At 35.4% G+C, this 56,181-nt stretch overlaps 2 protein-coding genes across 2 annotated transcripts; both read right to left on the bottom strand.

The window, feature by feature from the left end:
• Positions 1-8,574: 8,574 nt before the first annotated feature.
• LOC114311501 (elongation factor 1-gamma 2) lies at positions 8,575-19,061 on the bottom strand. Its single transcript, XM_082895765.1, has 4 exons — positions 18,972-19,061; positions 16,868-17,121; positions 15,052-15,390; positions 8,575-8,704 (listed from the first exon to the last, which is right to left on the bottom strand). Exons 2-3 carry the CDS (start codon positions 17,048-17,050, stop codon positions 15,127-15,129), a joined length of 447 nt encoding a protein of 148 aa, XP_082751891.1. The 5' UTR covers positions 17,051-17,121; positions 18,972-19,061; the 3' UTR covers positions 8,575-8,704; positions 15,052-15,126.
• Positions 19,062-39,945: 20,884 nt separating this feature from the next.
• LOC114311502 (MOB kinase activator-like 1A) lies at positions 39,946-52,280 on the bottom strand. Its single transcript, XM_028257652.2, has 7 exons — positions 52,104-52,280; positions 49,349-49,397; positions 44,531-44,639; positions 43,750-43,843; positions 42,505-42,638; positions 42,199-42,362; positions 39,946-40,300 (listed from the first exon to the last, which is right to left on the bottom strand). Exons 1-7 carry the CDS (start codon positions 52,124-52,126, stop codon positions 40,226-40,228), a joined length of 648 nt encoding a protein of 215 aa, XP_028113453.1. The 5' UTR covers positions 52,127-52,280; the 3' UTR covers positions 39,946-40,225.
• Positions 52,281-56,181: the final 3,901 nt, after the last annotated feature.

The following is a 56,181-nucleotide window of genomic DNA, read 5'->3' as shown; positions in this document are numbered from 1 at the left end:
ATGAAAACATGACTTGTGAAAAAGCAAAAAACCAACTTTGTGCAAATGAGCTTTTAAAAATCCATTAGTGCATGCAACTGGTGAATGCAAATGAGCTCTTTTTTGTTTTTTTTAATTAAATGAGGTTCTGGTTTATTTTTTTGCATGAAATTAATTGTTACTATTGCTCTAATAGTGCTTCTATTTCTAAAAATATTTCTTTTGAACTTGATTTTATTTTCCTCCTAATTAACATCTGCGGCCCACTCCTTCATGTGATAACATTTCTCACTTTAACACATGAGCCCAAATGATGTATTGTGTCCTATTCATATGTTTAAGCGTAGTTGAATTAGACACTAATTAATTTGAAAGAATTACATTTAAAAATAAATCTATCATGTCATTAGTCTTTATATACTTGCTATTCTCAATTAGTATTTTGTGTGGTTATTGGTAATTTTATTTATTTCCTTGATTAGACTCTCTACAAAATTTGTTAGAAACATGTTGAGAGAAGAAATAGATTCCTTTTGACAAACATAAGCTTCTAGCTTTATGATGTACATAAGTTGAAATAGAAACTTTGTGGAGCATTGCACCCATTCAATTCAGATAATTTTTTTTATTTTTTAATTTATGTTGTTTTTGGTAATTTGTGCCATATGCTTGAGGTCAGAGTATCTAAACTAAACATATGCATCTATGAATGGATCTTATGGAAGTGAAGTAGAACTATAGAAGTTTATGTGGAGTCTAAATTTTTTTTCTCCTACTCATAAGGACTAAATATTCGTATCATGATTCATGACATCATTTAGATTGAGCTTAGTGCCTGTTTGGGAAATGGGTTTGGAGGTTTTTTTTGGCTAAAATAGCCACAAAAAATAAAATAGATTTTTTAGCTCAACAAGACAAAACATCACATCCCAGCAATAATCATTACATTCTTTCTCTCACAAAAAAGTCAAAAAAACCAAAAGCCCTTCCCAAACCAAAATTTTTAGCCTCAGGCTAAAATAGTCAAAAATATCAAAAAGCCAACCCACTTCCCAAACCAAGCTTAAGATACCAACAAATCAAGGGCACTGAAGTGAAAGAATATTCTTTTTCAATATTGAACTAGACACAATGAGAGAAAAAGGTATTGTCTCAAAAGTAGCTGCTAACAGACATTACTGAGGCTGGTGTAGAGGCTATTAGCAGATTATGGAGAGCATTATTTCGTTTTGAGGGACAACCTTTGTTCTTTTGGTTAGCCATTATTCAATAGTTTGACATTTTGTAGTATAGTTGATGTTAGGATAGGTTGTGTATATAAACAGTGCTCAACACGAAAGAACAAGGCATGATATCAAGTTTCTTTGTTTTGGGATATTGGTGAAAAGGTGCAGCTAATGTTTTGGTGTTGCCTTGTCATTTTTACTGTAGAAGGGAGATTTATTTTGTATGCTAGTTTATTAGTTTTTAAGTTAATTAAAATGGTAGTTGAGATTTTTATTGGTTATTTGGAGGTTACGTCCCCTGCTTTGTACTGATTTTTCTGGGACAACAGGGTAGTGCTTCTCAAAAGCTGTGTGTTGGCCTCACCTGGACATAAGTTCGAAATTATAAAACAGAAAAAACACACAAGTACACAATAATTTATGTGGTTCGGCTATAGCTTACGTCCACAGGTGAAAAGGGCAAAGGAATTTCACTATGAATAATGTAGAGAAATACAATGAGTCCTCCCTCTCACTACAACCTCTTTGTACATAAGCATTGTCTGGGTTGAATTTCATATATACCCACAATGTAGTATTTGAAGAAACAACAATCATGCTATTAATTGAAACCTTAATGGAAAATCTCAATAGCAATGTGGAGTTTGGTATCTCTGAAATCCTCTTGATACCCCAATACGGCCCCATCACATCCAGTCGATAACTTGTTCTAGACAGCCCTTCGGCTTCTTCCTCCATTCTTTTCTGCATTTTGCAAGCATGAAATTCACCAAAGTCTTCAGAAACATTACCATCCATGTGCCTTGTGGCCATGCAACTATGCGATACGAGCCCATCTGATGGTAAACGCGACATGAGCAAGTAGGGTTTAGGAAGACTGAATGAACTCTGGAATGATGAATCAGGAACTGGTTTTGCTGCTTTGGGAAGAACAACAACTCTGTTTCTCGCCTCTTTGATACTTTCATTTGCAGCCGAAACGAAAGGATGCCCTAAGAGCATATTAGCAGTCCACCGTGACCTCAGATCCCTAACAAAGCACTTCTTGAGAAAATCTTCAGCCTCCTTCGACAACCCACTTGGAATTTCGGTCACTTTTTCAGAAAATCCAATCCTAAAAAGAATAGTGGCTACTTCAGTACCTTTGTCGTGCTTCCAAGGCTCTTTTCCAGTCAGCATTTGTAATACTGTGCACCCGACTGCCCAAATATCTGCATGCGGTTCATATTCTCCACGCAGAATCGACTCTGGGGCCATATACAGAGCAGTGCCCCTCAGTCTCGGCTTGTTTTCTTTTGCTTTCAGTTTCTTTCCAGCCCTCTTTGCAAGCCCAAAATCAGCAATCTTTGCAGTACTTTCTTGAACCCTTTTCCTCTTTCCGTTCAAACTCATTGAAAAGTCATCCTTTTCCTCCACAAGCAATATATTATGAGGCTTGATATCACAGTGAACGTAACCCTTCTTGTGAATGTAACTAATACCCAGAAGTAGAGATTTTGTGAAACGCCTGACTTCGCTCTCAGGCAATCCTCTGCCAAAACTCGGAATACAATCAGCCAAACTGCCACCAGCCGCGTGCTCCAACAACATGTTGTACCATTGCTCTCCATCTTCTTCGATGGTAAGGTCTTCCCCAAAACAGCAGATAATGTGAGGACAATCTGCAAAGTCACAGAGCAACCTTTCTTCCTTGGCAAGGCAGTGAGACTAGTAGAATGGGGCAGATTTGACAGCCATGAGAGAAGGTAGGAGATCATTACTTGTGGGTGAAACAACTGCAGCCAGATACACCATTGCAGAACCTCCCTTTCCCAGTATTTTCCCTCTCCTCCACATCATTACACCCCAAGAAGAGACACTCTCTCTGCAAAACTCTCTCTTTCACTCTCAAAGAAACTCACTCACTCTAGAATTTGCTGATAAGTGATGTCGTTTATAGTAATCTATATGTAATTTTGAGTTGCTTGGTGTGGAAGCCAACATATTTCCTAAGACGTGTGATTTGGTTGCCAAAAGTTGGTTTTTTTATTTTTTATTTTTATATTTTATATATATATATATATATATATTTAATTTCCTAAATGGATGTGGTGAGCATTTCCAATCCACTAGGCATATAATGTTTGTTAATGAAAATGTCTAGTGTGACTCAATTTTTTCAACTCTAATACACTAGACATACGATTAGACATTTTGATTCAACTTACATTCACTAACTACATGTAACTAACTTTTCAGGCTAGGCAAAATATATTTATTTATTAGTATCATTTTTCTCTATCTTTATTGCCGACGTGACATTTATAAAGTTAATAGTATTTGGAAGGTTTTGAGTTGCTTGGTGTGGAAGCCAACATGTTTCATTAAACGTGTGATTTGGTTTCCAAAAGTTGGTATTTTTTTATTTCCTAAATGGATGTGGTTTATGTACCTATTTCAATGATTTGAAATAAGAAAATGTGTTCATGTTTTTTGTCATTTTTTTCCCCTGAATAGATGTGGTTCTCTTTAATTTGAGTTATATGACATATTTTAATTATTTGAACTGTTTATTTTGTTTAATTATATAAATTATTCATAAAAACTTTGAAAAAAGTATATTGATATTGTTGGAAATTGAGTCGGGTTTAGAACACGGACCCAATTGGGTCGCCTATAATGGCATGACTCGATTAGAAGAGATCCAAATATAATAATAGATTATATTTCAAGATATGAGATAATCTTGATATGGATAATTGTCAATATATTAGATGATAATTATTAATTAGATATTGTTAACATGAGATAGACATTATCTGGGATGATACATCTATCCTATGAGTCTCCTAACTCTCCTATATAAACCGAATTTGGGTTCTGTATTTGATACAACAAAAATTATACGTTCTCTCTTTTCATAAACCATTTCGCCTTTGTACCGTGAATAGTGTTCTCTAGTAGTTCCACTCCATTGTTGGGAATTATTTGAAGATATCAATGGAGGCACGTGATTCACTCACATGATCCATGGATTTGTTTTGAACGTAAAAAGTATGTCCGAATCTGTTTATTTTCGCTGTGTATTTATTTCTTATTTTTCTTACATTAGTATCAGAGCCTATGTTGGGTGTTTTCGCGTTATTTGTGCATGAATATATGTATAGATATGATTTGTGCATAAAATTGATATTTTTAGAACCATCTCTGATCGTCTTGAATTTTATATTTGTTGTAGTCTATATTATTTAGATCATATCTGCAATTTTTTGCAAAAAATTAGACAGTCAGATTTTGACTGAAATGGAGATTTATATCTGATTTTCGTAAGTTTGACTGCATACTGGTTTTACATTCTTTGTTTTTATGTTGTGAAAATCCACTACAAGAATTTTCACTTTTAGCAACAAAATTTTTAGTCGCCAAAAGTCAATTTTTAGTCGCCTAAGGGCTTTAGCGACTAATTGTTTGGTCGCAAAATTAGTAGCCGAAGAGTAGTCGGGAAAGCTAATTGGCGACTAAAATTATTTTAGTCGCCAAATGTATCCATTTGCCGACTAAATATTTAGTTGCCAAAAGGTTGGACATTAAATTACTAGACCATTTTCGGTGACCAAACTTTTAGTCGCCTAAAGTCCCACTTTTTTAGCTACTAAAATTTTAGTCGGCAAAGAGTTCTCTTTTGGCTACTAAATATTTAGTCGCCTAAAGTTCTACATTTTTGGTTACTAAAATTTTAGTCGGCAAAAATGTGTTTATAATTTAATTTTTTGTTTTTAGCTACAAAATATTTTAGTAGACAAATGTTTGATTTTCTTTTGGCTACTAAAATTTTAGTCGCCAAATGTCTATTTTTTTTTTTTTTTAGTTACTAAACTTTTAGTCGCTAAATGTCTTTTTTTTTTGCTACAAAACTTTTAGCCGCTAAATGTCTTTTTTTTTGTTACAAAACTTTTAGTCGCCAAATGTCTTTTCCCAATTTCTTTTTAGCAATTAATTGTTTAGTCTTAAAAAACATGATAATATGTTTTATCGTGAAATTATTATTTATCCACAACCTGTCTATATACAATGCAACCTGTAATACATATAAAAACAGAATGATATATACTATCAATCATTCCACAATCTGCATCCATATACCAAAAATAAATAACATTAAATATCAAAGTCCATACAAATCAACTATTGTCCAAACTAAAATAATAATTCCATACAAAATATGTCATATAAAAATCAAAGCCCTCTGTATACAAAAAAATACATTTACTACCAAGCAAAATTACCATTTGGCATGGTACAAATTACCATCGTAATCTGTACCACAACAAAAGGTGATATATGTACCACGACAAAAGTTTTCTATAGACCATGACAAAACGTCCTATACGTACGCCGACAAATGGTATATATGTACCACAATAGTCATTATCTGTTGATTGCCAAAAGTTTTCTGTATCAGTAATAATGAACTACACAAGCTGAGGGCGACAAAAGTATTATATTAGTTCTACACAAAAGTGAAAATTCTTCTCCATACACCAATATGGATTATCCATAAATCCACGCAATAAAACCATCTACAAAGAAAAACAAAAAACGAAACATTAGAATTGATTACAAAATATCAATTCAGTCAGCCATATGGAACATGTTCTAACATGCATTTAAGGTAGAACAATTGAGAGATGTCTTCTTGGAAATAAAAGAAAGTATATATATATATATATGTATCATACAATATTTATTCCAACCAACTGCACAAACAATGTAATATGTAATTTCTTCATCCTATAAATATATAAAAGCAATTATTAGAATATGTAAATGTTATTTTAATAAATTTGTTGCTTTTTTAACTAAGTATTGCAAGTTTTTCGACTAAATATAAGGCGTATTCGGGGGCTGTTATGAATTTTCATCCTCGGAAAGCCCTTTTTCGAGTAAGTTTAGGGCGTATTCGGCTCTAACTCCTAACCTATGGGTCCAAACTACGTTCCCTCAGATCTCACAAGTCCTATTTGTCATGGCGAAGCTATCCGTGTGAGCCACACGGTCGTTCGGGGGCTGTTTTGAATTTTCGACCCCGAAACGCCCATTTTTGACTAAGTTTTGGACATATTCAGCTCTAACTCTCTACCTACGGGTCCGAATTACGTTCCGTCAGTTCTCACAAGTCCTATTTGTCATGGCGAAGCTATCTGTGTGAGCCACATGATCGTTCGGGGGCTGTTTTGATTTTTCGTCCCCGAAACGCTCTTTTTTGACTAAGTTTAGGGGGTATTCGGCTCTAACTCCAAACCTACGGGTCCGAATTATGTTCCGTCAATTCTCACAAGTCCTATTTGTCATTGCGAAGCTATCCGTGTGAGACACATGGTGGTTCATGGGCTGTCTTGATTTTTCGCCCCCGAAACGCCATTTTTCAACTAAGTTTAGGGCGTATTCGACTCTAACTCCCAACCTACGGGTCCGAATTACGTTCTGTCAATTCTCACAAGTCCTATTTTTCATGGCGAAGCTATCCGTGTGAGACACAAGGTCGTTTGGGGGCTATTTAAATTTTTCGCTCCCGAAACGCCCTTTTTCGACTAAGTTTAGGGGGTATTCGGCTCTAACTCCAAACCTACGGGTCCGAATTACGTTCTGTCAATTCTCACAAGTCCTATTTCTCATGGAAAAGCCATCCGTGTGAGACACACGGTCGTTCGGGGCCTATTTTGATTTTTCGCCCCCGAAACGCCCTTTTTCGACTAAGTTTAGGGCGTATTCGGCTCTAACTCCCAATCTACGGGTCCGAATTACGTTCCGTCAATTCTCACAAGTCCTATTTTTCATGGCGAAGCTTTCCGTGTGAGACACACGGTCATTTGGGGGCTGTTTTGATTTTTTGCCCCCGAAACGTCCTTTTTCGACTAAGTTTAGGGGGTATTCAGCTCTAACTCTCAACCTACGGGTCCAAATTACGTTCCATCAATTCTCACAAGTCCTATTTGTCATGGCGAAGCTATCCGTGTGAGCTACACGGTTGTTCGGGGATTGTTTTGAATTTTCGCCCCCGAAACGCCCTTTTTCGACTAAGTTTAGGGCATATTCGGCTCTAACTCCCAACCTACGGGTCCGAATTACGTTCCGTCAATTCTCACAAGTCCTATTTTTCGTGGCGAAGCTATCCATGTGAGACACATGGTCGTTCGAGGGCTGTTTTGATTTTTTGCCCCCGAAGCACTCTTTTTCGACTAAGTTTAGGAGATATTCGGCTCTAACTCCCAACCTCCGGGTCCGAATTACATTCCGTCAATTCTCACAAGTCCTATTTGTCATGGCAAAGCTATCCGTGTGAGACACACAGTTGTTTGGGGGCTGTTTTGATTTTTCGCCCACAAAACGCCCCTTCTCAACTAAGTTTAGGGCGTATTCGGCTCTAACTCCCAACCTACGGGTCCGAATTACGTTCCGTCAATTCTCACAAGTCCTATTTGTCATGGCGAAGCTTTCCGTGTGAGACACACGGTCGTTCGGAGGCTGTTTTGATTTTTTGCCCCCGAAACGCCCTTTTTCGACTAAGTTTAGGGGGTATTCGGCTCTAACTCCCAACCTACGAGTCCAAATTACGTTTCATCAATTCTCACAAGTCCTATTTGTCATGGCGAAGCTATCCGTGTGAGCTACACGGTCATTCGGGGACTGTTTTGAATTTTTGCTCCCGAAACGCCCTTTTTCGACTAAGTTTAGGACGTATTCGGCTCTAACTCCCTACTTACGGGTCCGAATTACATTTTGTCAGTTCTCACCAGTCCTATTGGTCATGGGACAACTGTACGTGTGAGTCACATGGTGGTTCAGGGACTGTTTTGAATTTTCGCCCCCGAAACACCCTTTTCGACCAAGTTTAGTGCGCATTTGGCTCTAACTCCCTACTTACAGGTTCGAATTACATTCCATCAGTTCTCACAAGTCTTATTTGTCATGGGAAAACTGTACGTGTGAGTCACACGGTGGTTTGGGGTTGTTGTGAATTTTTGCCCCCAAAATGCTCTTTTTCGACTAAGTTTAATGCATTTTCGGCTCTAAGTCCCAAACTACGTGTGCTAATTACATTTCGTCTGTTGTCACAAGTCCTATGTGTGACTGGGAAGGTGGCCGTGACATCCGTACAGTCGTTCAGGAGCTGATTGGCATTTTCGCCCTCTTAACGCCCTTTTCCGATTAAGTTTAATGCATTGTTGTCGTATTGGAATCTAAGCGGAAATCATTTTCTTAACTCAAAATTTTTAACTACCAAAAGGCTTTTCAATGTCAAAATTTTCACTGGGGGGAGTATGTAAACCAATCAAATATAGCAACCGTTTGAGTCAAAATCAAAGCCATAAATGCACACCCACAACCATACAAACAACACCGATATCCTTTCCTCATTAAGAACCTGGATAACATATCTATCCCACAATCCACACCTTAAAGCCTTACCACTAATAGCAGTTCCCACCATCATTTTGTGAGGGCCCAATTCCAATCCGCTATCATAGAAAGAAACAAGAAGGCAACATAATTAATATCATATCTTCATACAAAGAAATACAATGACAATGAATACCCACCAGTTACCCCACATTTGATATTTCTCCCACTTGAAATGGAGCTATTGGGAACCATTGTAACTTTTATTTATTGGGAACCATTTAAATACATGTTCATCACTAATTGAGATGAATATTACCCACAAAAAATAAATAAATAAATTGATATGAAATGGAGTTACACATACAGAATTATAGAAGTTCTTGTTAATGATGAGTTGAAAAGGACATGTACACCAGACTACCTAATGCAATAGAAAAGGATAAGAGTCAAGCTAACTATACAACTTGAGACAACACAAAGGGATCTGTGTTCTTCAGGTGGTTACAGAGAATTATTATGACAGCACATTGAGCATCTTGTGCATACACTAGACTAGCAAGAAAAATCAGGGGTTTCTAACAATTACCCAATTAAAAGCTAAGCAATATATTCAAATTGTGAGTTTACATATTATAAACCCAACATAGTATGCTACTTGCTTTCTACAGCAACTCTTAATGTTCTATTATTGTAACAGCAATAAGTGTCAACAAGATACACATAATATTAGCATGTTTTTATCCCTTACTTTCCATTTTCAATGATGTCAATTTGTCAAATTTTGTATTCAGTCAGCTTTTTGGTTATATCAGCAAAATACAGATGTAATTACTCTGGCATGGGTGCAAACTAAACAACAGGTAAAATGAAGTTTGCTTAACGTGGAATGCTGGTGAATTGTTAAACAAAAGTATACTTTCACTTAGAAAATATGAGGAAGAAGAACTCCGAAAAATATGAGGAAGAAGGAATATATTTCTGTTATATTCAAAACTTCTTATCTTACAAGACCAAATGACACTCCTTATATAGGAGATATTACAAACATCATTATAACCCATTATATGCCACTTACATATTATATATTACCACTATCTACCACTAACATATTATATACATGCCACTATCTACTACCAACACCACTATCACATATTCTATACATGCCACTATCTACCACCAACACCACTATCACATATTCTATACATGCCACTATCTACCACCAATACCACTATCATATTATATACATGCCACTATCTTATTATTAACACAAATTTCCAGCACTCCCCCTCAAGCTGGTTTGAAGATATCTTCCATAGCCAGCTTGCTAGTCAGCTTATCAAATTGCTTCTTGTGTAGTCCCTTCGTTAGCACATCAGCTAATTGTTCACCTGTTGGAAGGTAAGTCATACAGATTATGCCAGCATTGATTTTCTCCTTGATGAAATGTTTATCCACTTCTATATGTTTTGTGCGATCATGTAGAACTGGATTATGAGCTATAGATATAGCTGCTTTGTTGTCACAATAGACCTTCATAGGTGTCGGGTGAAAAAGCTTTAATTCTTCAAAAATTCTTTTAATCCACATTACTTCATAGATTCCATGGGCAACAGCTCTGAACTCTGCTTCTGCACTACTTCTAGCTACCACATTCTGTTTTTCTCCGCCATGTAACTAGGTTCCCACCTACAAAGGAGCAGTATCCGAATGTTGATCTCTTGTCTGTAACACTTCCTGCCCAGTCTGCATCTGTGTATACTTCAACTTGACGATGTCCATGTTTCTTGAACAGTAAGCCTCTCCCTGGAGTTCCTTTCAAATATCTTAAGATCTTATAAACGGCCTCAAAGTGCTCTGCCCCTGGTGAGTGCATGAACTGACTTACCATGCTGACTGCAAAGGCAATATCAGGCCGCGTATGAGACAAGTAAATCAATTTCCCTACAAGTCGCTGATATTGTTCCCTCTCTTTGACTTCTTCAGCCTGAGCAGCTTGTAACTTCAAGTTAGGCTCGATCGGAGTCTCCACCATTTTACAACCAAGCATACCTGTTTCTCCAAGGAGATCAAGAACATATTTTCTCTGATTAACGAATATACCTTCCTTGGATCTTGCAAATTCCATTCCGAGGAAATACTTGAGGGCTCCCAGATCCTTAATGTGAAATTCTTTTGCGAGTTTCTCTTTGAGGGCTGCTAACTCTACTTCATCATTACCAGTTAAAATGATGTCATCAACATAAACAATCAAAATTGCAATTTTACTGTCTTTTGAATGTTTATAAAATATTGTGTGATCTGCTTGACTCTGCGAGAAACCACAACTGATAACTGCCTTCCCAAAGCGTTCAAACCACGCTCTTGGTGATTGTTTGAGTCCGTATAATGACTTGTTCAATCTGCATACTCTGTCGCTTCCAAGTCTCTGCTCAAATCCCGGCGGTAGGCTCATGAACACCTCCTCTTCAAGATCACCATTGAGAAATGCATTTTTAATGTCAAGTTGATGTAGAGGCCAATCTGAATTTACTGCAAGAGATAACAGTACTCTGATGAAATTTATTTTAGCAACAGGAGCAAACGTCTCTTGATAGTCGATCTTATAAGTTTGAGTGAAGCCTTTAGCCACCAGTCTCGCCTTGTATCTCTCAACGCTTCCATCTGCGTTACATTTTATCGTAAACACCCATTTACACCCAACTGTTTTCTTGTCTTTGGGTAGATCAACTATCTCCCAAGTACCACTTCTCCTTAAAGCATTCATCTCCTCCATGACTACTAATTTTCAATTCGGATCATCCAATGCTTCCTGTATATTCCTTGGAACAAACAAGTGTGAAATCCTAGATGTGAAAACTCTATGGTTTTTAGACAGTCTTTGATAGGAGAGGTAATTTGCAATAGGATGTTTAATGCAATTTCGGACACCTTTCCTAATTGCTATAGGAACATCAAGGTCGGAAATAGAAGGAATAGGATTACCTAAAATTTCGATGCCAGAACTCGGGTGGACATTCGGGTCATTAGGATGGACATTTGGGTCATTATTCCTCAGATGAAATCGCTTCCTAGTATAAACCTGAAGCTCAGGATTTAGATCATTTTGTAATACTTCTCCCCCTAAACAAGAATCTTCTTGACTAGGCACCATAGAACTTGGTTTTTCCTAAGTGATCATTATCAGACAGATGTGGTTTTTGTGTAGGATAAATGACATTGGGGAGCGGGATAGAAATATCCCAAAAACGGTCTTCTACTCCACTTGTCTCCCCCTGAAGAGAAGTGTTGGGGAAATAGGATTTTGTTTCCACAAATGACATATCCATACTCACATGAAATTTCTTGGTTTGAGGATCGAAACACTTATACCCTTTTTTGTTTGAGGAATAACCCAAAAAAACACATTTTATAGCACGGGGGTCAAGTTTTGAACGAAATTGACTGGGAACATGAACATAGGCAGTACATCCAAAAACTTTGGCGGGTAAATCAGAAAACAACCTCGTGTCAGGAAAAAAAGTTTTGAGACAATCAAAAGGTGTTTTGTATGTTAACACCTTTGTAGGCATCCTGTTTATCAAATAAGAGGCTGTTAAAATTGCTTCACCCCATAAATATTTAGGAACATGCATGTAAAACATTATAGCACGTGCTACTTCAAGTAGATGTTTATTTTTTCGTTCTGCAATGCCATTTTGTTGAGGGGTATCCCGACATGTAGATTGATGAAAAATCCCCTTTTTTTCCAAAAACTCACCCAACTGCTCATTGAAATATTCTGTTCCATTATCAGAATGTAAAATACCAATTTTGGTTTGAAATTGGTTTTCAATCATATTGTAAAAATTTGTGAATAAATTTTTCACGTCAGATTTTTTATTCATCAAATAAATCCAACATAAGCGGGTATGGCCACCAATAAATGTAACAAACCATCTTTTACCAGAAAGAGTAGTGATTTTAGAAGGGCCCCAAACATCACTACGAATCAAATAAAAAGGTTTGGAAGCCTGGTAAGGTTTTGGCAAATAAGTAGAGCGATGAAATTTTGCAAAAATGCAACTTTCACAATGAAAAGAAGAACAATCAATCCCTTTAAATAATTCTGGAAATAAATGTTTCAGATAAAGAAAACTAGGATGTCCTAGCCTATAGTGCCATAGCATTATTTTTTCTCGAACAGAGATTGAACTAGTACTATTAAAGCTCTGAGCTTTTTTATTACTAACAGGTACATCAAAGTAGTAAAGACCTTCAAGCATCCTAGCACGCCCAATCATCATCCCCGAGTTCTGGTTCTGAAATTCACAATGGGATTCAAAAAATGTAACACGACAATTAGAATCCTTAGATAGTTTACTGACAGACAAAAGGTTACAGGCTAAGTTGGGGACGTGAAGAACAGCATTGAGATTAATTTTCTCAGTTAGTTTAATAAATCCTTTTCCTGCAATAGGTGAAAAACTACCATCGGCTATTCTGATTTTGTCATGACCAGAACAAGGGAAATAGGTACTAAATAAATGGGAAAAACTAGTCATGTGATCGGAGGCACCGGAATCTATGATCCACGGAGAGAAGTTTAGGCAAGAGAAGGCTTTAGGATTTCTACCTGTTTGTGCCAACAAAACACTAGGAGTACCGGATAAGGAGTTGGATTTTATCAACTTTAAGAGTTGATCAATCTGCTCTTTGTTGAAGGGACCTGAATCGGCTTCATTAGCGGTAGGAAAGTCACAATTCTTCTCTCCTTGTTTGCTGCTTTTCCAGTTGACAGGTTTGCCATGGATCTTCCAACACGTTTCGCGTGTATGGCGAGGCTTGTTGCAAAAATCACACCAGACCCATGGCTTATCATCAAACCTGCGCTGGTAATTTGCAGCCTTGTTGGCCGCAGCATCGCTAATTAAAGCAGAAATTTCAATTGATTCACTAGTACCTTTTTTCTTAAGCATGACGCTCCTTCGGCTCTCTTCCCTTCTGACTTCGGCAAATACTTCGCCAATGGATGGGAGAGGAGGTCTGCCAATAATTCTTCCTCGCACTTCATCGAACTCAATGTTGAGGCCGGCAAGAAACTTGTAAATACGGCTGTTTTCCACAGTTTTCTTGTGGTGGTTGCAGTCGTCAACCGATTTCCATTCGTATGTGTTGAAGATGTCAAGATCCTACCACAACCTTTTCAACGAATTGAAATATTTGGTGACGGAATCATCTCCTTGACGAATCTCTCCCAACTTCAAAGTTAATTCGAAAACTTGAGATTGATTTCCTAGGTCAGAATACATCTGACTAACATTATCCCACAACTCTTGTGCAGTAGTATAGCACATGTAATTAGAGCTTATATCCTCCTCCATGGAATTGACCAACCATGTCATAACCATGGAGTTTTCAGTGTCCCAACTGTCGGATAGCGAATCATTAACAGCAGGAGCGTTCTTGTTACCAGTGATGTAACCGATCTTTCCTTACCCACGGATATACATCCGGGCAGATTGTGACCAGCGGAGAAAATTATCACCATTTAGGAGGATGGTGGTGATTTGGACAGAGTGAGAGTTGGACGTTTTCACCGGAATGGCAGCAGCAGGGGTTGAAGTGGTTTCGGACGTGACTTCCGACATGGCTATGACGGTTTTAGGGCTGCTGTGGTTTTTGTTGCTCTGATACCAACTTAGAAAATATGAGGAAGAAGAACTCCGAAAAATATGAGGAAGAAGGAATATATTTCTGTTATATTCAAAACTTCTTATCTTACAAGACCAAATGACACTCCTTATATAGGAGATATTACAAACATCATTATAACCCATTATATGACACTTACATATTATATATTACCACTATCTACCACTAACATATTATATACATGCCACTATCTACTACCAACACCACTATCACATATTCTATACATGCCACTATCTACCACCAATACCACTATCACATATTTTATACATGCCACTATCTACCACCAATACCACTATCATATTATATACATGCCACTATCTTATTATTAACACAAATTTCCAGCACTTTCACTTGACATCAATAGAATGGTAAGACGAATTGTTAAACAAAAGTATACTTTCACTTAAACATTAATAGAATGGTAAGACAACTACATAATAATACATTCTGTTTATGATGCGCACCAATAAACAAGATTACAAAGAAAATTTGGTACATCTACACATGTATGCATTCTACACATGTATCAAAAAAATTAACACTACGTCATTTTTTATTTATTTTTTTGGAGGAAGGGAGTGGGGGCATTTGCACACAAGGAAGTGGAACACACCAAAAACAAATAGAGGGGTCAGCAGAACCAACCTCAAGCTCGTAACATTTCATATGCCAACAAACAAAAGAAGAAGAAAAAAAAGAAGGCTCAAATGCAGTACAAAGGTAGTACTATAGATTCCAACAAGTAACATTAAGCTTATAATTGAATTTATACCTTTGATTGCAACTTCACGGAAGTTGGTCTTGGTATTGGAGTACAGCCTCTTCCACTCATCCAGTATCATCTTACTTAGGGGCTGTAGATCAAGAGTACAGCCTCCATCACCTTTTTGAAATTTGGTTGGTTAACCATGGTCCAATAGTATCTCTCAACATGAGGGAACTCAGCAGTAAAGCTCTCAGTCATGACATTAGTGAATCCTGGAAACAAGTTACATGTCATGATAATGTCAGCCAGGGTCACAGCATGACCAACCAGGTAAGTATTTGAAGCTAGATGAACGCTCAAAGCACCAAGAGCTCTCTTCAATGCAGCAATAGCAGCTTCCTCAGCCTTCAAACAAAATACATATGGAGTAAAGATAAATAATTAGAAAAAATTAAAATTAACAAAAAGAAAAAGAAACAAAAAAGTTAATAGTAAAAATAAAATGTTATTCTTGTCTATACGTGCTAATTGCATTCCGTCTGTTATTACAAGTCTTATTTGTCACAAGGAAGGTGGTCGTGACATCCGTACAGTGGTTCAGGGGCTGAATAACAGAAATTAGGTTTGTTTTGATATGTGGGTGCTATGTTACCTTAGACAATTCAAATATCTTGAAAGGCTTATATGCATGCCAGATTTAAAGTACAGACAACAAGTAGCCAAGAAATATCGGCCGAGAATTTTCCAGTAAACAATTTTTATTTTTGCAGTTAAGAGCAATCCTCAGAGAATTCCCAACGGTAATGCTCATTTTCACAAGGCTTCCATTCAGGTTTTTGAAGGATGGAAATTTGATCAAGTTGCACCAAGACGGTCTCTTTACTGAGTGTTTTCTTTGCCATATCAAGAGGGCCTTGGGTAACATAAAAGCTAACATAAAATTAGCAAGTACATTTAGGTTCATGAGGCTTCCTCTCGATAGAATTTATTTTAGCATCCACCTAGATCTACATCAGAAAAACGTAGAAGATAATAATCTTGCAATATGACATATGCCCTTATCAAAGCAAGCCAATTTATACAAGAGCAAACATGTATGTCTAAACTAAACAAACAAAGTTTTTCATGAACAAATAACTTGACTAAGAACAGGTTGAGCATGGAAGGAGAATCAAAGAGATAACCAGCAAAAGTAGGCTAAAAAACAAAATCACTTGTCTCGTGTATTGCAATAATGGGGGAATCTTTAAAAATTTAGACATATTTGGTCAATTGCAACATTTGTGTCACCACCTCCCTGTGCTAGCATGAGTTATTTTATGGGGCAAAGAATTACAAAAATGGGTGCAAGTAGTGTATTAGGTAACACCACAGCACCAGAATCTGTATATTGTCCAAAGAAACAAGGCATAGAATGGTCCATATGGTACGATTACAGCAAAACAAAATCTACAAAAGAGTATCAAATTAGTAAACTAAAACATAGAAACTTCAAATTCATCAAACATATGATGTACAGGGACAGAAATTGTGAGCACTCATGCATAATCAAGGCAATAGTATAAATTGTAAACTATTGCGTGCCCAACCAGAAGGAATGGCACTCACTAGAAATGCAGATTCATGCAACCAAACAGACGCCTATTATGCAAACTATTAACCTAGGCATTTCCAGACACAAGAAAGATTTTATCAAATCCGAAGACGTTATAAGAGTAAAATAAGTGGGATTGTATATTTGCTGCAACATATTACTTAAACTACCACAACATATCAACTCACTAACAGTAACAGTGTGATGTGAACTATGGTGTGGTCAAACTTTACAATGTTAAAAAGCACAGAATTTAGCAGCTCCAGACAAAAATAAATGGGGACTTACTGGATCCTGATTTTCATCATCACTTGAATCTTCAGTACCTTGAGGGGTCGATAGCACACAAAAAACAAGTCCAGGCCTTAGAAAGCAGGTGCAATCTGACAAAGTGGCTTTTCTTGACCTTATTCGCAGGTTGGAAATGGGAACATTTTCTTCAATTAAATCTCCATAATCAAACAAAAGCATGGTTATGACCCCATTCCTAATTTGTAAGCGCTCCACAGTTTTCCATGAGCCAAAGTAATATGCCTCAAAAGCTGTCAGATGGCATTTCAATAACGCCATTAGAACAACAGAGCAGAAGCATTCTAGTACTAAATTATGGGGCAAAATATTTACTGGCAGTTGGAAGTCACAAGAATAATCCATTTAGTTATGCCTAGTGGTTAAAAATCTATTTTTCTATGTCAAAAAAAAAAAAAAAAAAAAAAAATTGAATGGATTCATATGTGTTTCTTGGCACCAAATGATATCGAGTAATTTCTCAAAAAATTGAGTCGTAACCTACATTCTATGCTCTAACATCACTTTATCATTCAATTTCAAAATACCCCATCGCTGAATCTTACAAATAAAACACAAAGCACGTTTAAATTAACCTAAGACATGAGTGAAAAGCTATAAAAAAAAAAAATTAAAAAATCAAATTGGTCAATCCAGTGGTCTGACCAAGTCCCAACAGGAACTTACCAAGTAATTCAGTTTGGCTCAATTTATAAACCATATTTTATTGAGAATCACTTCGTCTGATAGACCAGCCAGTTTTGATGATCTTTTTAAGAACTAGTTACAGTTACAGATAGTACCTAGGAATGTGAGGAAGGACCCTTTCCACACTGATTTAACACCCTCCCCCAACCCCCAAAGGATTAATAAGGAAACCAACCTCAATTTCACAATAACAAGCTTCCGATTTTAAACACAAAAGGCATATAAATGAACTGAAATAAAAAGTTAATTGTGCATCCCCAACACATGAAAAAAAATAATAATAATAAAAAAATTGCATAAACTTTAAATTTGAGATTTTATTAAGCATCACATGACTGAAATATATACAAAAACAGACATTTCAAAAAAAGGGCAATGGACAGTAATAATTGATCTTGCAAAGTTATAACTAAGCAACCAAATTTAAAAAAGAGAGAACCAGAACATCAAAACCCTTGGAAAATTTCACAAATTTGAAAATTCAAAATCAATATTCAGCTTCCAAGACCATTTTTAAAAAACAAACAAACAAACAAACTCACAACTTTGAGAATAAAAAGCATAGCAGAATCGATAATTGCAGACTTACACAGGGCGTATCAAAGGAAGAGGCGACTGAGATTGCGAAGGCATCAACAGTAGCTGTTGCTGCTGCGCCTGTGGCTGTGGTAGCGGCGGTTGCATCTGCTTAACCATCCGCCGCAGTAGGGGCTGAGCCGCTGGCTCCTGAGGGTGCTCAGGCAACACCACGGCCGCCGATGCAGCTCCAAACCCCGTGAAATCCAGCTGCCTCGCGAGCTTCTTCACCGGCGTCTCCGATTGAGCCTTTTTTGGAGGGAAATCCCCTCGCTCGTCTTTCTCCATCAACTTCAAATTCAAAATAAATCTCCAAAAAAACAATTCTCAATTAAATTCACTGATTTCTGTTCAATAATCGCAAAAATTCCACGAATCTCCTCAAATTCAACGCCTTTGGAACCGAGTACCGCTCAAAACACAATTCAAAATCTCAAACTCTGTCATTCCAGAGCTAAGATTCATGTCGAAATCAGACTAATGTTGGTCGAGAACAGTCGCGGATTGAGCAGAATCAAAGAAAAATCGATCTGTACACTCATATACACATGTGAATATGTATGTATAGGCAGAGAGAGAGAGAGAGAGAGAGAGAGAGAGAGAGAGAGAGAGAAGAGATAGAGAGAGAATGTTTGCTGAGATGTAGAGAGAGAAATCGAAATGGAGGGAAGGGTACGAGAAGGACTTGAGAGATAACAAATAGTACCTAGAGAGATAACAGACAGAGACACCAACAGCGAGAGAGCGAGCGAGGGAGAGAGAGGTAGACAGACAAACACACCAACATCGAGAGAGCGAGCGAGGGAGAGAGAGAGGGAACCTGAGATCTGTGGTTGTGCCGATGGTGCTTTGCGGTGGTGGTGATGGTCGTGGCGGTGGCAATGTCTTCCGTACGGTGGGCTGCAGTGGGGTGTTTGTCTCTTCGGTTTGGTGTCTGACTCAAAGGTTTGAACGTTGTTGTGTGTAACAGAGAGCGGGCAGCATTAAACGAGTCCCCGCGTGCGCCCTAAAACTTTTGAAAATTTAGCGACCAAAAGAAAGTTTTGTCGGCAAAAGTGTTATTATGGGCGACTATCCTATTTGGTAGCCATAGGAAAAGAAACAGCGACTATTTTGTTAGTCGCTAAATGTATATTTGGCTACTAAATTCCCATTTTGTCGGGGAAAAACTGTATTTGCCCACTAAATTTTGTAGTCACTAAAGATTAACAAAAAAAATATACCTATTTTTGGCTACTACCATTTATTTTGTAGGCGAAAATTTGTATACGACTAAAAAAAAATTAGTAGCCCAAAATTGAGACTAACGGCGACTAATAAATTTTTTAGTCGCTAAAAGGGTCACTTTTGCAGACAAAAAGGTAATTTAGTCGCCAATAAATAATATTTCCCTACTAAAAAATTCTAGTAGCTAAAAACTATACCAACGCCGCCTAAGAGATATTTTAGTCGCCCAAAGTCAACTTTTTGACGACTAAATTTTGTTCAGTCGCCAAAATTGGTCGCCAAATGTGCAAATTCTTGTAATGATCATATGTTTGAAATCTTTGTTTCGAGACCTTCGAAACGGTATATTATGGGTCTAATTCCTACTTATGTTGAGGAGAAAACTCAAACCTTAGTTTTGAAGAAGAAGACAAATTTGTTGATGTCATTGGCACGGTTGACTTGACGTTGACTGACGCGCTGATGCATGCACCGACGTCATCTGCTTAGGTAAGTGCTGATGTAGGCGCTATTTAAGCTTTGTTTGTTTGGTTTTAATTTAAAATTACATTAATTGCATTCAGATTATTTGTTATAATTCTGATTGAAACATGACTTATACCGTTTGACTTGTAATTAATTTTTCTACAAGTTGTTAAAGTTTCAACATTTTATGAAGAATAAATATTTTTCATTAATGAATAATTCAATATTTTTATGTTAAATTGCTTTTGGGGGAGTATGACTTAGATTTTGGACTTGAAATGTTTACAGTAGACTACTGCTATGTGATCTTATTTATTGGTATGATTTTTGTGTTTTTCTAGATTCTGTAATATTTATTTCTGATTTTCTGTGTAATAATTAGTTACTTGTAATTCTAAAAAATTTCAAAAAATTGCAGAAATTATAGAAACATGTTATGGCATTATTTAAATATTGTATATAGCTTGTTAAGTTCTTTTAAATGATTAGAACTTGTAGTATGTTGTTATTTTAAATAGCATTATTTATTTATACTGGTGAATTTTAATTCCGTGATTAAATATTCTAGCATGTTTTCTTTTATGAATTACATTGAGATGTTATCATGTGGAGTTAAATAGTTTATCATACTTTAGACATGCCATAATTAGTGGGAAGTTGTTCGGTTGAGTGACATCTTTGTAGATTTATTCTCGAAAACTAATATTTTGCGCATGAATTAAATTAAATTTTGGATAATTGTCACTTGTGGCGCAAGAGATGATTACGAGCATAGAGAATTTTCGGTCTTGCAATTTGTGTAATATTGTTACTATTTAATTTAGATTTTTGTGGCAAAATTATATTGTGATGTGCTAATCAAACTAATCTCAATGCGTATTTTTGTTTCCTCTAATTGACTTAGCTTATGGAAATTAATTTGATTGAGCTAGAGTTAGTAGAGATGTTCAAATATAAACAATGTAATCCTATTCTTTAGATGAATAGAAAGTCTTGGAAACTTTAGGTCAAACCTTAATTGAGCCAAGTAAGGAAACATGACTCAACGTAGCCGTGGTTTTGTTGCTTTGTTTGGCGCAATAAAAATTGATGTGTGCGCCATGATTAGCAGCATGCTAAGTAGTTTTGTTTGGCGAGTTTGGAGTTGTGGGATTTGTAAGCCCTCAATAGATCAAGATATGATCCTGACTATTGAGCTGCACGAATTGACTTTGTAATTTGACTTCTAATAATGTTATATCATTGGATGAAACAATATCCAAGAGTTACATCATCCAAGATATGTGAGCTTAAATGAGTTAGCCATTAAGTGTAACACGAGTAGCCAGTATGAGCAGTGTTTTGCTCCCTACCCGATTGATGGGAGTGGATGAAGCAAAATTTCACGCACCATAATAGTGTGCTTTGAAGTATCACTTAAAGTTAAGAGATTAGTGTGTAGAAGCTGCAAAATCTATTAACACTAAGTGAGAAGATTAGCGCCTAGTGGTTGCAAAATCTATTAGCACTGCCAACTTGTCTAAGTCTGGATACTTTTTGTCTCTACAATTGAGTGTAAGACATGATGGGGTGCTTCTTTGTATAATTCCTTAGCTAGGCTAACGTTTTTGAATGGCATTTACCACTAAGCGCAAAAGTTGCAGGATAGTGATGAAAAGGTCAAGGCTGACAAGGTTGTTACAACTCTAAGAATTTGACGCACCGCTCGTGAGAGCATTGTGTTGAATTAGACTCTTTAGCCTAATTCACGCTTAAGTTGCTTCAGGAGCTATCATAGATTGATAGCTTATTCTCTCCTTCTTGTGGATAGTAGAATTAATTACAACTTTGTTGCTTTAGGAGCTGTCATAGATTAATAGCTTATTCTCTCCATCTTATGGATAGTAGAATTAATTGCAACTAAGTTGCTTTAGGAGCTGTCATAGATTGATAGCTTATTTTTTCCTTCTTGTGGATAGTAGAATTAATTGCAACTAACTATGAAGCGAGAAACAGAGATGGCAATAGGAGTATAATTATGTTTCAAATAGATGTAGTAAAGTGTATGGGAAAAAAATTGACTTGAAGGTGCAAGGGATAAACACTTACTAGTTAAATTGTGACTTAGGTGCACTTGATATCTCCATGACATCCTTTTATGATCTAGTGAACATTAGTTAGTCATGAGTTATTACCTAGTTGGGCTTAAACCTTTACTTGTCTTTGAGAACTCATACATTAGGCTGATTGGAATTAGTTTATGACATTGGTTATAAACCGGTGGCTTGTTGTTCTTAATCGTATTAATGAGAAGATGACATGGATAGTGGCATCTTGCTCTCATGTGAATATGTAACTTTGTTTGCAATGTTGTGCACAAGTAAGTAGGAAAGCCGCATGAGGGCATCTGTATTGGCGCATTGAGTCCACTATGATATTTGTGACTAGATATGTGTAAGGGTATGATAGCTAGCCCCAATCTTAACACATTTATAGATTACGATACGCATCTTAGTCAAGACTATTTGATCTCACATAAGTCAAAAGTTTTGAAATGTTTTTTGACATTGCATATATGAGGTCGAGATCAATTAGATAAGAGCTTTCGTGTTTTTAGTTTTGACCGAGGTGGCGAGTATCTATTTGAGTTTTTTTTTAGAAAACTCTGTGAAGAGAATGAGATGCTTAGAAAATTGATTATTCCTAGTACTCAGCAGCACAATTGTGTAGTAGAGATAAAGAATTGAGTATTGTTTATGTTAGGTGGATGATAGCGCAATATGTTTCCCAATTGGTAATTGCACTTTAGTTTATTGCCTATGTCCCTAACTGAGTGCCCTCTATATTAGATTTTACACTCCTTTTGAGTAATAGGTTAGCGGAGAGCCATTTGTGGGCGATCTGTAACCATCAAGCAGCTTATCTTTATTTTACTTATCTTAAGGTTGTGAAGTTAAGACGTAGAGTTCTATAACGCATTATTGTATGCTGTCTTGTAAACGCTTAGGGTCATGTGGCGAATTATTGTATGCTATCATGTAAACCCTCCGGGTCATGTGCTTATAGGTGAGCAGCTTTGAAAGAATGTAACTAACTCACATAAAGTTTTCTTAGTAAAGGTGGTGTGAATAGAGTTTTGGAACTTTATAAGATAGAGAATTCTAAGTATAGCGCTTTATGTAGCCTAGTTGGGGACAGTGGGAGCAATGTGCGTACTAGTGGATTACTCCATTAAAGAAAAATACTGTACATTCTTAGTTGTGTGATAGCGAATGTAAAATTTTCCACGTCATCACTAGGTGATTGAGAGGGAAACATTCATGATTGCTTCGCAAGATGATAAAAAGTCTACGATAATGCCAAAAGCTCTCTAGTTCCCTATTTTTAGAAAGTGAATCAAAGTTGCGCATTTTAAGAAAAAGTTTTTGAGGATTAATCATTTCTAGGATTTGGTTAACTTTTTGCTATGACGCAAAACTGTTCTAAAGTTATGCACAATTTGGATAGTCATTTTTTGAGGCATAAGGTTCACTAGATACCGAAAAGTGGTACCATTGAGGAAGGTGTAGACCATGAGAAGACTTTCTCCTGAGGAGTGAGGTTACTTTGACTTAGGCTATGATTGACATGAATTTGGAACTTTGATTTGTGGACGTTGTGACCCAACTTCTCATTGGAGAATTGGATAAGTAGATCCATAGGGATTTACCTTCTGTTTTTATGGTGAAAAGTTAGGAGCGCAAAAAGATTACTAGTTCTAATAAATCTTTTACGGCCTAAAACAGTTATCCAAATAGTGGTTTTTAGATTTCGTCGAGCCATGATAGGCCAACGATGATCAATGGTCCAAAAGAAGTTTTTCCTTACTTAGTTATTATGAGCCAGGAATTTCTAAGGTTGTCGCCGCCTAGCTTTGGCAGTCCTCTATTTTAGACATGATGGACATGGGTGATGTAATTTATATGCTCGGATGTACGATCCTTAGAGATTGTTCTGGGAGAATTCTCGGTTTGTCTTTTACGACTTACATAAGGAGTGTCCTAGAATGATTCTAGATGCGAAATTGCAAACCCATTGACTTAGTTATCGGTAAAAGCTAAAGCCTTACCTATTGAGTGAATCCTCAGATTGTTTTTGGGAGAAACAGATGACCCATGTTCCTTGATCTTTTGTTGTGGAAGCTTGAAGAACGCTATGTGGGAATATTCGGCGTGATGAGTGCTATCTTTTATAAATGGTCAACTGAGTGGTTTAGACCTTGACCTTGCTCATTAGACTATGGATATGATGCTCTACTAGTAGTGTATAAATTTTCCCTTTGTATGATTCAATGTGCTTGTTGGGCGCATCTTGAATGAACGCAAATTGGTCATCAAAATATATTTAGAGAGGTAATTGCGCAAAAGGTAGTGATCTTGAACCACTTCATATGAAGCGCACATGGTGGATTCTGTTGTATATGCTTATTATAAAAGGTGCTGATAGGGCTTATGTTTGGAATCCAGAATTGCGCAGACTGTGGTTGTGTTTTTTCAATCGATCACTTATTTTTTGTGAGATTATAGGATATTGACGCAATTATGGTTTGTGTTATAGATTAGCAGATAATGATGTCAGCAGGCAAGATTAGCTCACTCACATAAGCAATCGTCCTTGGTACTTGGGAGCGAATAAGGATGAGACTAGTGGTTTATTTTATTCGGAGTCAAAAGAGGCTTAAATTATCCACTGTGTATGTCGCCTTGGTTGCAACCAAGATGAGGTCGGGTTAAAGACCCAACATGGATTTTAGTATCCACTTTTCATATTGTGCTTATTATGATTAGCCAGCTGCGAGATCTCATTTGGTGCTTGGAAGGCGAGCAAATAGAGAATTCGGGTTAGGCGCTAGAAAGCGACTAGACTAAGATCTATACAGTGTATCGAGTATGATGTCACTCTTTGGAAAAGTTAATCCACTGTAGCATGTATTCATACTACATGTGCTTGGTGACCGAGTAATGAGGTGAGAGAATAGATCCCTGTTTCCTCACCGTGTGAGTCTTACGTGACATTATTGATATGACTTTTACTTATGCACCCTTTTGTGACGTTTGACAATGTCATAAGGTAAGGGGCTGATATTTTGTTACTTTGGTATGTTGTCTGCGGTCATGTATGATTCGGCCTTAAGGGACATCATTGGGAAAGTGGTTAATCTTAAACTAAATGGCATGAGAGCAAATGAAAGATCATCTAGTATTACACCACTATTGTATATTCATTGTCGCCACCTCACATCGCTCTATATGAGAGACAAATTGAGTGTGAATATATTGTAAGAATTGAGAGGGTCAAACATGCTTTTTTAAAGGATTAGAGATGTTTTTTGGATCGGTGTAATTAGATGGATCTGGGTATATGAGACATTATTTTTATTTTCGGGTTGATGTCTCTATATTGGCTCTTTTTTGAGTTTCTAGTGTAGAGCTCACACATGTAGGTGTTCTCAGTAGCCGCACGATCCATTGGCTAGTATGATTGCGTTTATTGGGTAGATAAAGATACAAAAGCGCGATGTTATGCCAGCGCATGTTCGAGTGGGAGATGTTGAAAATTGGGTCGGGTTTAGAATCTGGACCTAATTGGGTTGCCTATAATGGCATGACCCGATTAGAAGTGATCCAAATATAATAACAAATTATATTTCAAGATGTGGGATAATCTTGATATGGATAATAGTCAATATATTAGATGATAATTATTAATTAGATATTGTTGACATGAGATAAACATTATCTGGAATGATACATCTATCCTATGGGTCTCTTAACTCTCCTATATAAACAGAATTTGGGTTCTGTATTTGACACAACAAAATTATATGTTCTCTCTTCCCATAAACCATTCCACCTTTGTACTGTGAATAGTATGGGTAGTTCTCTAGTCATTCTATTCCACTGTTGGGAATTATTCGAAGACATCAATGGAGACACATGATTCACCCACATGATCAATAGATTCGTTTTGAGCGTAAAAGATATGCCCGAATCTATTTATTTTTGCTGTGTATTTATTTCTTATTTTTCCTACAAATATAATAATCATAACTCATAATTTTATTTGTATTTAAATTGTTTGAAGAAAAAAAAAGTCTAATTTTATAATTATGATCATTTTAAAATTCCCCACATCCCCAACAACTTTTCCCTTTCTCTGTTTCCTGAATTATGTAAACTACCTGCCCTTATTAAGGATGTATGAGAGAATATTTTATCAGGGCATGATTTGTGGGATCAAATTAAATTTAGACAAAACTTGAGTTTACAACCTAAATAACTGAAATCTTATAAATTATATATTGTTTTATTGTATTGGAATTAAATTATATCATGATGCAATATATTCTATTGTTTTGTACACAAAACTAGAATTAGTTTTTTGGATATGGTTGAAATTTGTATGTTTTGATGTATTTTTCTTTCTTTCTTTCTTTCTTTCTTTCTTTTTTTAAATGTGCAATACATTAATTTTTGGATAAATTATAAATATACCTCGAGTTTGTTTAAAATACAATTTGCCCCTATAGTTTTAGAAATTACATCTTGTTCCCTTGAAATTTTTAATTTCATAACAAATGACCCTTTTTATTAATAAATTATCAAATCAATTACTAGTTTTTAATGATGGCAGAAATTTATTTCAATTAATAATTCAGATAATTTTATCATTGTATAGGAGAGCAATTGAGAATTTCATTTTTTCAGTTAATTTTGTTAAATAAAAAATTCTTATAAGGGAGTATTTGTAATTTTTCGAATAATAGAGAGTAATCTGTATTTTACACAAATCTCAAGGAATATATTTGTAATTTTTCCTTTTTTTTTTTAATTTTATATTGTGTGTGTTTGAATTTAAACAATTTGAGCTAAGCCCGAATCTTTGAATTAAACTCTAGCTCAAGCTTAGGCTCATGTTGAGACAAAAAGTTGAGACAAAAATTAGGCTTGGACTTTAACTTGGACATATCTCTCTACACTTTGGACAATTTTAGGCCCTCGCTCAAAGTTGTCATAGTTGCAGTCCTAGTATGATGTACATAAGTTGAATTAGAAAGTTTTTGGAGCATTGCTCCCATTAATTTTGTGTAAAAAAAAATTTTGTTTTTGTTAACTTGTACCATATGCTTGAGGTCAGAGTATCTAAACTAAACGTGTGTATCTATGAATGGATCTTATGGAAGTGAATCAGAACTATAAAAGGTTATGTGTAGTCTAAATTGTTTTCTCCTAGGCTACTAGTAAGGACTATATTCATATCGTGAATCATGACATCATTTAGATTGAGCTTACTTAAGATACCAACAAATCATATCAAGGGCATTGAAGTGAAATAATAGACTGTTTCAATATTGAATTAGACAAAATGAGAGACAAAGGTATTGTCTCAACAAGTAGCTGCTAACAGACATTACTGAGGCTGGTGTAGAGGCTAGGCTACTAGCAGATCATGGAGAGCATTATTTCACTTTCAGGAACAAGCTTTGTTCTTTTGGTTAGCCATTAATCAATAGTTTGACGCTTCGTAGTATTGTTGATGTTACGATAGGTTCTGTATATAAACAGTGCTCCACGCCAAAGAATCAAGTTTCTTTGTTTTGGGATATTGGTGAAAAGGTGCAACTAATGTTTTGGTGTTGTTTGTGGATATTTTTGCTCTAAAAAATTTGCTAAAAAATTACTGAGGCTTTTGGTGTGTCGACTATTAGCAGATAATTAATGGAGCTTTATTTCATCTTCTGGGGTGGGTTGTCATTTTTACTATAGAAGAAAGATTTATTTTGTATGCTCGGTTATTAGTTTTTAACATACTAAAATGGTAGTTGAGATTTATTTAGTTGTTTGGAGATTGGTTGGTTGCCACCAACCATTGTTTGGATAGAGAAGTGTGTTTTTCCTGTTTTTTCTCAATAACAATTTTTCTAGGACAGCTAGGGATTGCTTCTCAGAAGCTGTGTTGGCCTCACTTGGTCGAAACTTCCAAATTATCCACAAAAAAAAAAAAAGAAAAACGAATACACAAGTGCACAATGATTTATGCGATTCGGCTATAAGCTTATGTCCACGAGTAAAAGGGCAGAGGAATTTCAATATGAATAATGTAGAGAAATACAATGAGCCCTCTCTCTCACTACAACCTCTCTGTACATAAGCATTGTCTGGGTTGAATTGGAGACATACCCACAACATAGTACTTGAAGCAACAACAATCATGCTATTAATTAAAATCTTAATTGAAAATCTCAATGGCAATGTTGGAGTTTGTTCTCTCTAAAATCCTCTTGATACCCTAATACTGCCCCAAGGCATCCAGTCGATAACTTGTTCTAGAAAGCACTTGTTCTGCATCTTCCTCCATTCTTTTCTACCTCTAACAAGCATGAAGTTCGTCAAAGTCTTCAGAAACAATACCATCCGAGTGCCTTGTGGCCACGCAACTATGCAATACGAGCCCATGTGATGCTAAACGTGACGTGAGCAAGTAGGGTTTAGGAAGACTGAATGAACTCTGGAATGATGAATCAGGACCTGGTTTCGCTGCTTTGGGAAGAACAAAGACTCTGTTTCTCTCTTCTTTGATACTTTTATTTGCAGCAGACATGAAAGGATGCCCTAAGAGCATATTAGCAGTCCACCGTGACTTCAGATCCCCAACCAAGCATTTCTTGAGAAAATCTTTAGCCTCCTTCGACAACCCACTTGGAATTTTGGGAACTTTTTCAGAAAATCCAATCCTAAAAAGAATAGTGGCTACTTCAACACCTTTGTCGCGCTTTCAAGGTTCTTTTCCAGTCAACATTTGTAATACTGTGCACCCGATTGCCCAAATATCTGCATGCGGTTCATATTCTTCATGCAAAATCAACTTCGGGGCCATATACATAGCAGTGCCCTCAGTCTCGACTTGTTTTCTTTTTCTTTTTTTTTTTTTCAGTTTCTTTCCAGTCCTCTTTGCAAGCCCAAAATCAGCAATCTTTGCACTACTTTCTTAAACCCTTTTCCTCTTTCCATTCAAACTCATTGAGAAGTCACTCTTGTCCTCTACAAGCAATATATTATGAGGCTTGATACCACAGTGAACATAACCCTTCTTGTGAATGTAACTGAGACCCAGAAGTAGAGATTTTGTGTACCGTCTGACTTCGCACTCAGGCAATCCTCTGCAAAAACTTTGAATAAGATCTGCCAAACTACTACTTGAAGCTTACTCCGATAGGATGTTGTACCATTTGTCACATCCTACCAAATTACCTGGACAGAATTGCCAACCAAAAGAAAGTCTCATGGAAGGGAGGCTCATGGAATATTCTGGAAGCTCTTGGAAGACTTGAGAAAATATGGGAATATGGTACAAAGTGCAAGAATGTACATGGAAGCTTCTAGAACTTCCTAGAGTATTGTACATACTTGTAGATATTTGTAGATCCTCTTAGATTTGTACATTCTAGAATAACTCTAGAATAGTCTATAAGATAGAGTATGAGGAAGGATCTAGAATCCTCTCCATCATTATAGGTCTAGAACATTCTTTGTAGCCTATAAAAGGGGGAGGGCCTCATCTGCCCAAACCATCCATAAGCTATCTAAGTGTAATCCAAAGCATTCAAAGCAATACAAGCTAGCATTCTCCAAGAGCTCTCTCTAAGTTTCTCTAGTGTGTGCAATCTTCTCCTAGCTCTCTCTCTTCCAAGAAGGCTTACTTAGGTGTAAGCAAGGCGTGCATAAGCATCTAAGGCTGCACGGTTGGCTTGGAAAAAACCAAGGCCGTGACAGTTGGTATCAGAGCCAAGGTTACGAAGGCGTCGTGAGTAAGGAAGAAAGAGTACCATGGCAGAAGTAGTCCACACTGAAAAGAACCGCGGAAGGGATATTGCTACAAACTTGGGCAAGAAGGTCAAAGACAAGTCACGTGACATCATAAGTGCCATGGAGACCCGAGTGGTCAAGGTGGAAGTGGTCGTGGCTGATGTCAAGAAGCGACTAGATCGGTTGGAACAAGGGATAGAGCAACTTAATGGCAATATGAAAAGCCAAGTCGAGAAATTGCTTGAGTCCGTGCGGGACACCATCGGAACCAACCATGAGACCCACAAGCAATAAAGCTATGTCTTCGAGAAATAGATCTTAAAGGCTATCTCTCAACTTCAAGACCAAGTGCAAGAGCTGAAGGAAGGCTTGGAGAATACACGGGCGGACTGGGCTATGTGTAAGCGAGTTGTAGCCAGTGGTGGCATTGCCATTAATGCGAGATTCACTCCAAGGCTTGAGGCACCAAAGCCTAAAGAGTTCGATGGCAAAAGGGATGCTAAGGAGCTGAACGACTACATTTGGCACTTAAAGAGGTAATTTGAAGCCTTAAACTTAAACGATGAAATGGCTAAGGTACGTATTGCTTCTCTCTACCTCACTAAACTTGTTGGGATTTGGTGGCGTCGTAAGCATTCCGAAATTGAAAAGGGCACTTGCACTATCTCTTCATGTTAGGACTATAAGAATGAACTCATGAGGCAATTTTATCCTGAAAATGTGGCACGTGAAGCACGTCTAAAAATGAGGGAGTTGAAGCACACTCGCTCTATTCGAGACTATGTCCAAGAATTCTCCAGGTTCATGCTTCAAATTCCTAATATGAGTGATGATGACTTGCTTTTCAACTTCACGATTGGTCTTAAGCAAAGGGCACAGTTGGAGCTACAATGAAAGGGTGTCAAAGACATTTCCACTGCACTCACCGTGGCTGAGACATTGGTGGAATATACAAAGCCAAAATCTTCTAACTCGGAGTCCACCAAGGATGGTCAAGGCAATGGTGGTGGAGCAAAATGGGCCAAAGAGTCTAGGGATTCTAAGGCTCCAAGGTACAAAGAAGACGGAGGCAAACCACCATCGGGCAAAGATTGGAAGAAAGATCCCAACAAAGACATCAAGCCCAAGGACAACTACTTCATTTGTGATGGCCTGCATTGGGCACGAGATTGTCCTAAGAGAAAGAGCCTTAGTGCAATGCTAGACAAACAAGAAAGGGAAGAGCAAGCACAGATGGGATCTCTACAGCTACTTGGTGCCATAGAATCGAAGCCTACTACATTGACCTAATAGGATAAGGGTTTAATGTACGTAGATGCCAAGATCAATGGGAAGGCAACCGAAGTCGTGGTAGACACAGGCGTGTCGCACAACTTCATCAAAGCAGAAGAGGCCAAGAGGCTTGATCTGAAATTTGACAAGGGAAAAGAATTGATGAAGACAGTGAACACCAAGGCAAACCCCGTAGATTGCCTGGCTCGAGGGGTTAAGTTGCACCTTGGTGGGTGGTGCAGAAAAGTCAATTTTTTGATAGCATCACTTGATGACTATGACGTGGTGCAAGGGATGGAGTTCTTGCAGGAGTTCAACATGACACTGTTACCTCGTAACAACACTATGTACATTATGGAGGGTGGGCCATACATGGTGTCAATGGTGAGTAAGCTAAATACTAACTCCAACTTCTGTCAGCTATGTATATTAAGATGGGGATGGACAAGAAAGAGATAGTAGGCACTACAAAGAAGATGACTAGCTCCACAGAAGAAAGTCCACCGACATGCACAGTTGATAAGTCAACAATAGGGCAAGTAGACAGGGTAAATTTAAGACAGTGCAAATCAAGGAGAAAACCTACGACTTCAAGGAAGAAGGTGCGACGAGGGTGTCACGAGCATAGGTGGGGGAGAATGTCATATCCCGCCAAATTACTTGGATAAAATTGCCAACCAAAAGAAAGTCTCATGGAAGGGAGGCTAATGGAATATTCTGGAAGCTCCTACTTGAGAAAATATGGGAATATGGTACAAAGTGCTATAATGTACATGGAAGCTTCTAGAACTTCCTAGAGTTTAGTAGAGTATTGTACATACTTGTAGATATTTGTAGATCCTCCTAGATTTGTACATTATAGAATAACTCTAGAATAGTCTATAAGATAGAGTAAGAGGAAGGATCTAGAATCCTCTCCATCATTGTAGGTCTAGAACATTCTCTGTAGCCTATAAAAGGGGAAGGGCCTCATGTGCCCAAATCATCCACAAGCTATCCAAGTGTAATCCAAAGCATTCAAAGCAATACAAGCTAGCATTCTCCAAGAGCTCTCTCTAAGTTTCTCTAAGTTTCTCTAGTGTGTGCAATCTTTTCCTAGCTCTCTTCCAAGAAGGCTTACTTAGGTGCAAGCAAGGCGTGCATAGGCATCTAAGGCCACACAGTTAACTTGGAAAAAAACCAAGGCCGTGACACATTGCTCTCTATCATCTTCGATCGTAAGGTCGTCCCCGAAACAGCTGAGAATATGAGGAAAACCTTCAAAGTCCCTAAGCAATCTTACTTCCTTGGCAAGGCAGTGAGACTTGTAGAATGAGGCAGATTTGACAACCATAAGAGAAGGTACCAGATCAATTCTTGTGGGTGAAACAACTGCAATCAGATACACCATTGCAGAACCTCCCTTTCCCAGTATTTTCCCTCTTCTCCACATCCTTACACTCCAAGAAATCTGTGTGTGTATGTGTGCGCGCGCGCTCTATTTCACTCTCAAAGAAACTCACTCTCTCTAGTTAGAATTTTCTGAAAAGTGATGTTGTTTATAGTAATCTATATATATATATATATATATATATAAGGTTTTGAGTTGCTTGGTGTGGAGTAATTGTTAGGAGATTGGAAATTGGATGTTAGAAAAGTTGGTTCAAGTGCATCTCTATTAATATCTTTGTTTCCTTATTCGTTGTGTCAGAGGTTGGATAGAGTTCTATTACGCTCTAGTCTTTTAGTTTTGTTAGGATTGTATTTGTGTTTGGTTAACATTCGAATTTCCTAAAATAATATATGATTTACAATTTTCCTAGATGGGTAGGCTTCTCTTTAATTTTGGTTTCGTGACCCCTACTGGCAATTTGAATCATTCATTTTATTCGATTATATGAATGATCATTCATAAAAATAAAAATGAAAAGATTGATACAACAATCACTACCCATCATTAGCGGACCGAAGGGAGCTAAAGGCTTTATTCAGAACACCTTTAAAGACTTAAACTAAGGCCTAGTTTGGGAAGACTAAATAAGTGCACTTTTTGACTTTTTTTATATTATGTGTAGAAAAAGTAGAGAGGAGATGTTGATTGATGTGACCCAAAAAAGATAAAAAGATGAAATAAGTGCACTTTTTTCTTTGTAGCCAAACTTGACCTAAAACTTATCAAAACACTAGTCTCACAATTTACATTGAATTAATAAAATTTCAATAACACTAATTCTTTATCTTATCTTTATTTGTTAGCATAATATTAATGTAATGAATTTTATTATTAAAGTATAATTCTAATACAATAAAAATAACTAAATTCACGCATTCAATTATAAGATAAGATAGTAGATGACAGTTATAAATTACTCTAGATTCAATATCATTTTAAATAAAGAAGTAAAAATCATTAATGCTATAATCATCATCTTTTTTCTATTAGAGTTTAGTTATTATTTTATGTGCCAAAATTGTACTAATTTAATGTGTTCCATCATTCATGCTTAAAAAGATGGCTCACAATTTTATTTATTTATTTTTAAATTTATATAATAAATATACAATCTCCATATAACTTATCTCACATAACACAACATTTTGAAGTAAAAATAAAATTTCTATGTCCGCCACTCTATGTAACATTTTGAAGTAACTTATCTCCATATAATACATGTTCATGAATAATAATAATAATAATAATAATAATAATTTATTGTTAATTTTAAACACATAAGTTGACCCACTCTATGTAAAATTTCTATGTCCGCTACTCTAACCCATAATTTTATTTGTATTTTATGAGATTTGTTTTTCTCTTTTAAAAGTAGACTGCTTCTTTTAAAAAATAATTAAATTTTTATTAATTTTTGGAGATAATTATCATCTAAACATGTGCATATGTTTATTGGACTAATAAGATTTTTTTTTTCCTTCATAAATGATCTAGATACATAATCCAACAAAATAAACAATTCAAATTTTCGAAATATGATCGATGGTGAACCCCATGGCCCCAATAACACTTCCAGCTAGCAAAGCTTCTCTCTTTCTCCATTCCTAAATTATGTTAACTACCTATCTGGACCTGGTTTGTCAGCTCAATTTAAATATGGACAAGGCTTAAGTAGGTGTTTCTCTAACTCAAATAATCTGAAATTCTTATATATACTAAACATGAAAGCTTATAAATTACATATTATTTTATCACAATTTCGATTATATCATATTGTAACACAAATATTCTATTGTTTGATACATATAACTTGACCTAATTTTTTTTATTATGGTTGATGTTTGTATTTTTTAATATATTTTTTCTTTTTTATTTCAAAAAGCACAATATATTATTTTTTGTTTTTGGTCTGTTTCAATTTGTGCAATTTGAGCAAAGCCCAAATTCTTTGAGTTAGACTCAGGCTCAGGCTTAAACAAAAAGTTCGGGCAAAAGTTGGGCTTGGATTTAGGTGTATCCCTCTACATTTCAAATTAAACGGAACTGCTACGTAGCTCGAATTGTCGAGCTCGAAATTGGCTCGAATCCAATTTCAGAAGCAGAGAAGCAGAAGAGAAGAAAGGAGGAGGAGGACTGGAGGGGTATAATCACAAGAGGAGAAGAGCAGGAAGGAGGAGGAGGAGGAAAGAGGAAGGGGAGGGGTCGGCCGACAGCAGTGGTGCTGCGACGAAGGGGAGGGGCTCGGCGGGACCGGAGGCGACGGCGGTGGTGCTGCGACAATCGCTAGTGCTGCGACGAAGTGGAGGGGCTTGGCCGACGGCAGAAACGGAGGGGCCCTCTCTTCTCTCCATTCCCTCTTCCCCTCCTCTTTCTCTTCTCCTCTCTTCTTCCTCTCTTCTCTCCCTCTTTCTCCTCTGTTTCAGATCACCCAGAACGCCCAAAACGACATTCGAGCCAATTTTGAGCCAAGATTTTCAAGCTACGGCTCATTTTCCCAAATTAAATTTGGACAAATCCTTTCACCTCAAAGATGCCAGTGTTACAGTATGAGATGTGGCTAAGGACTTTTATCTCAAGAAACCAAAGCACTAACCTTAAGAAAATTAGTAACGTTAGGAATTATGAAAAAAAATATCATGAAAATAATTATGAAAAAAATTTCACTGTAGATTACACGTATAATAAAACATTACACGCTAATCAAAGGATGAAAAATTTTCATGAAGAATTTCATGATATATTTTTCATGATTCCTAGTATTATTCAAAATCTAATATTGTCACACAAACGTTAATTTATTTTTATTTTTTTAAAAATCTTATTTCTATTTATTTGTCTTTGATGCTATTAATTTAATACAAACATTTAGGTAGCGTTTGGTTTAGTTTTAAAATCATGATTTGAGAATTGAGTTGTATTTTGAGCTTGTGAGTTGTTGAATCATGATTTAAAAAGAGAAAACTTGTTTGGTTATAAATTTTGAAATGAGTTTTGAATTGGTTTTTGAATTTTTGAAATGAGTTTTGAAATAAGAAAAGTTGTTTTGTTATAAGTTTTAAAAAGAGTTTTTAAAACTTAATTCAAAAATTTAGAACTCATAAAGAAACACACAACTCAAAACTCATAACCAAACTCTTTTTAAAATTTAATTCAAAAAATAATTATTGTATTTTTTATTTAAAAAATTCAAAAGATTCCGAAAATATTTTTTTATTTAAAATATTAAAAAATATATTTTATTTTTTGTTAAAAAAAATATTCAACTAGTGATTAAAAATTATTTTTGATTGTATATTTGATTGGAAATTTTGTTTTAATTGTTTTGTTTAAAAATGTTTTTTTTTTATTTTTTAAAAATTACTATGACAAATTAATTTTTATTTAAATTTTTTTTGTTAATTTTAAATAAATGGCCAAATAATTTGTCATTTTGGTTTAAAAAAATTATTTTTATATTAAAAAAATATCAAAAACAAATATAATTTTTTTTTCCGAATAACAGGTGGCAATTGCAAAAGAAGAAAAAAGAAAAAAAGAAAGCACTATTCCGGTCAACCGGCCGAACGTCCGGGAGGATGTCCCAGCAGACGACCGGGTAGTTCCAAAAATTCAAAAACAGTCCGGGCGGACAACCGTGCAGATCCAATTTCAAAATTTAAAATTCAAACACTCTACTTGCCAAACATATTCTGAAAAGAATTTTCAAACTTTGGTGTGAAATCAATTTTTGAAAACTATATCCAAACACAGCACTGAAATAGGAAGGTGGAGTTATGATTCCATCCCGAAACCAAACACAGCCTTAAACTTCAAGCTCTAAGATTATGAGGACGATGGGACAACTAAGCTCATATTTTTTTCTAAGAGTTTGGGCTTTAGGTATCGAAGATGGCACAGCCCAAATCAACCCGTTTACTAGTTAAAGGCCATGGGCCTGTGCCCTAGAGCATTTTCACTCAAATTTTTAAATTTTGATATGTCAAATTTTTTTGAAGGTTTATATAGCAAACGGACATATCTCAATTTTTCATTTATAAAAAGAAACTGTCCACCTGATACATCAAATTTATTATTTTTTACATTAATAATTTTTAAACTTGTTTATTTTAATAATTAAAATGAATTTCTTTTATCCCATTTAAATAGTATTTTGTTGCATTAATTAATGTGCTATTCAATCAACTAAAAATTGTGTACCCCAGTTTTAAAAAATTATAAAATTAAAAAAATATTTGTAAACAATGTGCTATTTCTAAAAAATTTCTTTTATTGGTTATTAAAATAAAATAATTTGTTAAAAAAATGTTTTGCAACAGTAAAAAATATGACAAAACTTTTGCCTCATAAATTTTGTAGACATTGGACTACAATTTCAATAAAATAATAAATAAATAAATAAGAAGAAAAGGCATGGAATTGCTCTTAAATTTTAAAATCTAACAATATATCAAATCATTTTTGGAATTGAATAATCACACCATGCCATTTAGTTAAACTAAAATTGACTAACCTTGACTAACCTTGTATTGTAAAAGACATTTTTGTTTCTGGTGAGATGATTCCAACTCTTCTAATTGGCGGATTGGTGAAAGATTATTTTGAAATAAAAAATGTATTATTGAGATATACATATTTTCGATTGGTTTTAGCTTTTTTTAAGTTGTCATATCAAATTGAGAGAGCATTTAGTATGCCTATTTTTTAATCGATTTCAGTGATCCAATTCATTCATTTTTCAAGATTTATTGAGTAAAATATTCGTACAAAAAATAAGATGATTAGATGTTAGTAACTATATATTTGGGTCATTTTAGAAAAATAGACGACAAATATAATTTCAAGAATAGTCATTCATTTTTTATAGTACAAATTTGATTCAAACATATAGTTACCAATATCCAATCATCTTATTTTTTGCATAGATATTTTTCTCAATAAGTCTTAAAAAGTGAACGGTTCAGATCACCGAAATCGATCCCAAAATAGACCTGCCAAACCTAAACGCTCTCTCATGTCGAGATGAACAACATGAGAGAAGCCCAACCCATTTCGATTCTTTTGCATTGAATTTCTAAGGATTTTTTTTTTTTTTTTTTTTTTTGTGTTGCATATTACATTCATAATTTTTATAATTTCTCTCTTATATTAATTAAATTATTTTAATTTAAATTGCATCAATTTTAATATTAAAATTTTCACATTATGTCAATTTAGTAAATCCTTATGAACACATAGGGTATAAAGAATTTTGGGTAAATTACACTGACCTCCCTGAGATTTGGTTCAATTACATTCCACCCCTTGACATTTTAGAAATTACGTTTCCACCCCTGTAGTTAATAGTCTCATTTCACAAACTCTCCTACTTATATAAAAGGCAACAACTCTTAGTAGAAAAATAGAGAAAATTACATTGAAAAAAAAAATAGTAAAGCAAAGGAAAAGGAGAAAAAAAAAAAAAAAAAAGAAGTAAAGCAAAGCATGAAAAGAGAGAGTGTATGAGTTCAATATCTTCATTCCGTCTAAATAATTACAATGACAAGGGGGTTAGTGTAATTTTCCAAACGTCAGGAAGTGATATGTATTAAACCCAAACCTTAGGGGGTGTAACTGTAATTTATCCAAGAATTTTTAAATACTTTATTTGCAAATTTTTATTCATAAAAACAAAATGTAATAAAAAAATTAACACTGATTCAACATGAAAAATCACTCAAGTTACTATTTTGGTTTGAGAAATAAAAATATTGTGTCACCATTTAAAGTTGTGCTTGGTTGGAAAAAAGTGTGTAAAATTAAATATATTTTATTCATATTTCATCCTTTTTTTTTTTTCAAATTCTTTCTCAAATTCCCCAATTACACACAACATAAAAGTTTACATAAATGGAAATAAATAATAGGAATACTAGCAAGATATGAGAAACTTTTCAAGGAGATGCTGTATCTTTTTCAAATGAATTAACATTATTTTCAAAGATCAAACATATTAATAGTATTTTTTTTTTCTCCAATTTTCACTCTCTTATTTTTAAATATTATTGTGATATTGTGACCGTCAAATCACCTTTTAAAAATTATAATAAAAATTTCATACATTTGTGATCAATGAATGACATCCAGGATTCAAGCTTACAAGGAGGCAGGTGATGCACATGAGTAGGTTGAATTCACAGACCGTAGCACAGAGACTGTAATTACATTTCACCCATTCTTTTTCTTTCTTTTCCCTTTCAAATTACCCAAATTCATGATCGAAATATAATCTTAAAGATTCTTTTTCCCTTCCAAATTATCCAAATTCATGATCGAAATATAATCTTAAAGATTCTTTTTTGTATGGTTGATAACGTTTAAATTTTCAGTTTATATTTATAAAAAATTTATAAATTAATTTTTATTTATTTATTATTTATTTTTAAAAAAACATAAACTACAAACGTGTTTGGTAATTGACAAAATATTTTTAAAAATTTAAAAATATAAAAAAGAGAGAAATGACAAGTGGTGGCAAGTGACGGTAGAAGACGGTGGTAGAAAGTGATGATGGTGGGTGGTAGGTAGCGGGTGGTGGCAGGTAGGTAGCGGGTGGTGATGGTGGGTGGGTGGGTGGGTGACGGTGGCGGGTGGTAGCAAGTGGGTGGTGGTGGTGGTAGTGGCGGCGGGTGGTGGTGGCAAGTGGGTGGCGGATGGCGGGTGGTGGTGGGTAAATAGTGGGTGGGTGACGTTGGCGGGTGGTGGGTGGTAGCGAGTGAGCGGTGGTAGTGGCGGGTGGCGAGTGGCGAGTGGTGGGTGGCGGATGGCGGGTGGTGATGGTGGGTGGATGGGTAACGGTGGCGGGTGGTAGCGAGTTGGTGGTGGTGGTGGTGGCGGCGGCGACAGGTAGGTGGGTGGTGGTGGTGGTTGGTAGTGTTGGGTGGGTGGCGGGTGGTGGTGAGTGGCTGGTGGTGGCGGCGAGGGATGGCTGGTGGTGGTGAGTGGGTGGCAATTGAGTGGTGGTGGCAGGTGGGTGGTGAGTAGTGGTGGTAGGTAGGTGATGAGTGGTGGCAGGTGGTAGCGGAAGACGGTAGTGGAAGACGGTGGCGGGTGGTGACTAGTGTTGGGTAGTAAAAAAAAAAAAACTAAAAACTCAAAATAGAAACACATTTTTTGAGTTTATATTTTTTGGCCAAATTTATAAACTGAGACACTGATTTATAAATCAAAAATTTATCAAATAAGTTTTTATTTGAATTTTTAAAATTTTTGTAAATATAAACAGAAAATTGAAAACGTAAGTACTACCAAACGGCATCGTATTATTTGGTTTTTTTTTTTTTTTTTGAGTATAAATTTCATTCTGCATCTATACACTTTACATCCAATCTCATTTTGTTCCTTAACCTTTTAATTGTCTCAATAAACCCCCTAAACTTCAGGTCAAATTGCAATTGAGCCTATTTTTGCATAACATTGTCTAAAAGACTAACAGAGAACAATCGCATGATAGTATTAATTACACTTACTATCATGTGACTGTTCATGGGAGTAAATGTAATTTATCCAAAACAAAATCGCGGCAAATACCCAACACATCAACAAAAACACAAGGGACACAATTACATAACTGATTTTTCAAATGTACAGATGTTTCTGATATAGGTTGTCTTCACAGCCCTTAAGGTTACAGAGACCAGTTAACCTTTTTATGTTCTGAAGAACTTTAGCAAGGAAACAATTAGAGATACACTAACCACAGAGCACTTAACATAGGATTAACAATATCAAGCATTTTAGGCAAACTCTATTAGCCAACCACTAATTAGCATTTTTTTTTATTACATCACCCTTAATGTGCAAAGCACACAACCAGTTTCAGTAAGGGACAACAATGGATTCTATGAGCTCTTGAAGTGGAGCTAGCTCCTTCTTGTCAACCAGCCCAAATTCCTGCACAGAAACAACATAGTCAATTTTTCCAGGCTGCCAAACAGGTTCCAAGTGAAAATCAACCAGCATATAAATTGCACAATCGAGAAGGTTAACCAGTCATGCTTTGGAAAGTTGAAAAGACTGATTATGTGATCAGCAACTTGTATCATTTTCCAACTAATGGCCCAAATTCTATGGAAGTGCACAATCAACTTCCACAAGATCAAATGAGACGGGTTTCTAACAAAATCTCATGAAAGTGCATTGAAGGATCGATGAAAAATAACTAACTAGAACCATGTATCTGAGGCATAGAGATAAATTGCAAATGGTTAGAAATAGACTTATATCTCATTTTTTACCAGGATGTATCTTCTAATCATTACAGGTAACCTTTATTTGTCCTCAAATGGCCGATAAATAACCGCATCACTAGTACCAATATCTATCTGAGTGTTTTAAAAAGCCCTAGGCACATCGAGGCGCCAAGGTCACCTGGAGCCTAAGCCCCGAGGAGCGAGGCGAGGCACGCGCCTCACCAAAACGAGGCGCAAGTTATAGAAGTTAAGCAAAATATTAATAAAGCACAATTTTCAATATAAACAAATATTTAATATGTAAATTATTAATTTTTTAAATAAGAAGAAAAAAAACAATTAATTTTTTAATATATATATTATTTTATTTATTTATTATATTTTTTAAATAATGTGTTTTAATTAATTTTTTTATTTTATTTTATATACATGTGTTTATTTTTAAATAATTAATGTATTTTATTTTACATATCATCTATAAGTATATTATATATTATATAATAGGTATTGTATAATATTATATATATAACTCAATTATATTTTATATATTATAAGTATATTGTATATTATATATTATATAATAGGTATTATATAATATTATATATATATATGAATTAAGAAGATAAAGGGAGAGACAGAAGAGAGAGAGAGAGAGAGAGAGAGAGATCGCGATCGCGAGAGAGAGAGAGAGAGAGAGAGAGAGATCGCGAGAGAGAAGGCGAGAGAGAGCAATCGTGAAACAGAAACAAAGGAAAAGCGAGAGAGAGCGATCGTGAAGCGAGAAGAAGACAACAAAAGAAGGGAAGAGAAGAGAAGACGAAGATGAAACAGAAACGAAGCAGAAGAGAAGAAGCAGAAAGAGGCGAAGAAGCAGAGAAGAAAAGAAGAGGAGAAGAGAGCAGAACCTGTTGGAGTGGAAGAAAGCCGAGGCGCACAAGGCGCTCGCCTTGCGCTTCGTAATAAGGCGCTCGCCTCATCGCCTAGGCAGCGCTTCCCCTGTGTCGCCTCGCCTCACCATGACTGAGGCGCAAAGCTGCGCCTTGCCTCACCTTGAGCTTAGGCGCGCGTCTAAGCGCGCTTTTTAAAACACTGATCTATCTTGATACTGTTATTTAAAACCATGACAAGGACCAACAGGAACTGTTTGAACCTAGGGCAACCATGTTCGAGAGACAGATATGATCATGATTGGTATGTATGCAATCAATGAAACTTTCAATGCAAGAACCATGGTAAAAAGTGCAAATCAGTAATCTTTGTCAGCCCACAAGTTTGGATGTCATATAAAGCCTTATATGAGGCACAAATCCATCGCTAGGATAGAATCATTATAGAACAGAAATTTAAGTTGCAGAAAAATGTAACACCAAAAAAGTGAGTAAAAATCTTGATATCACAGAACAAGAGCAAAAAAGTTTTGTAGATAATAGAGAAATGACGATGTTCAGTAATGCCAATCTAAAAAAAAATGAAAACTGTAATATTTAAGCAGAAACAAAGTTCAAGCCAATGGTGTAGGAAGACGGAAAATTTAAAAAAGAATATCTTGAAAAGTGAACAAAGAACACAAAATTGTCTCAAGAGTTGAAGCACACTTACACAGGTAAACAGTATGAAATGCTTGAAGCAGGTATTTAGATGGGCCTCCTCTTTAAGGCTTACGATCTTCTGGAAGTGAGAGTGGTAAATATGAGCATAAACGCGGAATAGGCGTTTGAATATAGTTTTCACTACTTCCCTGAAGTTCAGAGGAAAAGGGGCACCTACAAAAATTAGAATAAAGAGTAAGCATAAGCTCTGAAGGGAACGTAACAAACCCCCAAATGGGCAAAATACAATTATCAACAATTTTGTTCAACATACAACCGGGCAAAATATCAGAACATAATATGAAGCACATATTACCAATCTTTTGAGGAAATATGGATTCATCATCTAATTGACCTTCAATCCAATCCATCAAATATTCAACATATTTTGGAGCTGAAACTTCAATTGGTTTCTTGATTTGTACACCATCTGCCCATCTGTACTCATACCTGCAAATCAGGAACTGGAAATTTATAGAACTGTGCAATGTTGGTAACCAAGTTGTTCAAGAAATCATGGAAAAGTAGAATAAGGTTCTCCATGCCCATGAAGGTTCAAGGTTCAAGGCTCAATGTTGTGTTTTCTGGATAACAATCAGAAAACAAACAAACTGTCTGAAACAAGAGAACGCGACCCTTTACATTTTCACTTGTTTCATCGTTTCCATGGGATGTCATGGATCGGACAGTTTCTGAAAAAAACAACATTTTTTTTAATGATTCCTAATCATGCAAAGTCCTCAAAAAATCATATTCCAGCTCATGTTTTCCCCTTCATCTTCAGATTCTTCACCAACCCTTCTACGTTCGATGAAACCTTGAAAAGGTGTGGAAATGCCTCCATTAAAGGGACCTTCACCACTATGCTGGAGCAGCTTTAGCTACAAACCTCCCTATTCTCACTTTAAGGAAAACCTCTTTCATGAAACACATCATTTGTTATTGCTTTCAATAAGGCCCATGAAGTTTCTACCTAAACTAATATTTTTCTACCACTCCTATATGAACAACTTATTTAACAAAATCATTCTTTTACAGACTATCACTGACCGAAACAAATCTATAAAAAAAAATTGCTACCCATTATACCAATCTTCTTGAGGCAAAAATATTGTTTCCCATTCAATAAAATTGAAGCTTCAAACATGCTTAATTGGTGCTTGAATTTATTCCCATCTCCACCAAAGAAAACTCTTTTTTGTAACCTTTTCAAACTTTCAGCAACCAAGATCAAGTTCTTGAAAAAAGGCATAGTGGCAAACAAAGTATTGTGCACCGAATCAGTGTTTTCTACTTAGGAAAGACCATTTTTCCTGCGAGGTCTAGAAGGTATGGTTTTGGTATCGCAACATAAAACACTGCAACCATATGATGAAAACATAGGGACACAAATTACAGAACTTAAAATGCATGAACGGCCTCATTGATAACATAATAGTGGTAGTTGAACTTGTGTAAGACATAGAGAAGTAAATATTCAATAATTTATTTCCTTCAATCTGAATGTCCAAAACTGATTTTCTGTAAAGTTGAAATAAAGCAGATGATTACTAAGACGTACTTGGGGCCTGCAGTCATTGTAGGACAGTTTTCTGGAGTGCAGAACTCTGTGAGGGTACCATACAGCAAGTTCACCTGGTTGAAGAAGTCCACAGCTGAAAATTTAAAAATCAGCAACCTTAGTTCAGTCGGTGATCAGAGGAAACCTTATTATGGTATTTATGATTTTCTTTTCGGGGATTGGGGTTAGGAAGTAAGTCAAGTGTTGGTTATATGAAAGTTGCACCATGATGGCATGAGTCAAACACATATATGCTTGAACAATTCAACATGTGCCCCATAAGCTCTCAATGGGTTTAGAATAATATAGACTTTTACTATTGGACCAGTCGTCAACACTTCTAAGACAACCCTTAATATGTAGATATCAGGACAGCATAGATTCTGTAGAAATAAATGCAAAAAGAAACACAAAGCTGTTTATACAAAATATATCACAACACAGATCCCTAATCTTAAAAAACAAGAAAAGAATATATAAATAGTGAAGGTTTTAGTAAAGAATTGATTGTTTGGGGGAAGAGGTAAAGAATATGGTTTGTATTAATTGTATACAAACACATAAATATGTACATATCATATTGCAGACATAACATTTCAAGAATCTACAATGTGAAAACATCCATATCATACTAACCCCTGTGCATGTGACACAGATTAGTAGACAGACATTTGCAGCCTCCACATACCAACACTCCAATTCCATAGGAACAAAACTGGGGACCCTAAGGCAACCTAATTATATACAACACTGCACACACACAAGAGAGAGAGTTTATTACTGTTGACAGCCAGCCATTCATTAGCGTCTTCCCCTGGAGGAAGTCTTACTGCTTCTCTCAGATTTCCACTACCTAATGTTGCATCAATGTGCTTTCTCAGCTGTGCCCCCTGCATTAGAAAATGAAAGAAGATATCGAAATACAGAAGCCAGATGCTATGATTCACAGCAAGGATTGCTGTATATAAAAGACAAAGGAAGAATGGCAGCATATATTCCTTGGTAGTCAGTAGTACTGTACCACAATTGTTTTTTATCAGTGTAAGCCAAGAGACCAGAGTTAATGACCTTAGCAAGAACTCCAAAGATGGTAACACTATTGTTGGTTGAAATGAAATGAACCAACAAAAACTTATTCATGTTTACAATTCTTTACCCAAGATTTTGGAACTCTAGTTGTAGATGCCTCTAAAAGATCCCTAGCCAACTCGGCAACTACATATTAACCATATCACCGGCTTAATAAATTGTTATTAAATTATCCTCAAGCCTGATTCTGCTCTAAAATATCTAAAAATACATAAAAATGAGATAATTCACAAAGGTGATAACAAATGAAATCACTAGCATCATGCAATAAATCGGTTAGCTTCACACAGGTTCCTTGTTCAAAGCATGTACAAAATCTAATTTGGCCTTCATGATGATATGAAGAAAACATTCTATACAAAGTTTGCAATCTATGTTATGATTTTTGTAAATGCCAATTAGACAGTCAGACCGCAAATCAGTAATATCAAGGGAAAAGGATATGTACCCCGAAAAGTACTAACAAATGAAGTGTAAGGTGTAGATTCAAACTCGGTGTGGTGTGGGCCACACCTAGAATAAATCTGGTCTACACATTTCATTCATGGGGTACTTTTTCTAGGTGCATAGCATGTTGGTGAATGAGCTTGCTTGACAAGCTGAGTCTACCTTCATGGAATTGAAGTACGAACACAATGCTTAAAAGAAATCCTTCTATGTAAAAAAACAAAACAAAGAAACAAAGACCACAATTTTTGTCATGATTTGTATAATACCAATTAAGCCAACAGATAGCAAGTAATTAAAATATCAAGAGCAGTCATTCATCTTGAAAGCAACAGAATGAATGTTCCTTAAAGCAACTAAGGGGTTGTTTGGAGTGTCCTAAATAAGTGCACTTTTTGACTTTTTGGACTAAAAAGTTAAGGAAAAAAAAGATGGTTGTTTGGGATAATTTTTTGACTTTTTACGAAAAAATGTGTATTAAAAAATTGTATAAATTAGTGTATCAGAGAAGCTTTTTGGCAAGTAGGCAGTACGGTTAGCAGTACAGTGGCAGTATTATGCAGAGTAGTGTATAGGAGATGCTTGCCTTCTTTTCAGACATTGAATTGGACGGAGCTATTCAGCTCGTGCGGGCCCACCATGGGTCTCGTTTTGCTAATCAAAACTGTTCAATGTGTAAAACTCGTCGAGTACTATATACTTGTAAAAAATCACATTGATCAGATATCGATAGCTTTCTGATCGAAATAGTTTTTTGTCAACTGTTAACTATAACACCATCCATTGTTTATACAAAACTGATTTGATCATGTAGTTAGCGATATTCGATCAATGTGAGTTTTTACAAGCATATAGTATTCGACGAATTCTACACATTAAACGGTTCAAATTATTAAAACGGGATCCGTCATGGGCCCCCACGGGCCGAACAATATCGTCTTGTTTGTGCACCCACCTATTCCCTTTGTCCAACCAAAGTCAGCTAAAGTACAACTCACGTGAAAAGTGAGTTGTACTTTTTTTTGTGTAAAATTAATTTTTTTATATATTTTTTGTGAATAGTGATAACTTTTTAACTTTTTTAGTAATTTTTTGATTTTTTGGCTTTAAAGGATGCCAAACCAGCCCAAAATAAATGTAGCCCAAATTCAGCATTGCGGAAAAACACAATCATAAATTGCTATTAAATCCCATCTTTTAACAGTCAACGCTATCTCAGAAAAGGGGGCCAGAAATCCATTTAAACCCAGAGTTTTGTCACCCTTAAATTTCTACAAGCCCTCCAGACCTTTTCTTTCATAGAAAAGGATCTTTAGCCACACAGTCTCACTGCATATTCAATCCAATGTTACCTGGTGACTTGATGTGTATGTGCAACAAATTTGTGGATGTGGGAAGCCACATATTTAAAAATGCAATATTCCAAGGGTAGTCTTCACGAATAGTGCTGACAAAATGTATTACAGTACTTTTTTTAAAAAAAATCTTTCAAAAGGTAAATTATTGATGAAATGTAATATTACTGATATGCACTTGTGTCCTTCGAAAGTTTTAAAAGTGGTATCAAACTGGTAAAAAACATAGAACTTGACATATAGTTGAATTAATACCATGCCAATGTGTCACCTTAAATCTTTAGCTGAAACACTTTATGTTATTAGATTTCACTGTCTGTCCATTTATTTAAGGTTTCTTAAATAAATAAAAAATTAAAGAAAGAAAGAGGAAAGACTTTCAGATTGGTAGAATTAATGTTTTTGCATTGAAATTTAACTCTCACTCGAAACGTACATTCCTAAAATGGAGGTTTCTGGGGGAACTAATTTCTCTGGTTAGTCTGATCTCATAAAGCTTCTTTTTCTTACACTGTCTGTGGCATTCCACGACTACCTCCCCAGCAGCTCCAACCTATTATGTGAACCTACACCATTAACCTTTAACTTCAAAACTAGTTGGTGATCTTCCTCCTTGAACTTGGTATCAGATGCAACAATTTAAGATTTGACTAAGTAGCGCTCAAAATTTATCACCAATAAAACTCAGCAACATTAATAGCCAATAGTCTGTTCCTTCTCATTCTTTTAGCAATGCTTGCATAAGTCTACACTCCATTACGACTACACATCCCGACACCAATCACTACTTCATCAGTTATCCCCTTTCTTCACCTAGGAGAAGAACGTTGCATGAAAGTCTAAATGCACACTAGAACATACATGTTTCTGCTACCAACAAGAATACATTGCACACACCTCCTGTTGGTCTTATGAATTACCCAGTGCTAGTCTCCTAAAAAGCATGAACACAGACACGTGACACGACAAAGACCATGGTTTTAAAAATCAGCAACAGCCGTTATATCACACCATTACATAACAATTTCGGTGTTTACTGCTACCCGTTACGGCCGCTATAGCAATGTGACAGAAATTCATAGCCGTTAGGTTCTATTTTCTACAGATTTAGCATATACAGCCATTTTTTACTCATTTTTCTTTTTCTAGTTGTTAAAATCACATGCGCGCGCGCGCGCGCACACACAAAAAAAAAGAAAGGTAAAACTTTTGCTCTCTTCTCAAAATACGCATTCTATATCACTCCATAATAGGCAAGACGAACAACAAAAGTGATGAAACAACTTGATGGTGAAGCAAATTTTTCAATCTAAATCTATGGAACAGCAAAAGCACTACATCTAGCGGTTTCAGTTAAAATAAACACAACGACAAAGGGGAAGTGGGGAAGTGGTTGTGGCATTTTGCAACAGAAAGAGAGAGGTTGTGGAGGAGGGTGATGGGGGCTAATTACGGGGTGGAGAGGGGGGGTTGGTGTTCGAATAGGGTGGACCAACCTCATGGCCGAGGTTTTTGGAAGAGGATTTGGTTGGGGTGGAAGGAGTTTTGGGATAGGATTTGATTTAAGGTGGGAGTGGGGGATTGGGTCCGTTTTTGGAAGAACAAGTGGTGTGGTGTGGTGTGGTGAGGTGTCTCTAGTGAGTATGCTTCCATTGATATATGCTATTGCAACTGATGTGGAAGAGGTGGTTGCTTTGGTCAGGGCTAGTCAAGGGCAGTCTTTTGTTTGGAATGTTCATCTCTGATGTGATGTGCAGGATTGGGAGATAGACCAATTGGCGGACCTTATGGGGTTTTTGTATGGGTTGAAGCATGGTGGGGGTGGGGGGGGGGGGAGATGAGATGGACTCTTTAGTGTGGTATTGTCCAAGATCTAAAGGGATTTTCTCGGCGTCTTCGTTTTATGGTGCGCTAGCGGGAGGTGATGCTATTGCGTTTCCTTAGAAGAGTATTTGGGTGACGGGATCACCATCTAAGGTAGCTTTTTTCGTTTAGATAGTTGTCTTGGGCCGTATCCTAACTATTGATAACTTAATTCGACAGCGGCATGTTTTGGTAAATTGGTGTTTTATGTGTTGCGGGGATGCGGACACAGTAGATCACTTGCTTATTCATTATCTGGTTGCGTCTTGGCTTTGGAGTTTGATTGTCGCTTTGTTTAGTTTGGTTTGGCTTGGGTGCAGCCGAAATTTGTGTTAGGTGTGGTACAAAGTTAGGGTGGGGCAGGGGTGGCAAAGAGGCATCGGAAGGCATGGTTACTTGCTGCCCATTGTTTGTTGTGGATGGTTTGGTTGGAGCGTAATAGGCATGTTTTTTAGGATATGAGCCACTTAGTTCCTTGGTTAGAAAGTAAGTTTCTTATGGTGTTGCATAATTGGGTGACAAGTTCAATTGATTCTGATGTTTTTGCTTTTGTAGATTTTGTGGAGGGTTTGATTAATTAGTTTTGTTTGAGTCTGATGTAGGCTGATTTATTTTTTCTTCGTATTCCTTGCATCGTCTTGATACTTTTCTAATAAAGTTTGATTATTTATCCAAAAAAAGAAAAAAGAAAAAAGACAACAACAAAGGAAATAATAAATATATTACAATGTCTAAAGCTTGCACCCAAAAGAAGGAAAAATATCGTACCACATTAAACAAATCAAAGGAGAATGACAAAAAACACTAAAGACAAAAAAAAATTCAAATTGGAAAAAGAGAATGACCTTACTCCCCGAAGGTGCACTTTTTTTCGGGCGAAATGTCCTTTGGTTCCTATTTGCAAATAAAACAAATAGAGGTGTAAATAATTAATCAATATAGGTTGAGGATTAGTAAAGGGTAAACTACTAATAGATCCTAATAGTTGAACTTAATTCTCATCAAGCCCTATTGAAAATAAGTCCTAATAAAATCGTTGCTATTAATAATTTTTTGTGACGATTTCTTGCACGTCACTAAAAATTGACAATTATTGACTTTTTTTTGTCACTATTTTTATAAATTATCTCTAAAACTTACAATTAATGACATTTTTCTGCGATGAATTTTTTAAACTGTCGCTGAAAGTTAAAAATTAGTGACTTTTTTTGTGACTTTTTAAACTGTTGCTAAAACTTATAATTAGCAATTTTTTTGGGACAAAATTTTTAAAATGTTGAAAATTAACAATTAATGACGTTTTTTAATAGTGTTTGATGAAAAACGTCATTAATTCTCATAGGACTTATCAGACAATAAGTCCACCTATTAAGACCTACACGTAAGTTCCCCTTTAGTAAACTCGTCAAGGATAAATAGCAAATATAACACTGAAGGATAATTCACACTTAAGTAAAGTCAACAGACATATTTTTTGTTTATGGAAATTACCTAGAGACTTGGGCCTTGTTTGGTTTGTCTCTTGAGAGACAATTTTTGAGAAAAAATTTCAAAAATTTGTTTGGTTGAAAATTTTTGAAAACAAAAAAATCCAAAATCACTTTTTTCTCTATTACACATCAAGCAATCACCTTTTCTCTCACACTCATCTATCTAACTGCAAAAAAAATAAATTAATTAAATTAAATCATCCCAAACTCCAAAACTGTTCTCAAAACTCCAAAACTATTTTCAAAACATATAACCAAACAAATTTTCAAATTTTGTAAACTCTTTTTAGAAAATTATTTTCCAAAATTGTTTCACAAATACAAACCAAACTTGGCCCAATCTCTTAGAGTTGGATTGCTTCTTTTAGGCAGCATATGCCAGTATGTATATACTTAAGATTAAGTGTTTCATAACACCATTCAGAACAATAATAAGTGATTTTCATAAACAAATCAACAATTTCAAGCATAGTTACAAGAGAAAGAAATTTGGCAAGGGAACATCTTCAGTCAAGACAATATTAAAACCTCCAAAAGATTTTAAATGTTAAAACTAAATGCTAAAAGTATAAAGGGAAAAAAGAGGATTTTAAAATTTACATCATGGAAATTACTAGAGAATATAGTAATGTTATCTATTGTTTGATTTCTTTGTAAGTGTTCTATAACTATACGACCGCTTCACCACATATGTCTTCCTTAATATTTAGCAATATACCACTCATTGAAGATGTCTTGAAGTGAATACACAGAGAGAGAGATATAAGCCCCTACTACACTAACACATTCATGGTCATATTATAATTCAAAACACTACATATTTAAATCGTGATATGATATGGAGGAAAAGTAAACCCATGTTAATGACTACCAGATTACTTTATACGAGGCTGAGAACAGGAAATAACTCACACGATGAGCCTCTAAGAATTCTATCACTACCTAATGGGTTATGCCTACAAAACTGGTAAACCCCAGTTTAATATTTTTTTTCCCCTAAGGCAGTAGCTCATCCAAGCCGAGATAGCATTTCAAATACCAAAACCCATTTTAGCATCTTCCTTAAATCAGATATTAGAAAACAATGACTGAGAAATCATTGTTGGTTTTACTAATAGTAGAAACATATTAGGCAAGCATTTCGGTCCCTGCTTTCTAAAACCTAATCATTGTTAGATTAAAGTCCAAATCAGCAAAACATGCATAAGAATTCATCACCCAAAATGAAAAGAAAAAGAAAAGAGAAGAGAAGCAAAGAACACCATATACATAATACACGTACCGTGAAAAGCAAAATTTAGTAATGATTGATAAGAAACACACATTGAGAATTGAAATATGAGATGTTTCAAGCAATCAAAAGAGTTAGTACATGCATAGTCTCTAAAAGTTCAATCACATAAATGATTGAATCTTGATATATACCCTGATCATTAGCTCATATATGCTCATTGAAGAGGTTGTAAAGTGAATTTACAGAGAAAAAGATATGAAGAGTCCCTACTAAACCCACACACTTGGGATCATCTATTATTAAGTCTATGACTCAAAACATTAGAAATACTTAATTCATATCTTATAGTTATACCACTCACAGGAGGAAAAGTAAACTTATGTCAGCGAGTGACTACCAGATTAATTTTGTATGAGACTCTGAATGGGAAAACAACTCATACAGAAATGTTCATCCAAGAATTCCACAAGTACCAACTGCGTCAAGCCTAATCCCACTACTCACAAACCCTCATGATAGCCAAGTCAAACACTATCAACGCACGTATGATGTATGTGTCTTCCTCAATTTGTTGGAATTTGAAAAACAATAAAGAAATTATAATTGGTTTTTGCTCTGAAACACAATCATAGTGAGTGAGAATCTTAATCCCAACTGATATCTAGGACCAAATTAAGGTTAGAATTAAAGTTCAAATCAGCAAACATGGAACATTTCATCACTCAAAAATTAGATGTGATATTAATATTTATCAAAACTAATAGAGATATGAATCAAGAAAAGTGAAACGCAGAAAAATAGATCTGATATAAATGATCATAGAAAACCCATATGCACACCATGAATTGGAAAAATTAATTGAAATCCTTGGATTACCTGCCCAGACCGAAGAGACTCATGGATCTAGAGAGAGAAAGACAGAGAGGAGCGTAGAATGAAGGTCTAGCAAAAAGAGTTTAAAAAAAAAAAGGGAACTGCGTTGAATCAGAAACTTTTTGACTTCCAATCCGAAACTTCTTTTTTTTTAACGAAAATAAGTACAAAAAGGCACTCCTCTGTTTTGAAAAAATGATAAAAAATAATTTTTTAACTTTTAATTAAATTTTTGATTTTTTTTGACAAGTAATTTAAGAAGTTGGTAAAAAATTATTTTTATTTTTTTTTATTTATAATGTCAAATCACAATAAAATGACTAAATTACTCACATTTAATTTAAAATATTTATAATTTCACTTATGTAGCACATTTTGACCTATAAAAAATAGAATTGTAATTTCACCAATGACTAAAAACTAACTTCCCAAATGTCTTCAAATACAAAAAAACTAACTTTTAATTTTTATTACAAACTCAAAAAAGTAACTAAAGGCAAAGTCCCCAAAAGAGGCCATATTCAAACTAGTATATTAACTGTGCGATGCACAAAATTTTGTGATTTAAAATGATTTATTATGAAAAACATTATATATGTTTCTCCTTATTAAATTATTATACATATGATTATTTTATACATTGATTTATAAATTTGTCAATTATTCATTTCTAAGAGCAGCATAACATTACTTCTCGGATAACACTTATCAAGTCTTCACCATTCACCAATCATCATCTCTCTAGTTTTCATCTCATCTTTGTCTCTACCATTCATTCCATTGTTTGGCCATTAAAATTATGATTAATCATTAATTGATAATAAATTAGTTGAGCTAGCATAAATTCTCAAATAAACTCGAATTCGACTCGTATAAAATAATGAATAATTTTGTATGTATTGTATATACAAATAATAATAAATAAATAAAATGAACAAAAAAAAGCTTTTTAATTTTAGGAATTTTTGTAATGCTTTCATGATTATAGTTTTTTTTTTTTTTTTATCTATAAAATCGTAATGATGAAATTAGTTGATGAGCTTTATTAGATTAAAATCGTACATGTGAGAGCAACAAAGATAGCTAAATACATGTGTATACATATATATAGATAAATTTACATGGTTCAATATATAATAATTACATATTCATAACTCAATACTACTCTTCAATTTTCAACTACTTCAAACTTAGACTATTAGCATTAAGAGAGAGACTAACCTTTTTACACACATAGATTGCAGAGAGTTGGTTGTCCTAGGGAAAGAGATTGAATATGGAGTTTGCTTACATTGAATTTTTAGGTTGTTTAAGGTTTTTAAAGATTTAGGTCTTTTATCATTTTTAGGAAGGAAATATTGGAAGAAATCAATACTTCTCGTATTAAGGCCTTGTTTGGCATGTTCTCGTTTTAGCTTAAAAGTCAAAAAATTACTGAAAAAATCAAAAAGCCTATAATCTATACCAAAAAATCAAAGATTCTTTTTTTTCTTTACTTTTTGTACATCTTTTTGTAACAAATTAAAAAATCATTCCAAATATATTAGTTTTTTTATTTCATATTTTAGCAAAAAAGTCAAAAAAAATTACTAAAATAACATTTTCTCAAACGAGGCCTAAGTGCGATATATGTTTTTGAATTTTGAAATTCAAAAGTATATATAATTAAAGTTTTTTATTTTTAATTTAATAAATGAACTAACTGATAGATCTTTTTTTTAAGCATAAATCATTTTTATTTTTTTTATATTTTTAATTGACATAATTTTTTATATTAGTGGGTGTAGCTCGACTTTTTCGCGCCCCTTTTCGGAAGTTCGAAATAAGTCCTACAGTTTGGACTCTCGCAGTTCTGAAATCGATAATCACCAAAAAGTCCAAATCTGACAAATCTTTTGAAAAATCAATTTTGAATCAAATTGCTAAAAATGAACTGCTTTGCCAGATACAGAGTCACCACCTAAATATTTTTATTTTGGAGAAATTTAGGAAACCCATGACTCGTGCCAAAGGCCGCGTGCTCTCATTACCAAGATTGTCTCTGCTCGGGAACTTAGGTACGAAGGGGAAAGGTCATGAATTGAGCATCCCCGCTCACCCGATCAAAAGATTGGCTTCTACTAAACATGATATGATTTTTATCAACATTACATGCATCTTGTTCCATTTATTAGGCTAGCATTACTATGTGATGCGCACATCCAAGGTATAGACTAATTTGCTCAAATTGGAACAATTCAATTTCATGTTTGTTTTGAAATTGGGTTTGAATTTGCCACTTAACAAAGTGGGTTTAAAGCTTGTGAATTTGCCACTTGACAAAGTAGGCTTAAACGTACATTCATTGAATCATTCCAATTCAAGTAACAAGCTTTCATCTACAGGCATTCAAACAGTTATAGCAAGTAAGCACTTAGCCTCATGGTAAGCATACTAGACATGGCAACATTCACACGCATGCGATATACTAAAGCACTAAAAAACTCACCTAGTACTTCAAGCCAAAAGAGAAATAAGTTAGAAAAATACATGATTCCTAACTATACAATTATGACTAATTCAACACATGCGATATGCAATTACTAGGCTCGGCTAATTACACGGCATATAAATTGATTTGATAACATGCGGTCTAAGCACATATTCAACAAAGTATTGAAACTAACAATACAATTAGAATGATGAACCAAGTCTTGGTGCATGCAATACACATGGATGCAAACATGAGATATTCTAAACAAAACGTGATGTCCCTAAACTAACCATCATAAGCAGTTAAATAAAAGAGAGAAAGACGTGAAATTGGAAGACATATACATTATTACATTGCGCTCTAAAGAAGGAGAGTCCGAATGAATAAACTAGCTAAACTAAACTACTTAACTAATTAAAACTAAGCTAATTAAGCTAAATATTACAAAACAAATGAATAAATAGTTAATCTAATTAACTAATTATTACAACACTTAAATTAACTAACTATTCTAGTTAACTAATTATAGAACGAAATCAAATAACAAGTTAAATCAACTAATTAGTTACAACACATATCAAAACTAATTAGCTATAACTAAGCTAAGTATAAAAAACAGGCTCAGGAGGCAAGGGATGCTCATACATGTGCTCGATTTCCACCCGAAAAGCCACTGTTTTTCTTCTAAGTGCGTCTGTTTGAACAGTTGAACACCAACACTGTTGCCCACCCTAGAAACACTCTGCTGAGTTTTGCATTAGTGGCTGGCCGGCCACTGTTGAAGGTTGCCGATCACCAGTCGGCCCTGGATGAAGGTTGCCGGCCATAAATGGTGGTCTGCCGGCCACCTATCGACTATGGAAGTGGTCTGCCAGCCACTGCTGCACAAGTTCATCATGCTGCAACAGAGGACAAATAGAGTATATACAAAGTATTTTCATAGGTTGTTTGTACTGTGTATCCCTCCTTATCATCAAAACAAGCTTAAATGAGTGATACACTTGGTCCTCAAACCATCAATCAAGCAATTTCATTGCATGATGGCCAAAGTACCAAGGTGTACAAATTAATAAATGCGCAAACAAGACCCAAAAAACCTTCACCCTATCATGCATGATCAAGGGCAATGGTGACCTTAGAAAATTGGCACATTTCATCACTTTGAGTATGAAATGCCCCAATTTTCCTTGTGTTCAAATTTACGTCCGATTTGAACACACCAAGACACGACAAAATTCATATCTTTGCACAATTTTAGTTTCCATTTTTAGTTACTCATTTAATTACCCTTCAATTCTTTAACCAATTAAGTCCATTGGTGAGTTAAATCCTCTAAAAGAGAAGGAAGTGTCAATCAAGGGGTAGTTTAAGGCAAGAGAGAAGTGTCATGTCGTTGATAAAAAACCCTCAAAAGAGGATTAAACCATTAGGTATGGACGTCAATCTCAAGCTTAAACTATCCTAAGGTTGAAACAACCCTCAAAGCAAATGAAAAAGTCAAGAAATAATGGAGGTTGCAAAGATTAGTAATACTGAAATTAAATGAGAAAAGCACTTAAAACATGCAATTAACTCAAACAAGTGGTGTCTAAAGGCCTAAAACACCAA

The sequence above is a fragment of the Camellia sinensis genome, chromosome 11 (assembly GCF_055761805.1).
Source record: "Camellia sinensis isolate YWXY chromosome 11, ASM5576180v1, whole genome shotgun sequence".
Classification (NCBI taxonomy): Eukaryota; Viridiplantae; Streptophyta; class Magnoliopsida; order Ericales; family Theaceae; genus Camellia; species Camellia sinensis.
Note: the sequence above shows the minus strand (reverse complement) of the source record. Positions and strands in the feature narration are given on the sequence as shown.

Excerpts from the sequence above, each read along its gene's own strand:
- LOC114311501 (XM_082895765.1), bottom strand. The coding sequence starts at position 17,050 with ATGCTTTTGTTTGATTATGGAGATTTAATTGAAGAAAATGTTCCCATT. Across the intron at positions 15,391-16,867 it reads ATGATGAAAATCAGGATCCA|GCTGAGGAAGCTGCTATTGC; the intron begins GTAAGTCCCCAT and ends TTTTGTTTGAAG.
- LOC114311502 (XM_028257652.2), bottom strand. The coding sequence starts at position 52,126 with ATGAGTCTCTTCGGTCTGGGCAG. Across the intron at positions 42,639-43,749 it reads ACAATGACTGCAGGCCCCAA|GTATGAGTACAGATGGGCAG; the intron begins GTACGTCTTAGT and ends CCTGATTTGCAG. Across the intron at positions 40,301-42,198 it reads ATTTCATACTGTTTACCTGT|GAATTTGGGCTGGTTGACAA; the intron begins GTAAGTGTGCTT and ends GTTTCTGTGCAG.